The sequence below is a fragment of the Lolium perenne genome, chromosome 7 (genome assembly GCF_019359855.2).
Source record: "Lolium perenne isolate Kyuss_39 chromosome 7, Kyuss_2.0, whole genome shotgun sequence".
Classification (NCBI taxonomy): domain Eukaryota; kingdom Viridiplantae; phylum Streptophyta; class Magnoliopsida; order Poales; family Poaceae; genus Lolium; species Lolium perenne.
In genome coordinates this window covers 312,480,563-312,552,651 of record NC_067250.2, presented here as the reverse complement: position 1 = coordinate 312,552,651, position 72,089 = coordinate 312,480,563, and the positions used below count along the sequence as shown (strand labels likewise).

The 72,089-nt window shown below is 45.3% G+C and overlaps 1 protein-coding gene and 2 long non-coding RNA genes across 3 annotated transcripts; all 3 read right to left on the bottom strand.

Annotated features, from left to right (window-relative positions):
* Positions 1-16,314: 16,314 nt before the first annotated feature.
* LOC127311598 (transcription initiation factor TFIID subunit 6) lies at positions 16,315-22,134 on the bottom strand. Its single transcript, XM_051342041.2, has 12 exons — positions 21,760-22,134; positions 20,551-20,637; positions 20,246-20,347; positions 20,055-20,163; positions 19,121-19,227; positions 18,892-19,029; positions 18,723-18,818; positions 18,481-18,605; positions 17,777-17,909; positions 17,570-17,695; positions 16,997-17,108; positions 16,315-16,829 (listed from the first exon to the last, which is right to left on the bottom strand). Exons 1-12 carry the CDS (start codon positions 21,883-21,885, stop codon positions 16,444-16,446), a joined length of 1,647 nt encoding a protein of 548 aa, XP_051198001.1. The 5' UTR covers positions 21,886-22,134; the 3' UTR covers positions 16,315-16,443.
* A 5,208-nt stretch (positions 22,135-27,342) lies between these two features.
* On the bottom strand, positions 27,343-28,972 carry LOC139833409 (uncharacterized). Its single transcript, XR_011749105.1, has 2 exons — positions 28,883-28,972; positions 27,343-27,549 (listed from the first exon to the last, which is right to left on the bottom strand). It is a non-coding gene; the product is annotated as an uncharacterized lncRNA (long non-coding RNA).
* Positions 28,973-31,693: 2,721 nt separating this feature from the next.
* LOC139833408 (uncharacterized) lies at positions 31,694-33,317 on the bottom strand. The gene is made up of 2 exons (XR_011749103.1): positions 33,228-33,317; positions 31,694-31,900 (listed from the first exon to the last, which is right to left on the bottom strand). It is a non-coding gene; the product is annotated as an uncharacterized lncRNA (long non-coding RNA).
* Positions 33,318-72,089: the final 38,772 nt, after the last annotated feature.

Sequence of the window (72,089 nt, the reverse complement as noted above, 5' to 3'; positions counted from 1 at the left end):
AGGTAAAAACCATGGGTTGTCTCCCATAAGCGCTTTTCTTTAACGCCTTTCAGCTAGGCGCAGAAAGTGTGTATCAAGTATTATCAAGAGACGAAGTGTCAACATCATAATTTGTTCTCATAATAGAATCAAAAGGTAACTTCATTCTCTTTCTAGGGAAGTGTTCCATACCTTTCTTGAGAGGAAATTGATATTTTATATTACCTTCCTTCATATCAATGATAGCACCAACAAATAAGAAAAGGTCTTCCCAATATAATGGGACAAGATGCATTGCATTCAATATCCAAGACAACAAAATCAACGGGGACAAGGTTATTGTTAATGGTAATGCGAACATTATCAACTTTCCCCAAAGGTTTCTTTGTAGAATGATCAGCAAGATTAACATCCAAATAACAATTTTTCAGCGGTGGCAAGTCAAGCATATTATAAATTTTCTCAGGCATAACAGAAATACTTGCACCAAGATCACATAAGGCATTACAATCAAAATCTTTAACCTTCATCTTAATTATGGGCTCCCAACCATCCTCTAGCTTTCTAGGAATAGAGGCTTCGCGCTCTAGTTTCTCTTCTCTAGCTTTTATGAGAGCATTTGTAATATGTTGCGTGAAAGCCAAATTTATAGCACTAGCATTAGGACTTTTAGCAAGTTTTTGCAAGAACTTTATAACTTCAGAGATGTGGCAATCATCAAAATTCAAACCATTATAATCTAAAGCAATGGGATCATCATCCCCAATGTTGGAAAAATTTCAGCTTTTATCACGGGCAGTTTCAGCAGTTTTAGCAGTTTGAAGCGATTTCTCGCGCTTTGCATTAGAAGTGGAAACATTGCTAACACCAATTCTTTTATTATTAATAGTAGGAGGTGCAGCAACATGTGTAGCATTAGCATTACTAGTGGTGGTAATAGTCCAAACTTTAGCTACATTCTTCTCTTTAGCTAGTTTTTCATTTTCTTCTCTATCCCACCTAGCACGCAGTTCAGCCATTAATCTTATATTCTCATTAATTCTAACTTGGATGGCATTTGCTGTAGTAACAATTTTATTTTCAATATCCCTATTAGGCATAACTTTCGATTTCAAGAGATCAACATCAGAGGCAAGACTATCGACTTTAGAAGCAAGTATATCAATTTTCCCAAGCTTTTCTTCAACAGATTTGTTAAAAGCAGTTTGTGTACTAATAAATTCTTTAAGCATGGCTTCAAGTCCAGGGGGTGAACTCCTATTATTATTGTAAGAATTCCCATAAGAATTACCATAGCCGTTGCCATTATTATAAGGATATGGCCTATAGTTGTTACTAGAATTGTTCCGGTAAGCATTGTTGTTGAAATTATTATTTTTAATGAAGTTTACATCAACATGTTCTTCTTGTGCAACCAATGAAGCTAACGGAACATTATTAGGATCAATATTAGTCCTATCATTCACAAGCATAGACATAATAGCATCAATCTTATCACTCAAGGAAGAGGTTTCTTCGACAGAATTTACCTTCTTACCTTGTGGAGCTCTTTCCGTGTGCCATTCAGAGTAGTTGATCATCATATTATCAAGAAGCTTTGTTGCTTCACCAAGAGTGATGGACATAAAGGTACCTCCAGCAGCTGAATCCAATAAATTCCACGAAGAAAAATTTAGTCCTGCATAGAAGGTTTGGATGATCATCCAAGTAGTCAGTCCATGGGTTGGGCAATTTTTAACCAGAGATTTCATTCTTTCCCAAGCTTGAGCAACATGTTCAGTATCTAATTGTTTAAAATTCATTATGCTACTCCTCAAAGATATAATTTTAGCAGGGGGATAATATCTACCAATAAAAGCATCCTTGCATTTAGTCCATGAATCAATACTATTCTTAGGCAGAGATAGCAACCAATCTTTAGCTCTTCCTCTTAATGAGAAAGGGAACAATTTTAATTTTATAATGTCACCATCTACATCTTTATACTTTTGCATTTCACACAATTCAATAAAATTATTGAGATGGGCAGCAGCATCATCAGAACTAACACCAGAAAATTGCTCTCGCATAACAAGATTCAGTAAAGCAGGTTTAATTTCAAAGAATTCTGCTGTAGTAGCAGGTGGAGCAATAGGTGTGCATAAGAAATCATTATTATTTGTGGTTGTGAAGTCACACAACTTAGTATTTTCAGGGTTGGCCATTTTAGCAACAGTAAATAAAGCAAACTAGATAAAGTAAATGCAAGTAACTAATTTTTTTGTGCTTTTGATATAGCAAACAAGATAGCAAATAAAGTAAAACTAGCAACTAATTTTTTTGTATTTTGATTTAGTGCAGCAAACAAAGTAGTAAATAGAACTAAGCAAGACAAAAACAAAGTAAAGAGATTGGGAAGTGGAGACTCCCCTTGCAGCGTGTCTTGATCTCCCCGGCAACGGCGCCAGAAATTTGCTTGATGCGTGTGGTTGACACGTCCGTTGGGAACCCCAAGAGGAAGGTGTGATGCGCACAGCGGCAAGTTTTCCTCAGTAAGAAACCAAGGTTTAATCGAACCAGTAGGAGTCAAGAAGCACGTTGAAGGTTGATGGCGGCGGGATGTAGTGCGGCGCAACACCAGAGATTCCGGCGCCAACGTGGAACCTGCACAACACAACCAAAGTACTTTGCCCCAACGAAACAGCGAGGTTGTCAATCTCACCGGCTTGCTGTAACAAAGGATTAACCGTATTGTGTGGAAGATGATTGTTTGCAGAAAACAGTAGAACAAGTATTGCAGTAGATTATATTTCAGTATAGAGAATTGGACCGGGGTCCACAGTTCACTAGAGGTGTCTCTCCCATAAGATAAACAGCATGTTGGGTGAACAAATTACAGTTGGGCAATTGACAAATAAAGAGGGCATGACCATGCACATACATATTATGATGAGTATAGTGAGATTTAATTGGGCATTACGACAAAGTACATAGACCGCCATCCAGCATGCATCTATGCCTAAAAAGTCCACCTTCAGGTTATCATCCGAACCCCCTCCAGTATTAAGTTGCTAACAACAGACAATTGCATTAAGTATTGCGCGTAATGTAACTAGTAACTACATCCTTGAACATAGCACTAATGTTTTATCCCTAGTGGCAACAGCACATCCACAACCTTAGAACTTTCTGTCACTGTCCCAGATATCAATGGAGGCATGAACCCACTATCGAGCATAAATACTCCCTCTTGGAGTTACAAGCATCTACTTGGCCAGAGCATCTACTAGTAACGGAGAGCATGCAAGATCATAAACAACACATAGACATAACTTTGATAATCAACATAACAAGTATTCTCTATTCATCGGATCCCAACAAACGCAACATATAGAATTACAGATAGATGATCTTGATCATGTTAGGCAGCTCACAAGATCCGACAATGATAGCACAATGGGGAGAAGACAACCATCTAGCTACTGCTATGGACCCATAGTCCAGGGGTAGACTACTCACACATCACTCCGGAGGCGACCATGGCGGCGTAGAGTCCTCCGGGAGATGATTCCCCTCTCCGGCAGGGTGCCGGAGGCGATCTCCTGGATCCCCCGAGATGGGATCGGCGGCGGCGGCGTCTCTGGAAGGTTTTCCGTATCGTGGCTCTCGGTACTGGGGGTTTCGCAACGGAGGCTTTAAGTAGGCGGAAGGGCAGGTCAGGAGGCGGCACGAGGGCCCCACACCACAGGGCCGCGCGGCCAAGGGGGGGGGGCCACGCCGCCCTATGGTTTGGGCACCTCGTGGCCCCACTTCGTCTCCTCTTCGGACTTCTGGAAGCTTCGTGGCAAAATAGGCCCCTGGGCGTTGATTTCGTCCAATTCCGAGAATATTTCGTTACTAGGATTTCTGAAACCAAAAACAGCAGAAAACAAAGAATCGGCACTTCGGCATCTTGTTAATAGGTTAGTTCCAGAAAATGCACGAATATGACATAAAGTGTGCATAAAACATGTAGATAACATCAATAATGTGGCATGGAACATAAGAAATTATCGATACGTCGGAGACGTATCACCAAGCATCAGAAGCGCAAGGTGTTCTAAGCGTGGATCTTACAGTAGGCCGAAAAACCATCCCTACGTCGTTCTTCATCGTCGATAGCAAGAGCACCTACGCCGTCCTACTAGGGAGAGATTGGATTCACGCCAATTGCTGCATTCCATCCACAATGCACCAATGCTTGATACAGTGGGATGGCGATGAAGTTGAGGTCGTCCAGGCAGATGACACAGCCGAAATTTCAACGGCTGGCATGAACATTTGGGACGCGGTGGACCAAGAGCCGCTTTCTGGAGTCAGTCTGGACGGGTGTGAGCGCATTGAGGTTACAAAAAACGGGGTGAGGCTGGTCTTATCCACTGGCCTGACAGTGTAACCGCACCAAAGTTACTAGATATGTGTAGCAAGGCCGATCGGCCCCAAAAAATAAAAATAAGTTGTAAATTCGCGTTAAGCGGTGCAATGAAAAAGGAGGCCGATTCAGGCAATCGGCCCATAATACCCTTATCATATATTACGCCTGTGTTCAGCATTGAGCTAGCAGGTGATGGAAAGTTAGGGTATGGGCTTACTACAGAGCCGCTATCTGTAGTTACTTGGCAGATTCGGCTCGGGGGGCACCCTAACGGATAAACTGGTGCGATTCATGGACAGTGAAATGAGGGGGGCCGATACGACACAAGAAATCGGCCAATAAAAAAAAATACATATAAAATACAAGTATAGCCGATGCACAGACATCGACTCTAGACCAAACCCAGTCGAGCAGTTATCATTACGTGGGAAGAGTTCTAACGAAGAAATGCTTCAAGCGCATGGAGGGCGTCAGCACGGACACGATCCACCTCGGCGATCTCGGCTTCGTCATCTTCGTCCTTGCCCGTCACCAGCTGTCCGTTCAGAGCACGTATTTCGGCCAGATCAATCTTCAGTTCAACCTTGAGGCCTTCTGCTTCCTCGTGAGAATGGGCAATGAGAGCTTCCTTATCTTGGATCAGCTGTTTGGTTACTCTGACCCTCTCTTCAAGATCCTCCAGCTCCTTGCGAAGGGTCTCAAGTTCGGTGCTGCTAACAGAGGTGTCGGTTTTGGCGTCCAAGGCAGCCTTTTTCTCATTAAGCCGTTGACATTTGTTTGCAATATCGGCTCTCAACGGAAGCTGGGCATGGCGTAGGTCGATTCTCTGACGAGCCAACTTTACCCTCGACTTGAAGGCTGATAGAGTCACGATTGGCCAGAGTTTCACCTGCAAGGTCACCGGGAGATGAGGCTGAATGTCCTCAAGAATGCCCTTCACTTCTTCAGGGTTTTCAACCAATGCCTCAATGGTGGAGGAGAGCAAAGCCTTGAGGCGCTGGAGTTGGCCATTGGTAGTGATGGGCCCTAGCTCTTCGTTTACTCTGGAAGTGGCTGGTTCGATCGATTCAGGGTCGAATGTTAGCAAGCTTGAGAGGTCACAACCCTTACAAACGAACGAGAACAGCGTCAGTATTCAGTGAAGGAGAAAGGTAAAGCTAAGAGAAAGGAGTATACCTCTCCCAAGACCAGAGGGACAGCCGATGATGAGATAATCGGCTCTCGCGCTTCCGCCGTGGGCTTGGTCAAGTTGGTAGCCTTGTCAGCTGCACTTTGGGAAGTCGCTAGATCTAGGGTGGTGGTTGGCATTACTACCTCCTCGACTTCTTCACTAGACGTATCGACAGTCTGCAAAGAAAATGGTTAGCCGATGCGAGTAGCGATGGGTTAGTATGAAATATAAACCAGGGGAAGTAATTACATTTGAAACCTCCTGGCTTGGCGAAGAAGCTTGCGGTTCTTTGCGAGCTCTCTTAACGCATCGGCTCTTTGTGCGTAGCCCTGTTTTGATGGAAGCTTGGGGGGAAGCAGGTTCGGGGGTTGACCTTTTTCTGGAAGCCGACGGTGGCAGGTCTAGTTGGCTCTGCGTGGTGGTGTTCCCGGAATTGCCCGAGCTGGAGTGCTCTCGACTGAATTCTGTCCCCTCGCTAGAGTTTTCTTCAGTAGAGGTCTGTGAAGGAAATACAAACACGTTGAAGGCCCTGGAGAGAGAGATGAAATTGATCAAGGCATGGATCAACTTACATGCAAACTTTCTTGAGAAGGAATAGGGCTTTGGCGCTTCAAGGTTTTCTGGCAGATACTTTCCTTACGGCTTTTCTCGTCCTGGTCGAAGCTCGGGGGGCAGCTGGCCCAGAAGAGGCTGCGCGTTTAGGAGCCGATTTTGGCGGAATCGGCTGACTCTGCATTACGACTTTCTTCAGGGATGGTGAGCCCTTGCAGAAGAGAACCACGGGAGCCGGAGGAAGGAACTGGAATGAGGAGCCGTCTTCATGTACAGGTTCCGGACCATCTTGTTGCTGCAAGGAAACAGGGTCAGGTGATAAGCAATCATTACAAACCGCTGCAAAGTATTTGTGAGTAGTGGTACCTGTTCTGCAGGGATATCATATTCAGCGTCAAGTTGCTTCAGCAATGGTCCTAGAGCTCTCCTGAAGGCATGGGTCTTCCACATTGACCACCAGGTTTCGAAGCCGTCGGTTGACGAGATGAAACGGAGGTTGTGAGGGATTGGAAGGGATAGAGGATCAAAGAAAGAGTAACACCTTTGGCCGGTGATGACATCGGGCAGCTCGGCTCTACTTTCTGTCAAGTGGTGAAGGGAGAAGTGTGGAGACACCTGCCCGAGACCAAACTGCCGGGCCACCACAACTGGCTGGTAAGACTCGTAACCAGGTTTGATGATCCTATTGGAGGTGCTCATGCCAACTGGAAGAAAGCAGGGACGGATCATAATGGAATATAAGTGTCGGGTGCTAGGATCATCGGTGAAGTTGTCTAGCCTGAAGGAGACTGGATTTTCAAAATCTCCAGATGCGGTATAAGGAAAGAACAGGGGATTGTCCAGGCCCTGGAAGAAAATCCTGAACCACTCTGATGCCTCCTTAGGGATCAGTTTGCTGCCCGGAAGGCTATAGAGAGCTTGGCCGTAGCTAGTGCATCGGATATGCTTCCCTTTAGCATCTGGGAAGGTGCAAGTAGTCAAAGGTGGAGAGTTTGGGATCTGGTTTTGGAAGTATAGCTGAGCCCATAACTGAATAAACCACCAGGGGCCTCCTGTTTTAACTGTCCTTTGGGAGAACAGTTTGACAGACATCAATTGGAGAGATCGATAGACTTCTCCAAGGAATAGTTTGCCGATGCCAAGCTGAGTGCCTTTGGCAAGCTCATAGGCCAGAGAGAGGTAATTCTTGGTTGGGGCAAGTGAGGGGCCACAGAATATGAAGTGCTCCAACCAGAAATTCAGGAAGGCTGTATGTTCTCTCTCTGTCACAGGGCCTTTGGTTTTCATGTAACATTTGAGGTAGGCACCCCAGCTTGTACACTCTGTTTTGGAAGACAGGGTGAAAGGAACCTTTGGCAGTTTAAAAGCAGAAGGGCTTGGGGATGCAATGTCAAGGCCTGTGATCATGGCCACGTCTAGCAGGGTTGGTGTCATGGGGCCATGGCCAAACATGAAGCAATTCATTGCATCGGACCAAAAGTAGCCGATGGTTTTCACAAGGTTTTCATTTTTCTCAAGGGGGGACAATGATAATGACAAAGCATCGGCTATCCCTATAGTTTCCCAGGTGGCATAGTGAATTTTCGATACTCTACGATACCATGCCACCCAACCCTCAGGAGGATTAGGCCAGGCTCGCAGGCAGTCGGCCCAAGAAGTCAGATCTAAGTTCTGGCTCACGAAAGGAATTCTATTGGCCTCGCATGAAATCAAATGAGCAGGACTCTCGGAGGAACGAGGACCAAGACAAAGAGAATCTGGGAGAGAAGGATGCGGCAGCAGGATGTCTGAAACCTAAATTAATAGTGAAATAGGGCATTAATTCAGGTGTTTGCTGTTGATTTTAGCACTCATTCAGATGGCGAGGAGCAGTTAAGGGTTACCTTCAGACCAGCAACTATAGCGTTGGCGTTGGATGCTTCCGCCATTGGATCTGCTGCGTAGATGATATAGGCACGGATGTGACCTGAGATTCGGGCGACTGTGAGTTGGATCTGTTCGGGCAGCGATTTGGGGATCTGAGTTTATTCTCTCAGACGAAGAGTGCAGGTTACCGTTTGAATAGGCAACTGATGTGGCCTTAGTTGTGTTTTATGGTGAAGACCGATGCGATGCCATCGGCTCTTTGAGAGTTGACTGACTTTGACTATCGGCAGGATTAGTTGGAAACACTTCTTCATAATAAAAGGGGTTTTTTACAACGAAGAGCCGATTGCTCAGGGAAGGAAGAGCAAAAGAGGAGCCGATTGCTCAAGAACTACTACTAGTCCTACAGTAGTACTTCCTACTCTAAGGACCGTCGCTGTCCTCGTCGTCGCCGTTGTAGCCGCCGCCGGTGCTGCTGCTGGCAAGTTCCTCATCGCTACTACCGTAGCCTTCAATAGGGGCTTCTTCCTCCTCATCGTCATCGTCTTCGTCGTCATCTGACCAGGCCCAGCCGCGGAAGCGCTTCGCCGGCGGCTCGTCGGGGAGGAGTCGTCTTCTTCTTCCTCCTCGTTGGAGGAGGCGTCGTCCTCCTCGTCCTCCTCTTCTTCCTCTTCGTTAGAAGGGTTGAAGTTACCCCAGGAGAGGAGGTCATCTTCACTCTCTGCTGCCAGCTCCCCGTCAATGAGGAACCGGAGGTCGGCCTCCCCATCGGTCAGGGGCAAATCGCCATCTGACCCGACGAGGGCCTCAGGTGGGCCATCTGGCACGAAGTTGAAGTCCCACTCTTGCTCATCCCCTTGGTTGTGCTCCGGCATCGGTTCACTCGAGGAAGAAGATTGGAAGGAGAGAGCCGATGAAGCAGAGGAGGAGGATGAGGCCATGGTGGAGGAGGGTTTTTGGGTGCCGATGGTCAGAAACAGAGCAAGAGGATGAAGAGGCGAACTGTTCGGCGTGGTTAAATAAAGGGGATATAGTGGGGATTCAATGCCACGGCAGTTTCCGAGGAAGTGGTGCCCACGCGGAGAAGTTGAGAAGGCAAGGCATCATGATGAAAGATACTGCGACGGTTCTGCTCTGCCACGACATGACCCGACGAAGAAAACCAGAGTGGTTTTGGAATTACCATTGCCAAAACCAGGGGGCATGTGTTATCACCAGAATTTAACCGGATCAGAAGGTGGGCCGTGGTGAAGATGGGCTTGAAGAATATACACGGAAGATATACATGAATCGGCCTTGTACACGAAGTTTGGGCCAGGTGGCCCGTGTATCTGTAATTTATAGTAGATTCCGTGTCGGTTAGGATTAAAACAGAGTTTAGCTCGTGTACGGTTGGGGTTATTCCCAAATTAGAAAGTCTACGGACTATAAAGATGTATCTAGGGTTATTGAGAAAGGAGGACGATCACGTTCACAACAAATCAATCTAGGCGCATCGCCACCCCTTGTTTCGAGGGTTTCTCCCGGGTAAGCATCATGCTGCCTAGATCGCATTGCGCGATCTAGGCAGTATCGGTTTATTCGTTCTTGGTGTTGCTCGTGCTGAAGCCTTTTTGATGGCGAGCAACACCCTTATCTCAGGTGTTTTGGGATTGACGTCGATACTTTCACGATGTACTTGTTTAGCTACGCTATCCCTCATATCTGGCTGCCCTTACACCTACGCTAGGTGTAAGGGCAGCATCTTGCTTGTTCATTAGCTAGTATGTCTAATCTGTTATAGTTGCTCCTTGTTCTTCAAGGATTTGTTTGATATCCGCATGGTTAGGCCTTATAAACGGGTTGAACGATCCGGTAGTGCGTGAGGTGTGGTTAATGAAGTCCTAAAGGGATTGTTCCGGGGATCAGCTTCATGCTGGTTTTTAGGCCTCTTTAGGGCTAGTTTCCTATCATCTTACGTATCTGCTAGGCTCAATTACGCATAGGATGTTCCGGTTATGCGGTGAAAACCCTAGACTATCGTAGATTAGTTTAGCTTGATTTTGATTAAGCAGGATCCCCATGTTAATGTAAAATCTATCGTGTTTCATGGGGCAATCGGCTATTAGAGCCGATCCACAGAACAACCTAAGAGCCGATCGGGGCTCGTATTTAATGTTTACATGTTTGCCATGCAGGAAATTAAGTCGAAGCAATCCATCACCTTCCTGACCAGGTATAGGTCAGGTGGCACGCCCTTGCATCAGCATCGGACGTGCGTGCCAGGAGCATTGCGGGCCGTCGCCCGAGGGACCAGGGCCAACCGCAGTCCTGGGAGCCTCCCGGCTCTACGGTGTTGCTCGTCGTTGCTCGCCGGTGGGTTTCTGACGGCAACACAATGGTAACAAAGTTACATGCCGACATTTTTGCCTATTGCTTGGTCGCAAATCGTGATTTTGGGTCGGGCGGTGATGGGGGCGGCGGGCGGACCCAGAACCTGGCGGCGTGTTCCTCTCCTTCCCTCCTAGCCTCGGCATCGCCAGGCCAGTGGTGATGGAGACGGATCTCGTACTGCTCCTCCTCAAGTTCTGGGACCACGGCACCAAGGGCAGCGGCCCTGGATGACGGGGACGGCGTCGACCTGGTGGCAGGTGGCGGGCGTCTAGTGCCACTGACCGTGGCACCGTGGTGGTGGTCTTATCTCTCGCCGGAGGAGATCGGCTAGTTGTGTGGCTAGCCGTGGCGGATCTCGCGATCCGGCTCTTATGGGAAAAGTAACGCACCTCTGCAGAGTGTATCAAATTGTGGCTTATCACTCCCAGTTCCGGGAAGGGAACTACGAACACGGCAGGAAAGGAACTCCATGAAGTTCTAGTCAACCTGTGATTCTGTGAAGACTGGCAGGCATAGTTTTCAGAATAAAATCAATCTTTTGAAGAAATGTTTTCAAAACATGCATTGACCTGAGATTTCCTGATCAACGGTCGTAGCTAGTGCATCAAACACCTTTTCTATTTTGAACTTGTTGAGTACCTCTGTACTCACTTTCTTTCGACACCCTTGCTAGACTATGATATGAAAGTGGAGGCCAACGACGGAGCGCCGGAAGGAGGCTACGAGCTGGTCTATGAAGAACCTGATCTGTCCGGAGGGGTGAAAGGCGTAGACTATGGGATAGTCTACGGGGCCGACGATAATGAGGCGGAGGAGTAGTGACATACCTTAGTATCATAGAGCCGAGCAGCGTAGAACTTACTTAAATAACTTGTTGAGCTCTCTTTCATCTATATGAGAGTTGTAATAGTACTTAAGTAATATCTTAGGGTGTTCTCATCGGACCTGTGAGAATACCAACTTGTTAAGACTATGTCTGTAATAATATCTGGAGTGTTATGACCTGCAATGTTTCTGTCGTACCACTATGAGGGGTGTGACATTTGTGAAGAAATCCCTTCACGAAGATCATATCAACAACTTGTATACTACAACATGCAGTGGTATGCTGGGTCACCTCAACGTTTCAACTAAATTGTTCCCTCCAACAACGGCGCCGATAGTTCATGACAATCTGCCGCAAGTTCATCACTCACTCGCCCAAATGGTCGTTAGTTCAATGTCTTAGTGAACAAAAAAGTCTCACTTTCGGCCACATATTCATGAATATGAAATCAAATGGCATGCGTTAGATCCTCCGTGGTGGAAGGCGCCCCCTCTACGGTAACCGACATCGTCATTGGTGTCAAGCTCGTCGCCGGTCGAGTCAAACTTACCGCTGGTGGTGTTCTCCTTTCCCGCAAGATGATGTTGCGTTGCTCATTCTACCACGTCCGCGTCTCGGTGTCGATCGTAGATGTGTTGGACATCAAAAGCGCCAAGTCTTCTATCCGCTTCTTCGGCGCGACATTGGCCTTGAGCAGGGGCATATGCAGCAGGGTGTTTGGGTATGTTGTGGCCCACCCTAAAGTTAGAAAAACGTTTATAGTTAGTCATGTATGCAAATTTTTATCACATATAAGCATTGCAAAAAAAATAGTAAGGTGCGCCCACCCTACGGTAATTTTGTGCATCCGCCACTGGCCTTGAGGAGCTCGATCTTCACTGCTTGCTTATCCAACATCGACGACCACCTCGCATTGGCCTTCTCCTCCCTTGCTGCCTTGTTTTCCTCCCTCATGATGGCATTGGCGATGCACAAGTTTGCGCTCGTCAAACGCCACCTTCATCCTTGCCCAATAGGTATCCGCGTTTTGGTTCGCGCTGGTGCGTCCATGCTTCGGAGAGGCATTCGTCCTCCTTGGACCTCCACCTAGGGCCTCTACCGTCGGTTCGTGCCTTCTTCTTTTCTGGCCGGCACTTTCTTCTTTTTTCTGGCCGATGCGGGAACTGGCGGCTCATGCTCTTCCTCTTCATCCTCCTCGCCCCACTTCTCTTTCTTGCTCGAAGTAGGCTTGGTACTCTTCCTACGTGTACGCCGACTGGGAGCCGGTTTGGATGAGCTCGTGCATGATGGAGTCGCCCTGTCATAAAGTACACTTTTATATTATATGAATTGGGATTTTAAGAGATTTTGATATTTTCTTCTTAAAATTTGGTCAAATTTTACAAGTTTAACTTTGAGAAAAATAAAAAGCGCATGGGAAAATAAAAACGGAGAGAGTAGCTAGGTAGGCGAGGGAGAGATCTGCGTAGAAATTCTAAAAGATAGCATGGAACATAACAAAGTCAGCAAAATGCATGTACCCGTTTAATGTTTTTATAAGTATTTTTTCATAAAGAAAAGTATTTTTTTTTTTGAAATCTCGATAGGATATTTTTTTTCACATGAAACTACTTGCTATCGAGTTGTGCTCCCGACTGCAAAACAAATACTAAAATAGCTCGCGTTACGTTGTAAAACTTTTGGACCAAGAAAAAGAAACTCCCCACAACTGGATGCCGTATTACTCCTTATAGCATCATCCTAACATGTACTGTTCTCGCAAGTCAAAATATATCATAAATAAGGTAGCTCAACTGAATCTGATTCAAAACATGACAAAAGTTTTTCTGAAAGCAACCGATCTGCTGGTGTCACACCCAGCTAGCTGCAGCCTCCAATAATTTCTGAAAGCTGGAAAGAGACAAAGATTAGCTTTATGGCCTTGACGCCGTTAGGAGATTAGCTACCTCGACCACCTTAATTAGCCTGTGATGCGATGCATGTCAACGTCTAGCCAGCTTCATCTGCCACCTAAAACAGGTCTCGCTGGCGAGCAATGCCCAAAATGCCCTCCACTACTAGCACGAGCCTATCCAAACTAGAAAGCGAGTGCTAGGAAAATGGCTAGGCACCTGTTGTGTGGAAAACGTTTTATCAGGATTACATCCTACACGCTTTCACAAAAGGGATTGCATTGCACACATATGCTGCCAGACCTTATCGTAATTTGATTCATTTACAGAGTATAGAAACACCCAGCCTAAAAAACACACGTTCCCTGCAAACCATGCGTTTCACTCAACACTCAAACACTTCCTTTACTTCAGTCCTTGAAGGTAAAAAAATTGTAGGATTGCTTGGTCATGAAGAATTTGAGATAGAAAAGTTAACATGGATTGGAGGAGTTCAAAACTAAAAATACAGCATGTATTAATTGGGAAGAGTTTAAAAAATTAAGCTTTTAGTCGACCGTAAATGCCCACGCCACTATATCTATATGCATTTTGTTTGGAAAGTTCCTATTGGCAATACCTAGTTGTCTCGTCATCATCATTGTTTGCCTCGGAGTCTTCCTAAGATGTCCCTTCCATCAACTCATGTAATAAAAGACATCGCAAAATTAAGAAAAAAAAGGCCTTATGCGTGGTTGGAACAGAAGGTGTTGTGAACAAAACTGAAGGTGATTGACTCGTTCCGTCATCCATAAGCTGTAACTTGGCTCGGCTCAGGACCTGTTGTTGCGCTTCAGGAGATTGAGTGTGAGTCCCTTGTAAGCCCTACTGTCTAATAAAGATCCAGTTTTACCCGCAAAAAAAATGTGGGCGTTTGAGATTTTGTCGATCATCCGTCGTTGCAATAGTAATCAGAGATCATAGGGGCAGGATTCCACCGGAAAATGTATCTAGCATATATTGTCACCCTAGCAATGAGTATTGTGAGCGTTGCAAAGACAATCCCAAAGAAGAAGAAGAGCGCCTAAGCTCCAGAGTCCAGACTGATAATTCGAAAAACAATCTATGGAACTCACTAATGTATCGCGTAAACCAGTCTTCTGAAATGAAATGAGAATAGATGCTAGCCAAACCATCTTTCAAGGCATGACACGGAGTAAAACAAGTTAGAGGAGATGAGATCGGCCGAGTGCTCTCCGTTCGAGATTGTCTCGACTATGTCCACATCCTATTTCGTTTCTATTTCCGAATCTTGTTGTAAATCAAAAGAAGTACTCGTAGTACGTTAGAAGTTCTCGGTGGACGCAATTTGGTTTGGAGATGGACAAAGCTCTACTTTCGCCATGGTATGATAGGTGAGCCCCTTTTGGTAATTTCGTCCACAACCAGCAGCCGACTCGGTAGCGGAGCAACAGTGCAAAGCATTCTGTCCCGATCCGGCCGGAGAATCTTGACGCTTAATCCCGACGTGGACGCGTCGGCTCGCCACGGCGCAAGGGGCACAACCGTCATTTCCAGGCAGTGACGGCTGACGAACCGGATGCCGTCATTTCGTTAACCCGGCGGATCCTCTGCGGCCACGGCCGTGTGTCCACCTCCACTAGCTGAATAAAACTGCGAACAGCTGAACTAGGCCGACGCCAATCTTCCCTTCCGTGCACACGGGATCCGCGGTGGGGCCCACAGAAGCTCGACGCGGCAGGGCAGATGATTGGTTTGTCCGCCAACATCTCGGAGAGGGCCCACCTGCCCGTGGTGTCAAGCTTTCTTCACGCGATCCTGGGAGATTTTGGGGGTTGCTTGGTGCCATGATGCGACCCATCCCATTATTGTGATCGACATCGACAGATCGCTCTCACAACTTTCAAGACGACTTATCTTGGGCGATCAAATGAGTTCTTGCTACGAGGTACTTATCTTGCTTTGTTTCTGGCTCAAAAAGGATTTGCAAGTGGAATAGGACGCGCTATTCACTCTCCAAGCACAAAGTTGGGCCATCCCAAAGTCCAGATTACCCCTGATCTTTTAAAATAAATCTCTGGACCATCTTTTTCCAATATGTTTTTTTCGAGCAATGTGTGAGGTGATGACCTAGATGGAGAATATAAACAAAAAAAATGGAACAATTGGGGAATAGAAGGACGGACATGATTGTCGATGACGTCCGTCGAGCTTTACACATTGTTGCCGCGCCGTAGCGAGCTAACATACCGGTCGTCAGGTCCTATCTAACAAAATGGAGAAAATGCTGAATTAATCTATTACCGGGTTCAAAGTTTCTTACATGCATCAAAATGTGGTAGAAATAAGTGAGTATAAAAGATGGAATTCACCCAAAATTTTGTGAACATAACGGTGTGATTTCTATGCCACTCACTCCCTCCCGTCCAAAAGAAACTTGTTTCATAAACATGCAACTTTCAAGATATTTCCTCTGTTCTAAAATACTCTATGGTTTAGGTCTAAAAATTTATTCTTTGTTAGTCTATATTTTAGCTTTGTAATTGACAACTATGCAGAAAATGCTACTTTTTTTTATTACTCCCTCTATCTCAGTTTACTAGTCCTGAACATGTACCTAGGTCGTCAATTTGATCTATATAATATAAATTATATAACATAAAAATTATACCATTAGAAAGTATAAAACCTAAAATTTCTAATAAAAAAAATTGTAATATATATCTTATGTTAAGTTGGTCAAATTGACGACCTAAGGATACGCATAGGACTAGTAAACTAAAACGGAGGGAGAGGATGTCATTAATTTTAATGTAGGTTGGATTGGTTGAATTAATAATAATAAATGTAGCACTAGTTTTTCTCAATTTTTTAGGACGTAAACTAAATCAGAACGGAGGAATTATATCTTTGATGAAGTGTCTAGATACATATGAATATTCGACAACTTATATGGAACGGAGGGATTATTGAACAAAATCCTAACATTATGAAAATCCATATGATTTTATAATTCTACGTAACAATTTAATGCAATATCAGTGTTCGAACTTGTAACAAATGACACACTGTTTAGGGAAGAAGAAAATTCAGCGCAAGTCTGAAATGTTTAGCGCCTATTTTTCACGGCTGACTTGCGAGTCCCAAGCTTACCAACGTTGCAGCCTGCAGGTTGATCAGTCCTGTGGCGTACGTGACCAAGCAAGCCACGTACAGCAAGTTCACGGCAGTATGGCAATACTTTTTTCTTTTTTCCGGAACAGAGGTAAAAGCATTGTCTCATCACATTATATTAATTGAAAAGGAGTTTAACAACATCCTGGAGTTGAGGCTGCAGGTGGGACTATTCAACTCACATGGATCAATTCTCCCTTAGCCTACGAATTTCTCTCTAGAGGAAGAAGGATATCTCTGGCGGCTGGATGAACGAGAAGATGGCTTCACCGAACACATCGTGCAACGATGCCAGGAGATGCCCAGCGTCTTGGTCCTCCTTCCAGGCCTGCCTCAGCACCGCGGACACCATCTGGGCGTGGTGGTTACCTCCCTGGTCTCTCCGGATCAGGCCTGCTGCTGCTATGCCATCCGCCATTTGTCCAGACGAAGATGCTTGCATCATGCTGGGGTTGGGTAGCTGCATGGAGAAACTGTCGACACTTCCTGGCATGTTTCCTGCCATTGTAGCGGCTGGAAACATGGAGCTCATCGGCACATCGGATGCCATCTTCTTTAGAGGTGGCTGGGATGCCGAGAGATCTGTACTAGACTTCCGTTTATCTGAAATGTGCACAAGGATAACAAGCCATTAATTTTAATGATTTCAGCCTTTTGTGTATTATGTGCATCCAAGATGAGAAGCTGCATGAGGGCAGGTTTTATTGGATTTATTGCCGAGTAATAAATTAATAATACATCGATATACGGTAAATATAGCGAGCACTTACTTGGGTTGTTAGTTGCAACTCTTTTATTACTCCTCAAAAGTGGCTGAGTTGACGCAGAGAGCAAACCAGGAAATAACTTGAGACGCTCATACAAGCATTTGCCTGCAGCACACTGAAAGAATGGATCTCGCAGTAAGCAACAAAATAGCCATTGGCAGGTGCACCATAATGTATTATGCTTCGGTAAGTAAATAATAAAACCAGGTGCTAGTGCGCATGCAAAGGAAGGTTTTTTTCTTTACTAGCCCACACTTACTGAGTTTAAACAACATAAAACCATATATATCCATTAAATCCCTACACCTAATGAGATCTGACAATAGGGTGACACATGCCAATTGACTGGTGGGACTACAGCCTCTCAACTTCTCCATCCGCCTAGCACAAACCATATTCAGTACCATATAAGGCACACCAATTCACATGTGGGTCCCATTTGTTATATTCTGTTTGGAGTAAGATAGGTGAGACCTACGGTTTTCTGTTAATGCTTTTGCCTAAGTAAATATGGATCAGTGCAAAAAATTGAATCAAACCAAGTTTCTAAAATGTGCTCTATACTGTGAAACTAACCAGCAGGGCACCGTAAACCCGCCATGCTTCCTTTCTTTTCATTTCATTCGTCTGTTTCTCAAGTTGCAATTCCGGATCCAAAAGTTGCATGTACGGCTGAAGGTTGGGCAAAAGCAGAAGTCTAACCTGGTAATCAACAAAAACTGTCAGCGAATATTTCAGTATTCCTCTAAAGTTTAACCTAACTGGAGACTGAACAGGACCTACCGCACTAGTCCCCAATGCAGATATCCCTTGAACAGCACCATAATGTTGTGTCAATGCTTTGTGAGGATCAAGAAATGCATTGATCAATGTCTTTGTTAACCGGATTTGGAGATTGTGATATGCATGGCCATATCTACACAAAATCATTTCGAGTAAATTAAGAGCAACAGAAAATGCATAAATGTTAAACCAAGTATAACTTTTTCCAGCAAATGGCCTACACAAGTATATGAACAATATAGCAGTTGATTTAGTGAATGTTCGTAAAGACAAAAACTGCAGTCCTGTGAAGCAGAATAATCTAATAAGTGGTTCCACTTTTACCATTTAAGTATGAAATTGACAATGGTCATGCCTTGTTCAAGACAACACAAACCTAAGATAGAATCACGAATAAGAAATAAAAAATCTAACGGAAGAATAGTAAGGAATGGAGGTCAGACCTCTAGTGACTTACCCTCAAGGTGGCGCTCCTCCTTAACTTGGTACAGGAAAAAATATACTATAGCACACTTTATAAAGCGTACACAATTTCATAGAAGGAACTATATTGAATTCGTATGAGTGGTCCTATAGATTAAAGTCTGGGATATGGAGTAAAGAGCTTACAGAAGTTGCATAGATTCTAAATAATCACATCTGAATCTGGAATAGAAATTGAATATTGCTATACTTAAATCCTGAAAAGCTCATTATACACTCACTTCCGACATACTGAAGCAACCAAATTCGCAGAGAAGTCTCTAAGCTCCCAATGGTTGTCAGAAAGCCTGTGCCCTAGCCTTTTCGCAACGATGCACGTGATCATTGATGGCATTAACTGATGCAACTGGCAATGAAAACAAGGATTACTTTTAGAAGGAATATGCTGAAAGCACAATTATGCAATGCTTTAGCGAAACAAATGGCATGCAAAAGTACCAAAACTTGATGGCCAACCACTTACATATGGTTCAATATGAATGTGTGGATTGCGGAGAAGGCTTTGGACAACACGCATGAGAGCAAATAGAACAGGAAGGTCAGCCAAACTCCTGGTAACCTGAAATTTATACAGATGGGCAGTTTAACGTAACGCCAGTTCAGCCACACTGCTATGAAAGTAAGATCACGACCTCATCTGCAATGAAGTACGAAAAGTAAGGGACCAGCGGATGAAGGCCCGAGTCTTTTGACAAGCTCACTAATGCTTCTCTAAAAACTGGGGTGCTTGATCTGCTCATAGTAAGCTCCGCTATTTTATCGAAGTACATCTGCAAAATAAAAAAAAAAGGAAAGAACGTAAATATCTCGTAAAGATCTACATTAATAGGTAGGTATGTACATATATCATAATCATAATACCTGAAGTTCTCTAGATAATATATGCTTAACAGGAAGCTTTATGTCAACTGGTAGTCCATCATCCTTCACATGCTCAGTCCTTTTATTTTCCGCTGGTGCTGAAATTGCTGAGGCAAAACAATGGTTGTCAAAGAAAACGAAAATTTCAAACCGATACAAGTAAAAAGAAGATCGGCTATAAACAAACGATGGACCTAAGGACTTTTCATACATGCCATAGGGGAAAAGAAAATTCCCTTCCCCTCCCCCCCTCCCAACTAGTTCCGACATCTAACACACCCCCTGAATTCTAAAATGAACTACAAGACATTCTCAATGTCAAAAACCCCGTAGAAAATTCCATTAAGGTTTTCCACCGACATGGCGGCTAGATACACCTTGAGCTCCCCAGCCTCCTCCTCACCCGATGCCAGAAGCAGAAAAGTGCTATTTAACCAGCTCAGCAGGAATCTTGACACCGCAGCACCAGCCACTCGCCCTCCTTGCTAGCGCCACTTCCGGGTGCCAAACTCTGGTGCCACTTCTAGACGCCGAGCTCTGGTACCACTCCAATCTCCAGAACAATGCGCATGAGTGGAGGAATGGAGACGAAAAGAAGTGGAGTTGGAGGAAGAAAGATACAGGCTGGCGTGCATGCCCTTGCATTTTTATGAGTCTGGGTAGATTATTATTTGTTGATTTGATGGCTTTGACTGCGGATAGGATCAACTTGACGGCACGTCATGTACAAAAAGGCAGGCTTGCCTTCAGAACAGGGTTGGCAATAGATAGGTGTGTAAAATGGACTTTTCCGCTTCATAACTGATCTAGCTCTCATCCTCTCGCCAAAAAGTTGAAAAGAATGAATATATTCCTTGGCGGACAGAAATATGAGCAGAACTTGTGGAGATGTTAGAAGTGAGAACAAGACATTGTGATTAATATAGGAGCTAACCATCGATAGGAGGATTCTCTGGAATTGCAGGCTGGACGCCCTCAATAGCTAGCCAGTGTGCTACAACTGCTGTGTCGAGAGGAGCTTTCGGTAGAGGAGCTTCAATAATCTGCATGCGGCAGACATATCTCCAATTCATTACCAAAATAAAGTGTAAATTTATCTGATTCATTTATCAATAATGTCCTTACCTCTTTGAAGTCGACCTCCCTGTCATCGATATAGAAGAGATCCTTATGGCCCACAGCTCTTTTAAACCGCAAGGGGTCACCAGAAGCAAATCCGTATACAGGCTGAGTGAAAATCCAAAGTAATAAAGCACATGGCATCAGCTAGACTGCTTGAAAACTTGTTAACTTGCTTCCTGAACTAAATCAAGGGAAAATGTACCAAAATGATTTAACTACCCAAGTCAATTTTCAAGGCATACTATGTCCAGTTATCTACCAACTCTGCATTCATCATCCTATTTTTTTATTGTTGGAAGGAAAGGCACCTCAACATTCCTGAGGCTGAGAGCACTGTCAACATCGTCTGCAGTCAGAACTGTCCTCTTTGCATGCCGCATACACTTGATGGCCTCCTGGAACAATGCACAACACACTTAAATTAATATAACATAATACCAAGGAGCAATGATAGATCTTGAACATGTGAGCTACAATTAAAGATAGAGCAGGAATATCAAATATTTTCAGGAATCCATGGAAACTTCTTGAGTGATGAAATTAGCGTTTGTAGACAGGAGGCGGACTGCGTAATCCAATATAACTAAACAGCTAGTTCTCCCCTACTGCAATTTGGTCCACCGTCCTCACTCAACCACGTCATGAAATATACCCTCACAGTTCTTAGTTTCATCGGCTTTCATTAAGGACCATTGGATTGCGGTGGCACAGTGCAGCTAGCTTACCTCCAACCGTTATATCCTGCAGTTACCCAATCCCCACTCGTCCTCCTGCCTAAGGTGCTCTTCCAACATCTTTCCTATCTCCACCCATTCTAAACCATTGGATTTAGTGCAGACATGATTTAAGCAGTAGACTGTTTGACCATAATGCAATCCAATGTACTATCTCCCATGCCTAAGCTAACCGTGTAAAGCAGTGTGTAAATGAAGGTTCACATAATTAGCGGTGATACATACCCACTTTTTATTGAGAGGGTTTCATGCCCATGGATGGAGATTACTTCTCGGCTCTGAATTGAGATGGAATATTCAGATTTGTGTATGTATTTTAGATGCCTCAACACATTCATCATAGTTGCTTACTAGAGAGAGCTAGCTATATAGGCATATAGCCACTACGCATATATAGAGACTGAAACTTTGTTTGCTGTCGTTAGCGCTTCTCATACCATGGCAACCTTTCATCTACTGAAACAAGTGCTCTAAACCTTTCATCTACTGAAAGAAGTGCTCTAACCCTTTCATCTACTGAAAGAAGTTGCTCTAAACCTCTAATCTACTGAAATAAGTGCTCTAGTTAATTGACAGTCGGTATGGGTTCTAGCTGCCAATCCCCTTCAGATTTGACGGATTGATTGTACCAGTTTCAATACTCTTCAATCACAGGCTTGGGCTGTAAGCTGATCTCCCCTAATTGTGCAGTGCATCCAAATCCAAATTCCATAGGACCAACAATAGGTGAATCGAGGTAAGGATTGCAGGGAATAAGACAGGAGCAAGGGGGCAATGGCGGACCTGCATGATCTCCCGGAGGCGGTACTCGACGTCGGGGGCGAGGGCGGCGGAGACATCGGCGGGGAGGGTGGGGATGCCGACGCTCTGCGCGATCACCTCGATCGTCTCCTTGGGAACGATGCTCATCCCGCCCTCCCCGGGTTCCCGTAAACCCTAGCCTCGCTCGGATCCGGCGGGAGCAAGCCCCGGGAGAGGAGGTGGGGCACCGGCGGGGAGCAGAGGTGGGGACCGGCGGGAGGAGGCGGGGGCGCTGGTTCGTGGGCTTGGCAGCGGGGTCACTGGTCGGCCGGCTCGTCGGCGACGGCGACGGCGACGGCGACTGGCGAGGTTAAGAGGGGGGCGGGGACGAGCGGGTCGGTTCGGGACGGGGAGAGGGTTAACCCTGGTTGCTGACTGGGCACGGTGACGTGGAGAGAGTGCTGACGTGGATCTTCTAGCTGGGCAGGATTCCGTGGAAACAATGATGACATGCTGACCTGCTGGGTAGCACAAAATGCACAACGAAATTTGTATATGAAAATATTATGACACATAGGCCATGTACATCAACCATGACACCAGATTACAAATACAAATTCAAAACTAGACTCTACATATAAAAAACAAATAAATCTAGCTACGATGGTGTCTCGTGAGTTTAATGGCATAAGCTATTTGCGCGGGTCTTTGTTTTGTTTTGGGTAAGATCTTTTTTATTGGAAAACACTTCTCATCCGGCGACCGATCGAGGGAAAAGGATCGGTCGCTCGGTTCCGTGTCCGCTGCTGGGCCGCGACTCGCTGGCTTGACTGGTATCTGGCCCATCAGTTGTTCGCCTGCATGGCCCATCATCGGTTCGCCCACACGTTCGGCCCAGCACTCAACATATATAGAGACCAATTGCTGGCCCAGCACTCAACGTTCGGCCCGATTTTTGTTGTATTTGTGTGTGAATTTTTGTAAAGATAGTTGGTGTTTTTGTTGTAATTCAATATGTACCAAATTAATTTTTGCTTGACCATTTTGCAGTGTTTGTGAACATATATATTTTTGTTTTAATCATTTCTGACTTTTGTACAAATAGTTGGTGGATTTTTGTTGTAAGTATGTTATCTACCTCTCCACATGGTATGACTTTTGTTATTAACTATTGTTGTAAATATGTTACTGGTTTGTTGTAAAGATACTTCTTGCATGGAAAATTGACTATTATTGTAAACACCCAAATAAAAAAATTGTTTTTGTTGTTAAATATTATTGTAAATATATTGATAGTTTGTTGTAAATGTATGTATGGTACATATAATGATTAGATTTGTATGTCAACACACAATCATTTTTTATTTTTTTGTAATACGTTGCATTTTTTGTTAAAATAGCTAGTGATTTTTGTTGTAAATCAATCTATAGCAAAAATATTGTTGTTTAACCTCTTTCTGTAACATTTACTTTAAAAAAATGATGTGCCGCTTTTGTTGTAATATCGAAAAAAATTGTACACAAGGTGAGAGATTTTTGTTGTAAAACTCTATGTTCTAATAATAAATCACCATAGTGGCATTTTATGTGAATACCAAGATAGTTAGGGGCAGCAGGATATACACGTTGGGGTTTGGTGGGACGGCGGGTTTGTAAGGGTACATTGCCCCTATGTGTGGTTTTCGTAATTAATGACAATTCCTATGGACTAATGTTTTCATTGAGTTTATATGAAGGAATATTCCATAGGTACTACTTATATTCCATGTGTTGGATTCAAGTATGGATGCCATGAAGATAAAGATACACCTTGTGTATTGGCATCAAGATCATCGATTTGAAGATATATATGTGATATGATCAAGAAGACGAAATGAAGATGGAGTTCTTATGTGGAACTCAATATTAGCCATACTCTATCTTATGTGATAAGCAATGGATGATCAAGATCTTGAGAGCTTGATTCCAAGTGAAGAATTCTTTATACATCTCAAGATAGTATGATAGAGTATGAGAAGATACAAGGTTGAGTCGGGCAAGTTCAAGATGAGCATCTCAAGTGAATCACATGCTTGAAGCTTGCCGTCCATTTGGTGATAATGGACATGTGAAGATGTGCATCAATAGAGCTTTCCCATCATGGTGTATGGGGGAGAATTTGTGAGTCTACACGAAGCAACGATGATCAAGTGAGGTATTCCGGCTTGAGTGGAGCGTGAAGAGCTATCATCAAGATCAAGCGGGATGCGCAAGACAAAGGTATGACCTTGCTAGGTTTTCCTTTTACCAGTCTCAAGGTGGTTGTTGGGAGACCGGATTATAGGATAGATAGCCGCACTACCAAGAGGGGCTTTCGGTTGGGTAACTTGATGAAGATACGCAGGCATCTTGTGAGAGATCCTTCATCCAACTGTATCAGCAAAATCATGCCATGACGGTCTGGAGGTTGGTAAGCAGCTTTCTCTCTACATGTGTGCAACCTCCATCCTTTTATAGGACTGGATCCTCTTACCGTTGACAGCAAGCTTTTCATTAAAATGATGCATGATTGATCAACTAAAGTCTTGAGCCGGTTGCCACGTACTCCCAGAAAATACCCTTCTCTTTAGCCTTTTCTATTTTCTGCTAGCATACCACCCTTCTCACGAGCTGGGATCAAACCAGCGCTTTCCGAATTCGTGGTCCGGATAGAAACCATTCTATCGTGACTTTTGGTTTCGCAGTTCGAGAACCTCTACATCTGCTAAAGTGATCACATCGTCTTAGGGAGCTCAATCCTTTGCATACTTTGCATATGATTATTGCTTCTTGGTGTTTCTCTATGTGAGGTTCTTGAGCTTGTTGCTAGCTTTACAACAAGCCCAAGTTCATCGAAAACGGAATCCGCATGCATCTTCTATTGCGTTTTCGAGTTTGGACGTCTTCACCGTTTCTTGACGGTGGGAGACTCCCTCTCTAAAATCATCTAAAATGTTCTGTGAGGAGTCTCCATATTTCCAACAAAATTGGTTTCATGTCAATCGGAGTTCGGGAGCATTAGTTATTAAACAAAAAGGGAAAAGAGTAAAAGAAAAAAAGAAAAAAAGGGGGGCTGCCGGCCGGCCGACCGGCCTGATCGGCCCACACGCCGGCCCACCTGGCCGAAACCGGCCCGGACGCTGACGGCCGGCGCATACCGTGGCGCCCCGGTGTGGCCCGACCTGTGGTCCCGCAGCTGCCGGCCCGCCCGGCGCCACCCTCGGCCGGCCGGGCGCCTCTCGGCCCGCTCGCCCAACGCGCCTGAGCGCCCCGGCCTGCCGCCACTGGCCTCCCTCCACCGCGCGGCCCACCCGCTCCCATCCGGCCTGGGATCCGGTTGCGCCGGGCTGCTGACCGGCCGGTCCGGCTCCAGCCCCGGTCGGCCGGCCGGCCCGACCGGCTGGGACGATCTTTCCTGTACGACTTTGTGTGTCTTTTTCCCAATAGTTATTTTTCCTCTTTGACTATAAATAGTCTTCTTCCACCTTGATCGAGCTGAGTTAGTTCTTCCCCTTCTTCACCTCCATTGTTTCTATTTGAAGAACTTGCTTCCCCCCTTGATTCCTCCCATGATTCTTGCCCATTCTTGAGGATTTGAGAGAGGAGATCTAGATCTACAATCCCCACCAATCAATTTCTCCTCTAAGTGAGGGGAACTCTTGGGATCTAGATCTTGGAGTCTTTTGTTGACTTTCCCCATTGTTCTTTCTCTCCAATCTCATCCTAGCATTTGTGGGATTTGAGTGTGAAGGACTTGAATACCTCTAGTGTTCTTGCTTTGCATCATTGCATAGTGTTGAGCTCTCCACCATGATTAGTTCGAGTGAGAGACCGTGAGCTTGTTACTCTTGGAGGGAGACCTCCTAGTTGGCTTGGTTGGTGCCCCGGTGATCTCTTCGTGGAAGATTGTGAAGGGGCCCAGGCTTCTCCTTCGTGGAGCTTGTGAAGTGGTTATGGAGCTTGCCATCTCCGGAGCGGAGGAAAAGCTAACCATAAGGAAAGGGTCATTATCCTTCGTGGGTGTGGTTCGGAGAATAGGATGAGCCTTCGTGGCGCGGGGAATCCTTCGTGGGACCTTCGTGGGGTTCTATTCGTCGTTATCTTTCCAACAAAATTGGTCTCATGTCAATCGAAGTTCGGGAGCATTAGTTATTAAAGAAAAAGGGAAATAGTAAAAGAAGAAAAAGAAAAGAAAATAGAAAAAGGGGGGCTGCCGGCCGGCCGACCGGCCTAACCGGCCCACACGCCGGCCCATCCCGCCGAAACGGCCCGGGCTCTGACGCCGACCGGACGGCATACTGTGGCGCCCCCGGTCTGGTCCGGCCCAGGGTCTGGTAGCTGCCGGCCCGCCCGGCGCCACCCTCGGCCCAGCCGGGCGCCTCTCCGGCCCGCTCGCCCAGCGCGCCCTGAGAGCCCCCGCGCTACCTGCTGCCCCAGCTGGGCCTCCCTCCACCGCACGGCCCACCCGCTCCCATCCGGCCTGGGATCCGGTTCTGCCGGGCTGCTGACCGGCCGGTCCGGCTCCAGTCCCGGTCGGCCGGCCGGCTGCTTGTGACGGTAAAGCACACGTCCGTTGGGAACCCCAAGAGGAAGGTGTGATGCGTACAGCAGCAAGTTTTCCCTCAGAAAGAAACCAAGGTTATCGAACCAGTAGGAGATGAAGGCCACGTGAAGGTTGTTGGTGGAGGAGTGTAGTGCGGCGCAACACCAGGGATTCCGGCGCCAACGTGGAACCTGCACAACACAATCAAAATACTTTGCCCCAACTTAACATTGAGGTTGTCAATCTCACCGGCTTGCTGTAAACAAAGGATTAAACGTATGGTGTGGAGAATGATGTTTGTTTGCAAAGAACAGCAGAGAACAATGATTTCAGTAGATTGTATTTCAGATGTAAAAGAATGGACCGGGGTCCACAGTTCACTAGTGGTGTCTCTCCAATAAGATAAATAGCATGTTGGGTGAACAAATTACAGTTGGGAAATTGACAAATAGAGAGGGCATAACAATGCACATACATATCATGATGACTAATATGAGATTTACTTAGGGCATTACGACAAAGAACATAGACCGCTATCCAGCATGCATCTATGCCTAAAAAGTCCACCTTCGGGTTAGCATCCGCACCCCTTCCAGTATTAAGTTGCAACCAACAGATAATTGCATTAAGTACTGTGCGTAATGTAAAAAATACAAATATCCTTAGGCAAAGCATTGATGTTTTATCCCTAGTGGCAACAGCACATCCATAACCTTAGGGGTTGCTGTCACTCCCCCAGATTCAGTGGAGACACGAACCCACTATCGAGCATAAATACTCCCTCTTGGAGTCACAAGTATCAACTTGGCCAGAGCCTCTACTAGCAACGGAGAGCATGCAAGATCATAAACAACACATATATGATAGATCAATAATTGTGACGCCCCAAAACCGGTACCATGAGGATCCCAGCGAATCCGCCGAAATCCGCACGATATCGATTCTAGGAGACGCACCACCAAGCGCCTCGTACACGCCGAAGCATGCACGAGATGCGGGTGGAATCAATCACGAGCGGTAACATTACAACAGGATTACAATAGAGCCCACAAGATACAGATATATTACAACAACGACTCCAACGAGTCAAGATACAAATAGATACATACAAAGATCCAAGTCATACAGAAGATCAAATACGTCCGAGTACGGACAAGATACAAATTTGGACTAAGAGTCCTGAAGATAACCAGTGGCGTCCATAACCCTGCCCAGGCCAAGCCCGAAGGGTAACCTTGCTAGCGTCGTCTTCATCGAACATATCTTCATACCTGCCCGGTTATATCCCGTAGAAGCAGCAATAAGTACGGGTTCGTACTTAACAAGACTTCAAGACGTATAAGCATTCGTCAACCAGTCGTCCTTTGTACTTGAGGCACGCAGGGGACTTAGAGGACGCAAGAGGAACGTCATAGGCAATATGGTGGGGTTAAGCGGCAACGCGCAAGCACTAAAAACCTATAGAGACACTCTACAACAGCCGTCTATCAGAGAAGGTGAGAGAGCGTAACTAACAGTTCTATACTCTGCAAACATAACTCAGCCGATGTGTTCTCCCTTCGCCAAGAAATACTTACAAAGGCACCCACACGGTTGTCAAGTTTTAACCATTTATTATTAGAGTTGTGCTAACTTACTACGCAAGTTATTATGAATAAACAACAGGTGTAAGTTGTCTATGGTCGAGTCATACAGCTCCAAGTCGTCCATAATCAGCGGACGCGGCTTATCGATAAGATGTACACCCTGCAGGGGTTGCCCAAATGTACCCACACGCACGATCAACCCACTTACGACAGGTGGACATCACGGCTCGCACTCTCCTTCACGACAACAATGTCCAGGAAGCCACCTAACCAAGTTGAACCCGTATCGAAGTCCGGCCGTATCTCCGAAGCGGACTTAGCTATGTGTGTCAACGTGCTAGGTGGTTTAAACACACACTGGGGCGATAAACCACTTCGCAGAGGCTCCATGACCTATACGTGCATACCAGAAACAAGGGATACAAGGCACCCAGGGGCTTCCCAAAGTAAATAAGTAACAGGCTGGCATGCACGCAACAACAAATGGTAAAACATTGCAAACTAGTTGTGGCCACTGGACAAAGCTGTAGATTCCGGCAGTGGTCGAGGGGAGACCCAGAAGCATACCCACGTGTGGTTAGAGCGCTCGCCTCGGAGCAGGATAACAAGAACTCGGGTCCTAGGGGACATTAGTGAGTCAAAATTCGGATGCTTTCGCAAAGGGGCTCACAGATGCCTCTGCTTATCATTTTAGTTGTTAGCAATAAGTAAAGCATGTGTATCTCCAACAAATATCATAGACCATGTGTCATGATTCCCCAACAGATAACCCGATAAGATAGCAAAGATTCGGTAATCTAGATATAAACAAGACACTAGCATGCACTACGACTCGCAAGGCAGACCCGATAACCAAACAATAGCTATAGGTGGTTGGTGGAGGCAATATAGGCTGCTTGAGGTAACAAGTGGAAGGGACACGTGACAAGAACGCAACTTAAGGATAGCATGAGGGAGAAGGCAAAATAAAATAGGTGAGCGACTTCTGCAGGGGCAGAAGTATAGGGGAAATGCTTGCCTGTTAAAGCTTGTCGAGGAACATCCGGGGGACTTGTCGTACCTCACCGCACCACTTCGCGATCATATCCGGGAAGAAGCAAATGCTGGACAAACAACGTATGCAAGTCTTACTACTACGGATGAAGAACCAGCATGATGAAGATGATATGCATGACATGGCATAGATGGTGCAATGCAACTTATCATATTAAGCGGGATCGAAACCCGGAACAAATTATTAGGTTCGAGTTGCATTTCTACCGACAAAGTTAAGTGTTCATTAGCATGTCATAACATGGCATGGGTGAGCTACTTCAATATTAAACGGAGCGGGAAAACCTTAGGCGGAAATCCGAAATACTCCACATATATGTTAGATGAACATGCATAACTATCAGGTCTCGACATGATGCAAGATGCAAACAGATGTATGGATGGCATATTCATGTTCCTTGCATTTTTCTGATCAATTTTCATATAGAACACTTTTTATTTCGAGTTACGGTTTAAAAGATATTAATTTTGCAAGTTTTAAACATATTCAGCAATTTTCAGAAAAACAGAAAACCCCTGGAACGTTTCTCACCGAGGCAGAAGCTAGCCCGGGTCAGCGACCAGCGGGGCCAGGGGAGGTTGACGAGGCGCTGACTGGACGGGACCTGCGACGGGCAGAGGACCGCGGGTCAACACTTTGAAGAAGGCGGGGACTATTCGCAAAAGAACTGGATGCGGATACGAGGGGTTTTCTCACCGGGGTGGATCTCGAGCCGCATTGGATGAAAGGTAGGGCCTGTGGGGACGACGTGGCTGCCACGCCGGCAGAGCGTGCGCAATCGCACGCCAGGTGCTCGACGGGGATGCCAGCGCGGGGCGGCGGTGACCACCTGCAAGGCGGCATGGTGAGTGCGGGCGAAGCAGGGCGCCCCAGGATGCGAGGTTAGGCGCGTTCGCCTCGTCTCGTCGGCGCTGACCGCTTGGTGGTGGTGCTGTCGCCGGAAGCTCGTCGGAGAGACGCCGACGTCGAGGATCTGCGGCGGAGAAGGGGCCGGTCAACACGGGCAGCACACTAGAGAGGGAGATAGGAAGCGGGAAGAGGTCTGGGAGACGCGCCATCTCACCAGGGACGCGTGGAGATGGTCGGAGAGGCCGGGGAGGGATGGATGGCGACGCCATCGTCGTCAACGTGACGCAGACGGAGTTGGGGGAGGAGGTCGGTGGCGACGATTTAGAGCGCCCCTGTCTCGATTGGAGGTACTGGAAGGTCGAGGACGTCGAGGCGCACCCGCCGATGCCCTCAGAACGACGTGGGGTAGACGGAATCGGCGGGTCGACGGTGAACTGCGGCGGCCATGGGGTTTCTCCCTTGCTTCTGGTTCTTCTTGGAGAGGAAGAAAGGAGGGGAGGAAGAGACGTGGGCGAGGAAGGGAGCCAGCTGGGGATGCTGTGGTCCAGGGATAAAGATGAGGAGAGGGGAGGCTCACATGGGGAGGGTGGTGCGGTGGTTGGGACAGTGAGGATCACGCCATGGGGAAAAAGGATCACGCTTCCTGTGTGAAGGGGAAAACGACGAGCGTCTCCGTCGCTCGTTGAAGCGGTACGAGGCCAGGAAAAGAGTGAGCTGGGCCAGGCCGGAGTTGAAAAGGTGGGCCGCGCGGTGGGGAAGAGAAGCAGGCCGCCGGGGGAGCTAGGTGGGCTGCTGGGCTGCCGAGCCAGAGAGGAAGAGGGCCAGGGAAGAGAGAGAGCCCAAGGAGAGGGGAATGGTTAGAGGGGGGTTTTCTTTTTCTATCTTATTGCAACCTTTTGAAATCAAACTTCTTTTCAGTTTTAAATTTGAAACAGGGATGAGAGCAAGAATCAAAACTAGTTTTCAAAATATTTACTTTATTTGTAACCCAAAACAAAACACATTATTATTCAAAAATTGATTGTTGAACAGGATTAATTATAAAATAGAGACTATGAGAGGGGGAGATGAGGGCTTTATTATTATTGGAACAGATAAGAGAGAAAGGGGTTTTTAAAATAAACATATGAGAGGGAAAACAACAAGCTAGGGTTTATAAAATAATTTTATTTTATTAGATAAAACATGAATGAGATGATGCATATGCCATGATGATGCACAAAAAGAAAGAACAAACAAATCTAGTAGGGGTACTACCCTGGGCCGTTACAATCGACACCACTAACAAGGAATCTCGCCCCGAGATTCCACGTCATGGTACGGGGGAGAGGTGAACTACCGGATCTTCTGGCGACGTGTCGATCTCCTCGACACCACTAACAAGAGTTCTTTCTCCACGTAGATCGGGCGACAACACTAACAAGAAGTCGTTGTTCCGCTATTGATGATGCGCTTACGTCGGGATCCTCCGAAGATCGGACCTAATAGGTGAGGGCAAAGATCGTCCAAACCACGTCGAAACCTATGACTCAGAGAAACTCAGATAAGACAGAAGACTCATATTCGCATAGATAAGAGGAGAAAGAATATAGGTAAGGAGAAAAATCAGAGCTAATCAGAACTATCCAACGAATTTTTCGAAAATAGTTTGACACTAGACACAACAACGTCCGTTGGCAAGGTTATCCTACAGGCTGGACTAGTGGGGTACCGTCAACCTGAGGCTCTGATACCAACTTGTGACGCCCCAAAACCGGTACCATGAGGATCCCAGCGAATCCGCCGAAATCCGCACGATATCGATTCTAGGAGACGCACCACCAAGCGCCTCGTACACGCCGAAGCATGCACGAGATGCGGGTGGAATCAATCACGAGCGGTAACATTACAACAGGATTACAATAGAGCCCACAAGATATAGATATATTACAACAACGACTCCAACGAGTCAAGATACAAATAGATACATACAAAGATCCAAGTCATACAGAAGATCAAATACGTCCGAGTACGGACAAGATACAAATTTGGACTAAGAGTCCTGAAGATAACCAGTGGCGTCCATAACCCTGCCCAGGCCAAGCCCGAAGGGTAACCTTGCTAGCGTCGTCTTCATCGAACATATCTTCATACCTGCCCGGTTATATCCCGTAGAAGCAGCAATAAGTACGGGTTCGTACTTAACAAGACTTCAAGACGTATAAGCATTCGTCAACCAGTCGTCCTTTGTACTTGAGGCACGCAGGGGACTTAGAGGACGCAAGAGGAACGTCATAGGCAATATGGTGGGGTTAAGCGGCAACACGCAAGCACTAAAAACCTATAGAGACACTCTACAACAGCCGTCTATCAGAGAAGGTGAGAGAGCGTAACTAACAGTTCTATACTCTGCAAACATAACTCAGCCGATGTGTTCTCCCTTCGCCAAGAAATACTTACAAAGGCACCCACACGGTTGTCAAGTTTTAACCATTTATTATTAGAGTTGTGCTAACTTACTACGCAAGTTATTATGAATAAACAACAGGTGTAAGTTGTCTATGGTCGAGTCATACAGCTCCAAGTCGTCCATAACCGCGGACGCGGCTTATCGATAAGATGTACACCCTGCAGGGGTTGCCCAAATGTACCCACACGCACGATCAACCCACTTACGACAGGTGGACATCACGGCTCGCACTCTCCTTCACGACAACAATGTCCAGGAAGCCACCTAACCAAGTTGAACCCGTATCGAAGTCCGGCCGTATCTCCGAAGCGGACTTAGCTATGTGTGTCAACGTGCTAGGTGGTTTAAACACACACTGGGGCGATAAACCACTTCGCAGAGGCTCCACGACCTATACGTGCATACCAGAAACAAGGGATACAAGGCACCCAGGGGCTTCCCAAAGTAAATAAGTAACAGGCTGGCATGCACGCAACAATAAATGGTAAAACATTGCAAACTAGTTGTGGCCACTAGACAAAGCTGTAGATTCCGGCAGTGGTCGAGGGGAGACCCAGAAGCATACCCACGTGTGGTTAGAGCGCTCAGTCTCGGAACAGATAACAAGAACTCGGGTCCTAGGGGACATTAGTGAGTCAAAATTCCGATGCTTTCGCAAAGGGGCTCACAGATGCCTCTGCTTATCATTTTAGTTGTTAACAATAAGTAAAGCATGTGTATCTCCAACAAATATCATAGACCATGTGTCATGATTCCCCAACAGATAACCCGATAAGATAGCAGTATCGGTAACGAGATATAAACAGCACTAGCATGCACTACGACTCGCAAGGCAGACCCGATAACCAAACAATAGCTATAGGTGGTTGGTGGAGGCAATATAGGCTGCTTGAGGTAACAAGTGGAAGGGACACGTGACAAGAACGCAACTTAAGGATAGCATGAGGGAGAAGGCAAAATAAAATAGGTGAGCGACTTCTGCAGGGGCAGAAGTATAGGGGAAATGCTTGCCTGTTAAAGCTTGTCGAGGAACATCCGGGGGACTTGTCGTACCTCACCGCACCACTTCGCGATCATATCCGGGAAGAAGCAAATGCTGGACAAACAACGTATGCAAGTCTTACTACTACGGATGAAGAACCAGCATGATGAAGATGATATGCATGACATGGCATAGATGGTGCAATGCAACTTATCATATTAAGCGGGATCGAAACCCGGAACAAATTATTAGGTTCGAGTTGCATTTCTACCGACAAAGTTAAGTGTTCATTAGCATGTCATAACATGGCATGGGTGAGCTACTTCAATATTAAACGGAGCGGGAAAACCTTAGGCGGAAATCCGAAATACTCCACATATATGTTAGATGAACATGCATAACTATCGGGTCTCGACATGATGCAAGATGCAAACAGATGTATGGATGGCATATTCATGTTCCTTGCATTTTTCTGATCAATTTTCATATAGAACACTTTTTATTTCGAGTTACGGTTTAAAAGATATTAATTTTGCAAGTTTTAAACATATTCAGCAATTTTCAGAAAAACAGAAAACCCCTGGAACGTTTCTCACCGAGGCAGAAGCTAGCCCGGGTCACTGACCAGCGGGGCCAGGGGAGGTTGACGAGGCGCTGACTGGACGGGACCTGCTGACGGGGCAGAGGACCGCGGGTCAACACTTTGAAGAAGGCAGGGACTATTCTGCAAAAGAACTGGATCTGGATCTGAGGGGTTTTCTCACCGGGGTGGATCTGAGCCGCATTGGATGAAAGGTAGGGCCCAGGGGACGACGTGGCTGCCACGCTGGCAGAGCGTGCGCAACTGCACGCCAGGTGCTCGACGGGGGATGCCAGCGCGGGGCGGCGGTGACCACCTGCAAGGCGGCATGGTGAGTGCGGGCGAAGCAGGGCGCCCCAGGATGCGAGGTTAGGCGCGTTCGCCTCGTCTCGTCGGCGCTGACCGCTTGGTGGTGGTGCTGTCGCCGGAAGCTCGTCGGAGAGACGCCGACGTCGAGGATCTGCGGCGGAGAAGGGGCCGGTCAACACGGGCAGCACACTAGAGAGGGAGATAGGAAGCGGGAAGAGGTCTGGGAGACGCGCCATCTCACCAGGGACGCGTGGAGATGGTCGGAGAGGCCGGGGAGGGATGGATGGCGACGCCATCGTCGTCAACGTGACGCAGACGGAGTTGGGGGAGGAGGTCGGTGGCGACGATTTAGAGCGCCCCTGTCTCGATTGGAGGTACTGGAAGGTCGAGGACGTCGAGGCGCACCCGCCGATGCCCTCAGAACGACGTGGGGTAGACGGAATCGGCGGGTCGACGGTGAACTGCGGCGGCCATGGGGTTTCTCCCTTGCTTCTGGTTCTTCTTGGAGAGGAAGAAAGGAGGGGAGGAAGAGACGTGGGCGAGGAAGGGAGCCAGCTGGGGATGCTGTGGTCCAGGGATAAAGATGAGGAGAGGGGAGGCTCACATGGGGAGGGTGGTGCGGTGGTTGGGACAGTGAGGATCACGCCATGGGGAAAAAGGATCACGCTTCCTGTGTGAAGGGGAAAACGACGAGCGTCTCCGTCGCTCGTTGAAGCGGTACGAGGCCAGGAAAAGAGTGAGCTGGGCCAGGCCGGAGTTGAAAAGGTGGGCCGCGCGGTGGGGAAGAGAAGCAGGCCGCCGGGGGAGCTAGGTGGGCTGCTGGGCTGCCGAGCCAGAGAGGAAGAGGGCCAGGGAAGAGAGAGAGCCCAAGGAGAGGGGAATGGTTAGAGGGGGGTTTTCTTTTTCTATCTTATTGCAACCTTTTGAAATCAAACTTCTTTTCAGTTTTAAATTTGAAACAGGGATGAGAGCAAGAATCAAAACTAGTTTTCAAAATATTTACTTTATTTGTAACCCAAAACAAAACACATTATTATTCAAAAATTGATTGTTGAACAGGATTAATTATAAAATAGAGACTATGAGAGGGGGAGATGAGGGCTTTATTATTATTGGAACAGATAAGAGAGAAAGGGGTTTTTAAAATAAACATATGAGAGGGAAAACAACAAGCTAGGGTTTATAAAATAATTTTATTTTATTAGATAAAACATGAATGAGATGATGCATATGCCATGATGATGCACAAAAAGAAAGAACAAACAAATCTAGTAGGGGTACTACCCTGGGCCGTTACAATAATCAACTTGACATAGTATTCCATATTCATCGGATCCCAACAAACACAACATGTAGCATTACAAATAGATGATCTTGATCATGATAGGCAGCTCACAAGATCTAAACATGATAGCACAAGAGGAGAAGACAACCATCTAGCTACTGCTATGGACCCATAGTCCAAGGATGAACTACTCACGCATCAGTTCGGAGGCGGGCATGGTGGTGTAGAGCCCTCCGGTGATGATTCCCCTCTCTGGCAGGGTGCCGGAGGCGATCTCCTGAATCCCCCAGATGGGATTGGCGGCGACGGCGTCACAGTATGTTTTCTCGTATCGTGGCTCTCGGTGCTAGGGTTTTCACGATGGAGAGAATAAATAGGCGAAGGGGCAGAGTCGGGGGGCGCCCAAGGGGCCTACCCCATAGGGCGGCGCCCCCCCCCCCCTCTTGGCCGCGCCGCCAGGTGGGGTGGCCACCTCGTGGCCCCTCTCCGTCTCTCCTTCGGTGTTCTGGAAGGCTCCGTGGAAAATAAGACCGTGGGCTTTTGTTTCGTCCAATTCCAAGAATATTTCCTATGTAGGATTTCTAAAACCAAAAAACAGCAGAAAACAGGAACTGGCACTTCGGCATCTTGTTAATAGGTTAGTGCCGGAAAATGCATCAAAATGATATAAAGTGTATATAAAACATGTGAGTATTGTCATAAAACTAGCATGGAACATAAGAAATTATAGATACGTTTGAGACGTATCAAGCATCCCCAAGCTTAGTTCCTACTCGCCCTCGAGTAGGTAAACGATAACAAGGATAATTTCTGAAGTGACATGCTACTATCATAATCTTGATCAATACTATTGTAAAGCATATGAGATGAATGAAGTGATTCAAAGCAATGGTAAAGATAATGACTAAACAACTGAATCATATAGCAAAGACTTTTCATGAATAGTACTTTCAAGACAAGCATCAATAAGTCTTGCATAAGAGTTAACTCATAAAGCAATAAATTCTTAATAGAAGGTTTTGAAGCAACACAAAGGAAGATATAAGTTTCAGCAGTTGCTTTCAACTTCAACATGTATATATCATGGATAATTGTCAACACAAAGTAATATGATGAATGCAAATAAGCAAGTATGTAAGAATCAATCCACACAGTTGACACAAGTGTTTGCTTCTAAGATAGAAAGAAGTAGGTAAACTGACTCAACATAAAGTAAAAGAAAGGCCCTTCGCAGAGGGAAGCAGGGATTACTCATGTGCTAGAGCTTTTTATTTTGAAAACATGGAAACAATTTTATCAACGGTAGTAATAATTCATGTGTTATGCATAAAACATCCTATAAGTTGCAAGCATCATGCATCGAATACCAATAGTGCTCGCACCTTGTCCTAATTAGCTCGGATTTCCATGGATTATCATTGCATTACATATGTTTCAACCAAGTGTCACAAAGGGGTACCTCTATGCCACCTGTACAAAGGTCCAAGGAGATAGATCGTATTTGATTTCTCGTTTTTGATAAATCTCAACTTGAGGACATCCATACCGGGACAACATAGAAAATAGATAATTGACTCCTCTTTAATGCTTAAGCATTCAACAACAGATAATATTCTCATAAGAGATTGAGGATTAATGTCCAAGCTGAAACTTCCACCATGATACATGGCTTTGGTTGGCGGCCCAATGTTCTTCTCTAACAATATGCATACTCAAACCATACAACTCATGGCAAATCACCCTTACTTCAGACAAGACGAACATGCATAGCAACTCACATGATATTCAACAAAAGTGTAACAGTTGATGGCGTCCCTAGAAACATGGTTACCGCTCAACTAGCAACTTATAAGAAATAAAATACATAAGCTACATATTCTTTACCACAATAGTTTTTAAGCTACTTTCCCATGAGCTATATATTGCAAAGACAAGGAATGAAATTTTTAAAGGTAGCACGCAAGCAATTTACTTGGAATGGCAGAGAAACACCACATAGTAGGTAGTTATGGTGGACACAAATGGCATAAGTTTTGGCTCAAGGTTTTGGATGCACGAGAAGTATTCCCTCTCAGTACAAGGCTTTGGCTAGCAAGTTTGTTTGAAGCAAACACAAGTATGAACCGGTACAGCAAAACTTACATAAGAACATATTGCAAGCATTATAAGACTCTACATTGTCTTCCTTGTTGTTCAAACACTTTTACCAGAAAATATCTAGACTTTTAGAGGGACCAATCATGCAAACCAAATTTAAACAAGCTCTACAGTAATTCTCCACTAATAGGTTCAAACTACATGATGCAAGAGCTTAAACATGATCTATTTGAGAGCTCAAAACAATTGCCAAGTATCAAATTATTCAAGATAATATACCAATTACCACATGAAGCATTTTCTGTTTCCAACCAAATAGCAATAAACGAAGCGGTTTTCAACCTTCGCCATGAACATTAAAAGTAAAGCTAAGAACACCAGTCTTCATATGAAACAGCGGAGCGTGTCTTTCTCCCACACAATGAATGCTAGGATCCGAATTTATTCAAACAAAAACAAAAATAAAAGCATACAGACGCTCCAAGTAAAGCACATAAGATGTGACGGAATAAAAATATAGTTTCACGAAGGGGCAGAGTCGGGGGGGCGCCCGAGGGGCCCACCCCATAGGGCGGCGCGCCCCCCCTCTTGGCCGCGCCGCCAGGTGGGGTGGCTGCCTCGTGGCCCCTCTCCGTCTCTCCTTCGGTGTTCTGGAAGGCTCCGTGGAAAATAAGACCGTGGGTTTTTGTTTCGTCCAATTTTGAGAATATTTCCTGTGTACGATTTCTAAAACCAAAAACAGCAGAAAACAGGAACTGGCACTTCGGTATCTTGTTAATAGGTTAGTGCCGGAAAATGCATCAAAATGATATAAAGTGTATATAAAACATGTGAGTATTGTCATAAAACTAGCATGGAACATAAGAAATTATAGATACATTTGAGACGTATCACCGGCCCGACCGGCTGGGCCGATCTTTCCTGTACGACTTTGTGTGCCTTTTTCCCAACGGTTATTTTTCCTCTTTGACTATAAATAGTCTTCTTCCACCTTGAGCTGAGTTAGTTCTTCCCCTTCTTCACCTCCATTATTTATATTTGAAGAACTTGCTTCCCCCCTTGATTCCTCCCATGATTCTTGCCCATTCTTGAGGATTTGAGAGAGGAGATCTAGATATACAATCCCCACCAATCAATTTCTCCTCTAAGTGAGGGGAACTCTTGGGATCTAGATCTTGGAGTCTTTTGTTGACTTTCCCCATTGTTCTTCCTCTCCAATCTCATCCTAGCATTTGTTGTTTGGGTGGGATTTGAGTGTGAAGGACTTGAACACCTCTGGTGTTCTTGCTTTGCATCATTGCATAGTGTTGAGCTCTCCACCATGATTAGTTCGAGTGAGAGACCGTGAGCTTGTTACTCTTGGAGGGAGACCTCCTAGTTGGCTTGGTTGGTGCCCCGGTGATCTCTTCGTGGAAGATTGTGAAGGGGCCCGGGCTTCTCCTTCGTGGAGCTTGTGAAGTGGTTGTGGAGCTTGCCATCTCCGGAGCGGAGGAAAAACTAACCATAAGGAAAGGGCCATTATCCTTCGTGGGTGTGGTTCGGAGAATAGGGTGAGCCTTCGTGGCGCGGGGAATCCTTCGTGGGACCTCCACTCCTCCAAACGTGACGTACCTTCTTGCAAAGGAAGGGAACACGGGAATACACCCTCGTCTCCGCGTGCCTCGGTTATTTTTATACCCGAGCTCTCTTTCCTTGTGATAGCCATCGTGCTTGAAGTACATATATCTTGCTATCACTTGTGCTAAATATATCTTGTGCCTATCTTGCTTAGCTCTAGTTGCTATTGTTACACTTAGTTGAGCTTAGCATATTTTGAGTTTGTGCTTGTAAACTAAACGTTAGTTTAATTCCGCATTCTTACAAGACGAATCCGCAAGAGTTTTTAATTGCCTATTCACCCCCTCCCCTCTAGGCGACATCTCGATCTTTCAGGGTTGATTTCTCGAAACTTGAGGTGCTAAAATGCAAAACGTTTGCTACTGCTATTTTTGGCCGGTAGATCGCGATCCGACGGCCGGGACAGCAACCAATTTTATCAGCCCACGTCGGTCGCCCGACGCTGAGCGCTGCCCTTTTTTATTAGAGTGTTGGTGAGTGTGAAGACAAGATAATGCGAGACAGTGGGGGTGGGACCCACCTGTCGGTCCTCTCCTCATGACTTCCTCTGGTGCCACGACCCACCAAAAATCACAGAACCGCCCCCCCACACCAAATTCCTCACCAATGGCATGAATTTCCTCAGTGAGCACGTCTCCTAGCACCTCCTCTAGCATGACCGCCACCGACGGCGCCCAGGCCCACCATCGCTACCACATGGCTCCCCTGCTGCTCGTACATGGAGGAGCTCGGAGACGGCGTTGTCAGCCTCTCTGTTCGCGCCCGACTCGCCCGCCTACGTCCAACACTAGCCTGACTCGCCCGTCATCCGCACGCGCTCGACTGGCCCGCATGCGACGTATTCCTCTATGCACGCTACCACTGCGCCCGTCTGCACGACCTCTCTGCTAGCGCTTGACTCGCCCACCGTCCATGCGCGCCTAGCACCGACTTGACTCTCCTGCCATCCGTGTGCTCTCGACTCCTCCACATGTGCCCGACGGGCAGTCACTCCACAAGATACGCTCGCGCCCCTCTGTGTGTGCCCGACACACCGGGGCGGGGGTACTAGCAGAGGGCGGGGGCGGGCATGCTTGGGAAGGATGAAGGCCGAGTGATGTTGGAAGCCGTGGCTGCGGCGATGGAGAGGAGAAAGTGTTATCACCAGAATTTAACCGGATCAGGAGATGGGCCGTAATTAAGATGGGCTTGAAGAATATACGTGGAAGATATACATGAATCGGCCTCGTACACGAAGTTTGGGCCAAGTGGCCCGTGTATCTGTAATCTTTAGTAGGATACGTGTCGGTTAGGATTAAATCAGAGTTTAGCTCGTGCACGGTTGGGATTATTCCCAAATTAGAAAGTCTACGGACTATAAATATGTATCTAGGGTTATTCGAGAAGGAGGACGATCACGTTCACAACAAATCAATCTAGGCGCATCGACACCCCTTGTTTCGAGGGTTTCTCCCGGGTAAGCATCATGCTGCCTAGATCGCATTACGCGATCCAGGCAGTATCGGTTTATTCGTTCTTGGTGTTGCTTGTGCTGAAGCCTTTTTGATGGCGAGCAACACCCTTATCTCAGGTGTTTTGGGGTTGACGTCGTTACTTTCACAATGTACTTGTTTAGCTACGCTATCCCTCAATACCTGGCTGCCCTTACACCTACACTAGGTGTAAGGGCAGCATCTTGCTTGTTCATTGGCTAGTAGATCTAATCTGTTGTAGTTGCTCCTTGTTCTTCAAGGATTGGTTTGATATCCGCATGCTGGTTAGGCCTTATAAACGGATTGAACGATCCGGTAGTGCGTAAGGTGTGGTTAGCGAGATCCTAGAGGGATTGTTCCGGGGATCAACTTCATGTTGGTTTTTAGGCCTCTTTAGGGTTAGTTTTTCCTATCATCTTACGTATCTGCTAGGCTCAATTACGCATAGGATGTTCCGATTATGCGGTGAAAACCCTAGACTATCGTAGATTAGTTTAGCTTGTTTTGATCAGGTAGGATCCCCATGTTAACGTAAAATCCAACGTGTGTCATGGGGCAATCGGCTCTTAGAGCCGATCCACAGAGCAACCTAAGAGCCGATCGGGGCTCGTATTTAATGTTTACGTGTTTGCCATGCAGGAAACTAAGTCGAAGCAATTCATCACCTTCCTGACCAGGTATAGGTCAGGTGGCACGCCCTTGCATCAGCATCGGACGTGCGTGCTAGGAGCATTGCGGGCCGTCGCCCGAGGGACCAGGGCCAGCCGCAGTCCTGGGAGCCTCCCGGCTCTACGGTGTTGCTCGTCGCTGCTCGCCGGTGGGTTTCTGACGGCAACACATTCTGGCACGTCCAGTGGGACTCTCAACAACAACGGCATCGACATCTTCTTCTGAGATGGCGGACGAGCCGGTCAAGTACGAAGAGCTGCCTGAGGAGTTCAAGAAGAAGTACGATGAGATCAAATCCGTCCTCGAAGCCGATCTCATCGGCTCTTTCACAAAAACCCGTTCACATGGCATCAGGTGGAAAGGGTTCTCGCCCGATGGTGCTCTTGATGGAGTAGATCTGTCTACCCCTTCAGAGGAGCGCACCAGAGCTCTGCGCCAAGAACTTAACTATATGACAGCTCATTCTCTTCATCGGCACTCTCAGAGCCTGGTGAACACTTTGGAGCGCGTCGCGGTCCGCGTGGTTCAGGAAATAATGAAGCACCAATACTCCCCGTCAGGCCCACTCCTAGGAACTCACCAGGGAGAACTGCCGTTCCAGACCAGACCGCCGTTACCGTTCGCGCTTACAGCTCCAGAGCCGCGTGGTTCGCCGGCTTTCGTCGTCCACAAGATTGGAGGCGATCCTGCTGATTACCAGTTCATGCTGGAGCCACCTAAGGAAATCCCGCACGGTTACACGTGCATATATGTGCCAGATTGCAACGATTTGGCGCGCACGAACCAGATAACAGCAGGAGGAAGTTCGGGAGTTACAGGAGGAATTGCTGGAGGAGACACCGATATACAGGCGTGGCTAGCCAAGTACGCCACCGCAGCAGATCAGCAGAATTCAGCCCCTGCAGCTCCTACAGTGGACCAGATCAGCGCGATCTTGAGAGACCAGTTTGGCATGGTACCAAAAAGAAGGGCAATCGGTTATTCCAAGCCGTACCCAAACGAGTATGATCTGATACCGCTGCCACCCAAGTATCGGCTCCCTGAGTTCTCAAAATTCAGTGGGTCGGAGGGCTCTAGCTCAATTGAGCACGTCAGCCGGTATTTGGCACAGTTGGGCATGATCTCAGCTTCAGACCAACTACGCGTCAGGTTCTTCGCGCATTCCCTTACAGGATCGGCTTTTGGGTGGTACACTTCGCTGCCACCAGACTCAATCCGGACGTGGAAGCAAATGGAAGAGCAGTTCCACGTACAGTATCATTCAGGAGCTTCCGAGGTTGGCCTTGCCGATTTGGCACAAGTGTGACAGAGGCGTGGAGAAGCAGTGTCAGAATACATTCAACGCTTCAGAACTGTGAGGAACCAGTGCTATTTGTCTCGTTTGAGTGAAAAAGAAGCCGTTGATCTGGCAGTGGTAGGTCTTACGTCGCCAATCAAAGACATAGCGTCTCAGGCAGAGTATACCTCCCTGGCGCACATGGTGCAGAAACTATCATTATATGAACAGCGCCATCCAGAATTATACCAGGACAAATTCAAACGCCCAGTAAGCCTGATCGAGGTAGAAGAAGTTGAAGACTCGGCAGGAGATCAAGAAGTGGCCGTGGCTGAATGGGCTCGGGGGGCAAACCCTGTGTCCTGCTAGTGGGTCAAACCACAAGGTCCTACGAAAGGGTTCGACTTCGACGTGAGCAAGGCAGAACAAATTTTCGATCTCTTGCTCAAAGAAAAGCAGCTGAAGTTACCAGAAGGCCATAGAATCCCTACGGCCCAAGAGATGAGCGGAAGGCCTTACTACAAGTGGCATCATTCGTTCACACATACCACCAGCGACTGCAAAGTGTTGCGTCAGCAGATCCAAATGGCGATAGAACAAGGCCGTCTTATTTTCAGCCAGTACGCTATGAAAGTGGACACACACCCGTTCCCTGCTGTCAACATGGTGGAGTGTAGTCACCCTGCGAGGCGCCAGCCAGATTTCGCGTTCAGTATCAACATGGCAGGGCCTGCATACCACTCTGGTAGTGATAGAGAAGAGAGCAGTCGTTCTCGTGGCAAGGACAAGGAGGAGGCCGGTTCTCGCGATCGGCCCCGATACGATGACAAACGGTACGTGACCGAGGATCAAGTGAGAAGCGTGCGGTACCAACGACCACTCTCAGAGCCCCTTCTCAACAAATATGAGTATCAACATGACCAACGCCGACGGTATGACACAGCCGATAACTTAGCTCATCGGCTTAACAAAAATGACAGAAAATATCGTCAGTATAAAAGAGATGACGAAAGGTATGAGCGCCGCACCAGGGGAAGGTCAAACGAGCAAGAGGACATGGACCGTCACTTGGACTGCCCATTCTTTAAACATTGCTGGGACTCAGGAATGAGCCGATTGCCAACAATCGAAAGCTGCCCAGAGTGTAGATCAAAGAAGAAATACGCGGCAGATGTGTCAGTGTTCAAACATCTAGGACCTCTCCCACGTCGGAACAAACGAGCTGAGTCCTCTCGAGAGGAAGATTTTGAGGAGTTAGACGATGAAGAAGAGGAAGATAGGTACCACCGGCCAAGGTGGTGCCCTGATGGACTCAGTCATTCTCAGAAACGCAGGGTACAGCGGCTACGCAGCTTGGAGGAAGCCGAGAGATTATACCTGCACACATTGAGGAAGGCACGGCCCGATCTGGCCGCAAAAATTCAGCAAACTTTGGATGAGGAGGGCCGCCCACCGAAGCAAGAGTGGCGTCCCAAACCAAAGAAAGCCGATGATAAGACGTCGGCTGGCGCCAACATGGTGTTCATACTCCCTTCAGAGTTTTGCGCTCCAAGTTCAGGAGAGGCATCTGTGGCGCAGCTTGACTGCGGTCCACGGCCAGTTGTCTTTGAGAAACCACGAGAAAGGAGCTACAGACATTTGAAGGCTTTGTACGTAAAGGGATATATCAACGGACAACCTGTCAACAAGATGCTAGTGGACACAGGAGCAGTAGTCAACATAATGCCGTACTCCATGCTACGTCGCATGGGACGCTCTAGCGCGGATTTGATCAAAACCAACGTCACATTGAGTGATTTCAACGGCCAAACATCAGAAGCGCAAGGTGTTCTAAGCATGGATCTGACGGTAGGCCGAAAAACCATCCCCACGTCGTTCTTCATCGTCGACAGCAAGAGCACGTATGACGTCCTACTAGGGAGAGATTGGATTCACGCTAATTGCTGCATTCCATCCACAATGCACCAATGCCTGATACAGTGGGATGGCGATGAGGTGGAGGTCGTCCACGCAGATGACACAGCCGAAATTTCAACGGCTGGCATGAGTATTTGGGACGCGGTGGACCAAGAGCCGCTCTCTGGAGTAAGGCTGGACGATTGTGAGCGCATTGAGGTTACAAAAAACGGGGTGAGGCTGGTCTTATCCACTGGCCTGACAGTGTAACCGCATCAAAATTACTAGATATGTGTAGCAAGGCCGATCCATGCGATCGGCCCCAAAAAATAAATTGTAAATCCGCATCAAGCAGTGCAATGACAAAGGAGGCCGATTCAGGCAATCGGCCCATATTACCCTTATCATATATTACGCCTGTGTTCAGCGTTGATCTAGCAGGTGATGGAAAGCTAGGGTATGGGTTTACATCGGCTGATGAGCTAGAAGAAATTGACATTGGTCCTGGGGATAAGCCACGACCAACATTTATCAGCAAGAAGTTGGGTCCACATCTGAGGAGTCTGATGATAGCTCTTTTGAGAGAATACCCAGATTGTTTTGCCTGGGATTATACAGAGATGCCCGGGTTAGACAGGAGCATCATCGAACATCGGCTCCCTCTTAAAAAGGGATTTCGGCCGTTCCAGCAACGAGCACGACAAATGAAGGCCGAAGTTTTAGAAGCAGTCAAGAAGGAGATCGAAAAAATGTTGGCTGCAGGCTTCATCAGGCCGTGCAGGTATGCTGAGTGGATTTCCAGTGTTGTACCTGTGGAGAAAAAGGACGGCCGAATGCGCGTCGCCATAGATTTTCGGGATCTCAACAGAGCCACTCCAAAGGACGAGTATCCAATGCCGGTAGCAGAAACATTGATCAACGCAGCAGCTGGTGATAAAGTGTTGAGTTTCATGGATGGCAACGCCGGTTATAACCAGATTTTTATGGCTCCAGAAGATATACATAAGACCGCATTTAGAGTACCAGGAGCAGTGGGCCTGTTTGAGTATGTGGTCATGGCTTTTGGATTGAAGAACGCCGGCGCGACATATCAACGAGCCATGAATTACATCTTTCATGATCTGATCGGCAAATTGGTGGAAATCTACATCGATGATGTGGTAGTTAAGTCTGTCTCGATGGAAGGACACTTGGAGGACTTGCGGCGTATTTTGGACCGAACTAGGAAGTTCGGACTAAGAATGAATCCCAAGAAGTGTGCCTTTGGTGTGACGGCCGGTCAGTTCCTGGGTTTCTTGGTTCATGAACGAGGAATCGAGATCGGCCTGAAGAGTCAGGAGGCAGTGCGCACAATGAAGCCGCCTACCACAAAGAAAGAACTGCAATGTCTCATCGGCAAAATCAACTTCGTCAGAAGGTTCATCTCAAACTTGTCAGGACGGATCGAGCCGTTCATGGGATTGGTGAAAATCAAAGCCGATGAGGAATTTCACTGGGGGGCAGAGCAACAGCGAGCGTTCGACGAAATTAAAGAATATCTAACGAAGCCACCTGTGTGTTGGTGCCGCCTCAGCAAGACAGACCATTCTTTATTTATCCGTCAGTAGCCGATACTTCTATCGCCTCAGTAGTGGTGCAAGTCTATGATGGTCTAGAGAAGGTCGCGTTCTACCTTAGCAGAAGGATGTTGGATGCAGAAACCAGGTACCCTGAGATTGAAAAGTTGTGCCTCTGCCTGTTCTTTACCTGCACCAAGCTTCGTCCTATTCTGCTGAACGCGGAGGTTATCATTATATGCAAATCAGACGTCATCAAACACATGCTGTCGGCTCCTGTATTGAAAGGCCGACTTGGTAAATGGATGTTTGCGCTATCAGAGTTCGATCTCCGGTATCAACCAGCGAAGGCAGTCAAGCGACAAGCGTTAGCCGATCTTATTGCTGAACGAATCAACACGGATGTAGCAGCTCTATCGGTTCGTGCCTGGGCCATGTTTTTCGATGGATCGGTTTGTGAAGACGGTTGTGGCATCGGGATACTGCTCGTATCGCCTCGGGGGGCAACATATTCTTTCTCCATCAGGTTACCTACCCCTTGCACCAACAATGTTGCTGAGTATGAAGCGATATGCAGAGGTATGGAGTTGCTTATAGAAGCCGGTGCAGAAGCAGTGGAAGTATTTGGAGACTCCAAGTTGGTTATTTCCCAGGTCACAGAAGAATACAAATGCGAGAGTGAGTCCCTATTCCCATTATGGATGCAATGCCGCGAGCTGATGATACAATTCAGGTATATAAATTTCAATTGGATACCAAGGTCGCAAAATACCGAGGCTAATGATCTAGCCCAGACGGCATCAGGCTACAAGGACGGTGCGGAAGGAGCCGATGTCCAGGTATATGCCTTGGAACCAGATGACTGGAGAGCCAATATCTTCAATTACTTGAAAGATCCGGCTCGGGGGGCACCTAAATGGATAAGGTACAAAGCCATGAAGTATGTCCTTATAGGAGATGATATGTTCTACAGGACTCTGGAAGGGTTACTTCTCAAATGCTTGGGACCAGCCGAGTTGAATCGGCTCTTACACGGGGTACATGAAGGCGCTTGTGGAACTCACCAATCGGCTCATAAGATGAAGTGGCTGATCAGACGGTCAGGGTTTTACTGGCCCACCATGCTTGAGGACTGCTTCAGGTATTATAAGGGATGCCAAGCGTGTCAGATGTTTGGTAAAATGCAGATGGTGCCTGCGTCAGCAATGAATCCCATCATCAAGCCTTGGCCATTTAGAGGTTGGGGTATGGATATGATCGGCAAGATCCATCCTACGTCAAGCGGAGGCCACGAATGGATTCTGGCCATCACAGATTACTTCACTAAATGGGTGGAAGCTGTCCCTATGAAGAAGGTAAAATCGGAAGATGTTATCAATTTTGTGAAGTAGCACGTCATTCATAGGTTCGGGGTTCCCCAGACTATTACGACCGATGGAGGTTCGGTCTTTATTTCTAAAGAGTTCAGAAAGTTCTGTGACGACATGGGAATTAAGTTGATCCGATCGTCTCCATACTATGCTCAAGCAAATGGGCAAGCTGAAGCGTCCAACCAGAGCCTCATCAAGTTGATTAAGAGGAAAGTTGACGAGCACCCTAGACGTTGGCATGAAATATTGTCAGAAGCTTTGTGGGCTTATCGTATGTCATGTCATGAGGCTATAAAACTTCGCCGTACCAGCTGGTTTATGGACAAGAAGCCGTATTACCTTGGGAAATTACGGCTGAATCGAGACGTGTCACGTTTCAGGACGACCTAACATCTGAAGAGTATGCGGCCCTGATGAGTGATACTATTGAGGATCTGACAGAACTTAGGCTTTGGTCACTTGAGAAGATTAAAGAGAATAAAGCCAAGGTAGCTCGTGCATACAATAAGAAGGTGAGACCAAAGGAGTTTCAGGTTGGTGATCTAGTATGGGAAGCTGTATTGCCATTAGGGACTAAAGATAAAGCATATGGCAAATGGTCACCTAATTGGCACGGTCCGTACAGAGTCGTCCAGGTCTTGAAGGGTAATGCATACATACTCGAGCAGTTGGATGGGGTTAAGTTCCCAGTAGCTGTCAATGGACAACACCTCAAGAAATATTTCCCAAGCATGTGGGATGATGGACAGTGTAATATGGAGGCCGATGCATAAAATCGGCCGGTAAATTTTTGTTTACATGTTACAGCCGATGAAGGACATCGACTTCAGACCAAAAAGCCGATGCATAGCCATCGACTCTAGAGGAATAAGCACAACGGATTATCTTCAGGCCAGAGACCGTTATTTCAAGGGAAGGATCTGTGCGTTTGAGGTTTAAAGGTGGCATTGGTCTCGAATTAGACCTGTTCGAACGACAGTTTGAGGGGTCTGAGTTTATTTTCTCAGACGGAGGTTGCAATTATCGTATGAATAGGCAACTAAATCGACGATCGGGACTGGATCGCGTTTTATGAGAAAAGCCGATGCACTGCCATCGGCTCTTTGCACATTAACTCACCCCGACAATCGGCAATATCGACAAGAAAGCAAAATCAGTAGAAGGATATTTTCTTCATTAATAAAGGATTTCTTACAAAGAAAGAGACGATTGCTCAAGGGAGGAAGAACAAAAGAAAGGCCTATTGGCCAATCTACTACTAGACCTATTCTACGGGCCATCGCTGCCCTCGTCGTCGCCATCAGAGCTCTCGTCGGCGCTGCTGCCGGCGGGCTCCTCGTCGCTGCTGTAGCCCTTGGCGGGGGCTCCGTACTCCTCCTCCTCGTCGTCATCGTCGGTGTCGTCGTACGACCCGGCGCGGAAGCGCTTCGCCGGAGGGTAGTCTTCGAGGGAGTCGTCGTCGTCCTCCTCCTCTTCATCCTCCTCGTCGGAGGAGGTGTAGCCGTCCCAGGAGAACGAGTCATCCTCGCTCTCCGATTCCGGTTCCCCATCGGCGAGGAACTGGAGGTCTTCGTCTCCGCTGGTCAAGGACTTGTCGTCCTCGGACCAAACGGAGGAGGCATGGTCCTCCTGATCCCACTCCTCTGGGGCGCACTCGTTGTGCGCCGCCGTCGGATCCTGTTCCGGCGTGGGCGCGCGGAAGGAGGAAGAAGAGGACTGGAAGGAGAGTCCCGATGAGGCGGAGGAAGAGGAGGAGGAAGACATGGTTGCAGAGGGAAAGAGGTTTTTTGGGCCGATGGCTAGTACAGAGCAAGAGGATGAATAGGCGAACTGTTCGGCGCGGTTAAATAAAGGGGATGTAGTGGAGGTTTAATGCCACAGCAATTTCCGAGGAAGTGGTGCCAAAAAACTGTCAAATCGTGCAGGGAAGTTGAGAAGGCAAGGTGTCATGATGAGGGATGCTGCAACGGTTCTGCTCTGCCACGACATGACCCGACGAAGAAAACCAGAGTGGTTTTGGAATTACCATTGCCAAAACCAGGGGGGCATGTGTTATCACCAGAATTTAACCGGATCAGGAGATGGGCCGTAATTAAGATGGGCTTGAAGAATATACGTGGAAGATATACATGAATCGGCCTCGTACACGAAGTTTGGGCCAAGTGGCCCGTGTATCTGTAATCTTTAGTAGGATACGTGTCGGTTAGGATTAAATCAGAGTTTAGCTCGTGCACGGTTGGGATTATTCCCAAATTAGAAAGTCTACGGACTATAAATATGTATCTAGGGTTATTCGAGAAGGAGGACGATCACGTTCACAACAAATCAATCTAGGCGCATCGCCACCCCTTGTTTCGAGGGTTTCTCCCGGGTAAGCATCATGCTGCCTAGATCGCATTACGCGATCTAGGCAGTATCGCTTTATTCGTTCTTGGTGTTGCTCGTGCTGAAGCCTTTTTGATGGCGAGCAACACCCTTATCTCAGGTGTTTTGGGGTTGACGTCGTTACTTTCACGATGTATACTTGTTTAGCTACTCTATCCCTCAATACCTGGCTGCCCTTACACCTACACTAGGTGTAAGGGCAGCATCTTGCTTGTTCATTGGCTAGTAGATCTAATCTGTTGTAGTTGCTCCTTGTTCTTCAAGGATTGGTTTGATATCCGCATGGTTAGGCCTTATAAACGGATTGAACGATCCGGTAGTGCGTAAGGTGTGGTTAGCGAGATCCTAGAGGGATTGTTCCGGGGATCAACTTCATGTTGGTTTTTAGGCCTCTTTAGGGTTAGTTTTTCCTATCATCTTACGTATCTGCTAGGCTCAATTATGCATAGGATGTTCCGATTATGCGGTGAAAACCCTAGACTATCGTAGATTAGTTTAGCTTGTTTTGATCAGGTAGGATCCCCATGTTAACGTAAAATCCAACGTGTGTCATGGGGCAATCGGCTCTTAGAGCCGATCCACAGAGCAGCCTAAGAGCCGATCGGGGCTCATATTTAATGTTTACGTGTTTGCTGCGGTGACCCAGCATACCACTGCATGTTGTAGTATACAAGTCGTTGATATGATCTTTGTGAAGGGACTTCTTCACAAATTGCCATATCCCTCAGAGTGGTACAACAGAAACATTGCAGGTCATAACACTCCATACTTTATTACAAACATTGTCTTAACAAGTTGGTATTCTCACAGGTCCTATGAGAACACCCTAAGATACTACTAAGGTACGATTACAACTCATAATATAGATGAAAGAGCTCAACAGCTTATTTAGGTAAGCTCTACGCTGCTTGGCTCTATGATGCTAGGTATATCACTACTCCTCCACCTCCGTGTCATCTGATCCGTAGACTATCCCATAGTCTACGCCTTCCACTCCGCCGGTAAGATCGGGTTCTTCGTAGACCAGCTCGTAACTTCCTTCTGGTGCTCCATCGTTGATAGCCTCCACTTCCGGATCACAGTCTAGCAAGGGTGTCGAAAGAAAGTGAGTACAGAGGTACTCAGCAAGTTCTAAAAGAATAAAAAGGTGTTTGATGCACTAGCTACGACCATTGATCAGGAAATCGCAGGTCAATGCATGTTTTGAAAACCTTTCTTCAAAAGGTTGCTTTTATTATGAAAACTATGCCCGTCAGTCTTCACAGGTTGACTAGAACTTCGTGGAGTTCCTTTCCTGCCGCGTTCGCAGTTCCCTTCCCGGAACAAGGAGTGACAGCCACAATTTGATACACTCTGCAGAGGTGCGTTACTTTTCCCACAAGAGATCTCACCCTTTTTGCCATCCGCAGGGACTTGCCCCCGTTCACACTTCCTTTGGTGTGAGGCCAGGTATAAAGATCCAAGCCCACACCGCCTTCTCCGCGACTGCAAACCCACCCTTTTGTCCAACCGTACACCTCCAGTAGACTTCCCCCGATAATACGGCTTTACTCATGGTGTACTCCGGACAATCCCTCATAGATCGTAGAGCTTATCATCACTAATGGATGGGGATTTAAAAGGATTTCCCAACCTATTGCGGCAGTGCCTCCACCCCACCGGCTCTCCGATCCGTTGGCGTGCGAAGGAAAAGATACGGCGGCTTCCCAGAGCCATTATAGATCTCATGGTCAACGCGGTTTGTACGGCGCTAGAATCACTGGACGGCATTGGTAATTAATCCTAGGGTGATATAACCCATTGCAATGGAACCTCCACCATATCAACACATACCATGGTTCCATTGCCAGCCACATAGTCAGATTCATAGTTGGAAAGTAACATTTTATTTGCGATGCAGGAATGATAAGTATATAGCTTTGCATTAAAGTAGTAGAAAATAATCAAGTTGACACGAGCAAGGGTGAACTTGCACGTGGACCTGCGAGATAGTGCAGTTCAATGCAGTTGATGGAACCTGGACCTCGGGTTCTGTAAGAAGCATCATTGTCCGGTAAGGACAATGTTATAAAATCCAAATAATGCAATCATGGATGTATTATTTTATGTTGAATCCCTTTACCCCAATGAGTTATTACAATTTAGGGTTGCGTTTAAGATTTATGTCTTTGACAGTAATTTACAATTGATTTAAAAGTATTAATCATTGTAATTCACAAAAAGTACAACAATTCAAAGTAAAATTATTTTACTTGATGATTTCCTTAGTCATTCCAAAAATAAATTGAAATTATAGAGTTACCTCTATAGTTTTTGGAATAAAAAGGAGTATAGTATTTTTCTGGGAAAAATACCCTTTTTCAAAAGAAATGACTTGGAATAATAGAATTTCATTTTGAAATGTTTGAAAATAAGTATTTGAACTTATTTGAGATTTTTCCTTGAATTTTAATTACAAGGAAATAACAATGTTTAAATTCCAAGTTATTATTTCAATTCTTAAAATTCATAATTTTGAATTTGTCTCATAAATTCATTTCATATTTTATTCTTGTTAAGATTTATTTTTCATTCATTAATCCAATTTTTAATGGATTTTTAGAGTTGTATTTGATTTATTAAAATTTGGTAAAGTTCTGGCCTTTTGTTAAATGTTAAAAGACCAAAATACCCCTCTGGACCCATATTGGACCCAGCCCAATAACCTAGGCCCATGGGACAGCCCACTAAGGCTTGCCCCATAGCGGCTCGGTGGAGCCGAACGGCCCACCGCACTCTCACTCACTCGGCCCTCTCACTCGCTCGACCTAACCCTAATCTCTCTCGCGACGCTCTGGCGATGGCGTCGCCGCCATGGCCGCCGCCTCGCTCCGGCCATCGCCGTGCTTCCCTGACCTTGCCACCTACCTGATCTGGACCGCCGCGAGACGATCTATCGATCTGTCCGCGTGGTTTCCTCGATTGCTTCCTCTCCTGGCGAATCGCCACCTCTCTGGATCTCGTGGAGAATCGCCTTGGGCGACTGGGTGATCTCCGACGAGTTCTCGCCCTCGCCGTCGACGTGTGCGCCTCCGAGACCGACCTGGCGCGGGTGCTGCTTACAGTACCTGTGCCGTCGTCTCCGTGCCGTGCTACTGTGGTGGTGTTCGTCGGCGTAACGCCGGCGCCTTCCCTGGCTCTGCAGCTGCTGTGGCCGCGCGAGCACTGCCTCGCCATGCCATAGCCTCTGCCACCAGGCGCGTGTAAGTTGCTCTGCTCCTTCTCCTTCTCCTCTCCATACCTGTGCGCCTCTCCAAGCTACTGTGCTTCTTCTTCCTTATGCTCTGTTGCTCTCTGGTGACCCTGTGATCACAGAACTCTCCATGGTTGCTTAATCCTCCTATGCTACCCTTTGCTGCAAGCTCATGGCCAAATCACCAATTTCTGGTACTGGCCAGTGTTGCCTTGCTTGCTGTACATGCTCTGTTTGCTTAACTGTTGCTCCTAGCCTGCTCTAATTTGGCTATGCTCTGTGGTGCTTGCTTATCAACTTGCTATGTCATGCTATACTTGCTTATGGGCTTGCTTGTGCTTACTGGCATGTTACACTTGCTTGTCTAGGTGTACTGTGGTTCATCAGTGACACTTGTGAGTGCCAGTGGTGCTTGGGAAATGCTTATGTGCTTCCTATACAAGCCAATGATCCATTGGATCATTCCTTGCTTGTTGGCTAACCTCTCTGTGTAACTTGGCTTGCTATAATTGATCCATTTGATCAATTCAATTATCTGTGTTAGCTTGCGGTTAATACTGTGACTAAATGATTCAATTATCTTGTGATGCTGATGCTCAAGCATCAGTATGCTGTTGCTTACTTGTGCTGTTGCTCATCTTAGCTACCTAGACTTGCTCTAGTGGCTATAGATTAACTGTGTTGCTCAATAGTATGCTACTGTCAGTGCTTAGCATGGATCTGTGATAAATTCATGCTTGCATTATTTAAATTATGATGAACTGCTTACGCAGTAATGATTTAAATGACTTGCTTGTATATGAATTTGCTGTTCATGATTCTTTTACAAGCAAATAGAGTCTTAATCCATTTCTGGATAGTGATGCTTTGTATTTGACTTGGCCTTGGGATGGTTCTAAGTGTGCTGTGGCCTCAGTAGCCTTGCTACTGACTGGTTGCTCACATGGTTGGTTGGATCTTGTTGGCTACTCATGTTTGCTTGCATATTTGGGGATCATAATAAATATGAATGCCAATATGCTTGCCTGTGAAGAAATCTAAGGTTTCCTGATGGTTGTATGCTTAGGATTTACTGTGTAGTCTTAGCTGCTAATCTCTCGCCATCTGCGGTGCTATCTATGCATCTAATCTGGCTAGTGTGTGCATCGTGCATATGTGCTAGTTTACGTGTATAAGATCTGTACCTAGATGCTTTTTATTTTAGTGGCTTTTGACTGGCAGTATTCCTTGGTAAAAACCAAGTGATGATCTACCCATATGAGCATCTGCTCATCCCATGCTTATTTCATGCATATGATGGATCAGATCCCTTGGATCTTTTCCAGGAACTAGGTATACCTTGTTCCAGCTCCTAGAAAGAAATGTTTTGTTGATGCAGACTTGTGGTTTGTGTCACAGCCCTTCACCTCCAGGTCTTGGATGATCTTCTCAGGTCACCATGATTTCTGGTGGTTGAGTGGGTGTGTGTGTTGGTTCTGTTCTTGAGCAAGAACTGGATGAACTATGTGGTTCTTTCTTCACCCTTACCTGGTGAATTCTTATCTGGTCGACTGGTTACTGTTTCTAGGGTTTGTGCCCCTTTTATATGAACTCTACTTCTGTGCTTGTATTGACACACAAGCCTGGCTTGCTTTGGTGACTAAGCTGGTGCCTTGCCTTGCTGTGGCCTGCCCAGCACACATGAGCTGTGTGCTCTCATATGCTGAAACTTGAGCCCCTGGTGGTGCTCAGGTTTGGTCTGCTACTGCCCTTATCTTGTGCTGTCCAGGTTTTGGACAAGCACAAGTGTACTGTGATTTCAGCTTTCGTCCAAACTGAACTTTGTGTCATTTCTGCTAACTGTCCAAACTGAATATGGTTACACTTGTATTCTGGTTAGTATTTGTTCTTTGTTGTGCAGGTTTTGAAGATGAATATGACCATGAAGATATACTTCAAGTCATTTAGTCTAGGATTTAGTTTAGGAGCAATATTGTAATCTTCATTTATTTCTGTTTATTATTCATCAATTCTTGTATCAAGAATATTGTAAAGACTTTGTAATCTGTGTTGTGATATCAATAAAGCTCAAGTTTTTGTTTATGAGCTTTTACTTTATGTAATGTTTATATTCTGAATTAAATATTGTATTTAATATTCAATGTGAAATTCAAAGTTATTTGATTTCATAAGTTGTGTTTAAATTATGAATTCCATATTTATATTGTTCAATGCTTATTGTTAAATGTATTAACACTTGTCAAATGAAATCAATTCCCCAAATCAACAAGATACAAAAGAGATCATGTCGAAATTTCCCTAACTCACATTGCCTAACCCTAAGTGCAAAAATGAGAGAGAACCTCGATCCCTCTTAGGTTTAGTTGCAATAAGGCGCGAAAATTTCCCCCGTTTTGCAATGAAATGCACATCCCATTTCTAAATCTACCCTTCGTTGTTCCTATGTTCTGGGTTATTACAGCCTCTCCCCCTTAACAGAAACTTCATCCCGAAGTTAAGATTGGTACCTGAACATCTCGGGGTAAGACTTCCTGAGTTCTTCTTCTGTCTCCCAAGTGGCTTCTCGCTCAGGATGATGTTGCCATTGAACTTTGCAGTATTTGATTGCCCTGTTTCTTAACTTGTTCCATTGTACTTCTAAGATCTTTTCAGGCCTTTCCACATAAGTTAGATCAGATTGCAATTCTATTTTCTCATATGTGATAGGATCATCCGGTGCCTTCAAACACTTTCTGAGTTGTGAAACATGAAACACATTATGAACTTGACTTAGTTGTGCCGGTAACTCCAACTCAAAAGCTGTTCCTCGATTCTGATTGAGTATCTTAAATGGTCCTATATATCGAGGACTTAACTTTCCTTTCACTCCGAACCTCTTAAGTCCTTTCATTGGGCTAACCTTTAAATATACCATGTCTCCCACTTTCGGTTCCCAATCTCTTCTCTTTAAGTCGGCGTAACTCTTCTGACGACTCTGAGCTATTTTGAGTCTATCCCGGATCACTTCGATGACTTCTTGTCTCTCCTTGATGTAGTCCGGTGTAAACTCCTTGTTTTCTCCGGTTTCAAACCAACAAATTGGTGATCGGCGTTTTCTTCCGTACAATGCTTCGTACGGTGCCATCTGAATGCTACTCTGATAACTATTGTTATATGAGAACTCTGCTAAAGGTAAATGGTCCTCCCATGAGCCTCCAAAGGCTGATTGGTTCTTTCGGTTTGTCCTCCGGTTTGTGGATGATATGCTGTACTGAAATCCAACTTGGATCCCAAAGATTCTTGTAGTTGTTTCCAGAATGCTGATGTGAAAATTGAACCTCTATCTGAGACTATCTTCTTTGGTACTCCATGCTTGCTAACAATCTCTTTAACATATATATCCACAAGCTTCTCTGCAGTATCTTTTGTATTTACGGCTATGAAATGAGCACTCTTGGTAAGTGATACGTCTCCGACGTATCGATAATTTCTTATGTTCCATGCCACATTATTGATGTTATCTACATGTTTTATGCACACTTTATGTCATATTCGTGCATTTTCTAGAACTAACCTATTAACAAGATGCCGAAGTGCCGATTCTTTGTTTCTGCTGTTTTTGGTTTCAGAAATCCTAGTAACGAAATATTCTCGCAATTGGACGAAATCAACGCCCAGGGTCCTATTTTGCCACGAAGCTTCTAGAAGTCCGAAGAGGAGACGAAGAGGGGCCACGAGGGGGCCACACCCTAGGGCGGCGCGGCCCCCCCCTTGGCCGCGCGGCCCTGTGGTGTGGGGCCCTCGTGCCGCCTCCTGACCTGCCCTTCCGCCTACTTAAAGCCTCCGTTGCGAAACCCCCAGTACCGAGAGCCACGATACGGAAAACCTTACTGAGACGCCGCCACCGCCGATCCCATCTCGGGGGATCCAGGAGATCGCCTCCGGCACCCTGCCGGAGAGGGGAATCATCTCCCGGAGGACTCTACGCCGCCATGGTCGCCTCCGGAGTGATGTGTGAGTAGTCTACCCCTGGACTATGGGTCCATAGTAGTAGCTAGATGGTTGTCTTCTCCCCATTGTGCTATCATTGTCGGATCTTGTGAGCTGCCTAACATGATCAAGATCATCTATCTGTAATTCTATATGTTGCGTTTGTTGGGATCCGATGAATAGAGAATACTTGTTATGTTGATTATCAAAGTTATGTCTATGTGTTGTTTATGATCTTGCATGCTCTCCGTTACTAGTAGATGCTCTGGCCAAGTAGATGCTTGTAACTCCAAGAGGGAGTATTTATGCTCGATAGTGGGTTCATGCCTGCATTGACACAGGGACAATGTGACAGAAAAGTTCTAAGGTTGTGTTGTGCTGTTGCCACTAGGGATAAAACATTGATGCTATGTCTAAGGATGTAGTTGTTGATTACATTACGCACCATACTTAATGCAATTGTCTGTTGCTCTGCAACTTAATACTGGAGGGGGTTCGGATGATAACCTGAAGGTGGACTTTTTAGGCATAGATGCAGTTGGATGGCGGTCTATGTACTTTGTCGTAATGCCCAATTAAATCTCACTATACTCATCATGATATGTATGTGCATGGTCATGCCCTCTTTATTTGTCAATTGCCCAACTGTAATTTGTTCACCCAACATGCTTTTATCTTATGGGAGAGACACCTCTAGTGAACTGTGGACCCCGGTCCAATTCTCTATACTGAAATACAATCTCTTGCACATCTTTGTTCTCTTGTTTTCTGCAAACAATCATCTTCCACACAATACGGTTAATCCTTTGTTACAGCAAGCCGGTGAGATTGACAACCTCACTGTTTCGTTGGGGCAAAGTACTTTGGTTGTGTTGTGCAGGTTCCACGTTGGCGCCGGAATCTCTGGTGTTGCGCCGCACTACATCCCACCGCCATCAACCTTCAACGTGCTTCTTGGCTCCTCCTGGTTCGATAAACCTTGGTTTCTTTCTGAGGGAAAACTTGCTGCTGTGTGCATCATACCTTCCTCTTGGGGTTCCCAACGAACGTGTGAGTTACACGCCATCAAGCTCTTTTTCTGGCGCCGCTGCTGGGGAGATCAAGACACGCTGCAAGGGGAGTCTCCACTTCTCAATCTCTTTACTTTGTTTTTGTCTTGCTTAGTTTTATTTACTACTTTGTTTGCTGCACTAAATCAAAATACAAAAAAATTAGTTGCTAGTTTTACTTTATTTGCTATCTTGTTTGCTAAATCAAAAACACAAAAAATTAGTTACTTGCATTTACTTTATCTAGTTTGCTTTAGTGACTACTGCTGAAATGAGTAATCCTGAAGTTGAAGTTCGTTCATTTAAGCAACAAGGGGGAGAATGTTTAAAAGATGCTTGGTATAGAATCAGTGATGCCCATAATAGGTGCACTAAGAAACACTCCACCACTATCCTACTCAGGAATTTTTATGTTGGTATCTCTAGCTGGAATAGATATGTTCTTGATTGTCTCGCGGGAGGTAACTTCCTAGGCGCTCCCGCTTTAGAAGCTAGTTGCATTATTGAGAGTTTATTTGGAACACCACCTGTTAATGAAACTAAAATTGAAATCTCTCTTGAGGATGTTATGAAAAAATTGGAAACCATAGAGAAAATTTTTCCGAGTGTAGAAACTAAATTGGAGATGTTACTTGATAAAACTGATGAACTTGATAAATCCTTAGGAGGAATTGATGAAAGAATTAGTGTCCTAGGAGCTTGTGTTGTCTATGATGATCAAATCAATAGGATTGGTGAGATTGAAAAAGCTATGGGAACCTTGGGTTCAACCTTTTCATCTATAAAGTTTAGAGAAAAAGCTTATGTGGGTAAGGAGCAAAAGTTTATGTATGTCTCTAAAGTGCCCAAACCAAAGAAATATTACTATAGGCCTAAAATTGACAAAGCCCTTAGTACCACTACAGATGGGGGAGCTTATGATATCAATGCCTCACCTCTTGATAATACTTGATACCCACTTTCTGCGCCTAGCTGAAAGGCGTTAAAGAAAAGCGCTTGTGGGAGACAACCCATGTTTTTACCTACGGTACTTTGTTTTTATTTTGTGTCTTGGAAGTTGTTTACTACTGTAGTAACCTCTCCTTATCTAAGTTTAGTGTTTTATTGTGCCAAGTAAAGTCTTTGATAGAAAAGTAAGTACTAGATTTGGATTACTGCACAGAAACAGATTTCTTTGCTGTCACGAATCTGGGTCTACCTCCCTGTAGGTATCTCAGAAAATTAAGCCAATTTACGTGCATGATCCTCAGATATGTACGCAACTTTAATTCAATTTGAGCATTTTCATTTGAGCAAGTCTGGTGGCCTAATAAAATTCGTCAATACGAACTGTTCTGTTTTGACAGATTCTGCCTTTTATTTCGCATTGCCTCTTTTGCTATGTTGGATGAATTTGTTTGATCCACTAATGTCCAGTAGCTTTATGCAATGTCCAGAAGTGTTAAGAATGATTGTGTCACCTCTGAATATGTTAATTTTTATTGTCTCTAACCCTCTAATGAGTTGTTCTAAGTTTGGTGTGGAGGAAGTTTTCAAGGATCAAGAGAGGAGTATGATGCAACATGATCAAGGAGAGTGAAAGCTCTAAGCTTGGGGATGCCCCGGTGGTTCACCCCTGCATATATCAAGAAGACTCAAGCGTCTAAGCTTGGGGATGCCCAAGGCATCCCCTTCTTCATCGACAACATTATCAGGTTCCTCCCCTGAAACTATATTTTTATTCCATCACATCTTATGTGCTTTGCTTGGAGCGTCGGTTTGTTTTTGTTTTTTGTTTTGTTTGAATAAAATGGATCCTAGCATTCACTTTATGGGAGAGAGACACGCTCCGCTGTAGCATATGGACAAGTATGTCCTTAGTTTCTACTCATAGTATTCATGGCGAAGTTTCTTCTTCGTTAAATTGTTATATGGTTGGAATTGGAAAATGATACATGTAGTAATTGCTATAATGTCTTGGGTAATGTGATACTTGGCAATTGTTGTGCTCATGTTTAAGCTCTTGCATCATATGCTTTGCACCCATTAATGAAGAAATACATAGAGCATGCTAAAATTTGGTTTGCATAATTGGTCTCTCTAAGGTCTAGATAATTTCTAGTATTGAGTTTGAACAACAAGGAAGACGGTGTAGAGTCTTATAATGCTTACAATATGTCTTTTATGTGAGTTTTGCTGCACCAGTTCATCCTTGTGTTTGTTTCAAATAAGCCTTGCTAGCCTAAACCTTGTATCGAGAGGGAATACTTCTCATGCATCCAAAATACTTGAGCCAACCACTATGCCATTTGTGTCCACCATACCTACCTACTACATGGTATTTTCCGCTATTCCAAAGTAAATTGCTTGAGTGCTACCTTTAAAATTCCATCATTCACCTTGCAATATATAGCTCATGGGACAAATAGCTTAAAAACTATTGTGGTATTGAATATGTAATTATGCACTTTATCTCTTATTAAGTTGCTTGTTGTGCGATAACCATGTTCACTGGGGACGCCATCAACTACTCTTTGTTGAATTTCATGTGAGTTGCTATGCATGTTCGTCTTGTCTGAAGTAAGAGCGATCTACCACCTTATGGTTAAGTATGCATATTGTTAGAGAAGAACATTGGGCCGCTAACTAAAGCCATGATCCATGGTGGAAGTTTCAGTTTTGGACATATATCCTCAATCTCAAATGAGAAAATTATTAATTGTTGTTACATGCTTATGCATAAAAGAGGAGTCCATTATCTGTTGTCTATGTTGTCCCGGTATGGATGTCTAAGTTGAGAATAATCAATAGCGAGAAATCCAATGCGAGCTTTCTCCTTAGACCTTTGTACAGGCGGCATAGAGGTACCCCATTGTGACACTTGGTTAAAACATGTGCATTGTGATGATCCGGTAGTCCAAGCTAATTAGGACAAGGTGCAGGCACTATTAGTACACTATGCATGAGGCTTGCAACTTGTAAGATATAATTTACATGATACATATGCTTTATTACTACCGTTGACAAAATTGTTTCATGTTTTCAAAATCAAAGCTCTAGCACAAATATAGCAATCGATGCTTTTCCTCTATGGAGGACCATTCTTTTACTTTCAATGTTGAGTCAGTTCACCTATTCCTCTCCACCTCAAGAAGCAAACACTTGTGTGAACTGTGCATTGATTCCTACATACTTGCATATTGCACTTATTATATTACTCTATGTTGATAATATCCATGAGATATACATGTTATGAGTTGAAAGCAACTGCTGAAACTTAATCTTCCTTTGTGTTGCTTCAATGCCTTTACTACTCCCTCCGTTCCTTTCTATAGTGCCTATTGTATTTTGGCACGGAAATTAGTGCAAGCCATTTTTTTGACACAAAACCCCCTAGTGATCTTAGATACAAAATAGGAAATTGAAATCAGATCTCAGAAAATAATCTTGTTTCCATAACCGATCGCTCATGTACTCCCCCTCTCCCGTTATTCTTTCCATAATCAGATTAGTTTCCATATTTTCTGGACGGGAACAGGACGGGAACAGATTGGTTTCCAGATTTACTGGACGGGAACATATTCGTTTCCAGATTTTCTGGACGGGAACCGATCGGTGGAAGGGGTTCTTTGCAAAAAAACATAGCTTACTCTTATATTCTGAAACAAAAGCGAAAAAACAATAGGCATTATAGAAAGGAACGGAGGGAGTATAATTTATTGCTTTATGAGTTAACTCTTATGCAAGACTTATTGATGCTTGTCTTGAAGTGCTATTCATGAAAAGTCTTTGCTTTATGATTCACTTGTTTACTCATGTCATATACATTGTTTTGATCGCTGCATTCACTACATATGCTTTACAAATAGTATGATCAAGGTTATGATGGCATGTCACTCCAGAAATTATCTGTGTTATCGTTTTACCTGCTCGGGACGAGCAGAACTAAGCTTGGGGATGCTGATACGTCTCCGACGTATCGATAATTTCTTATGTTCCATGCCACATTATTGATGTTATCTACATGTTTTATGCACACTTTATGTCATATTCGTGCATTTTCTGGAACTAACCTATTAACAAGATGCCGAAGTGCCAGTTGCTGTGTTCTGCTGTTTTTGGTTTCAGAAATCCTAGTAACGAAATATTCTCGGAATTGGACGAAATCAACGCCCAGGGTCCTATTTTGCCACGAAGCTTCCAGAAGTCCGAAGAGGAGACGAAGAGGGGCCACGAGGGGGCCACACCCTAGGGAGGCGCGGCCCCCCCCCTTGGCCGCGCGGCCCTGTGGTGTGGGGCCCTCGTGCCGCCTCCTGACCTGCCCTTCCGCCTACTTAAAGCCTCCGTTGCGAAACCCCCAGTACCGAGAGCCACGATACGGAAAACCTTACTGAGACGCCGCCGCCGCCGATCCCATCTCGGGGGATCCAGGAGATCGCCTCCGGCACCATGCCGGAGAGGGGAATCATCTCCCGGAGGACTCTACGCCGCCATGGTCGCCTCCGGAGTGATGTGTGAGTAGTCTACCCCTGGACTATGGGTCCATAGCAGTAGCTAGATGGTTGTCTTCTCCCCATTGTGCTATCATTGTCGGATCTTGTGAGCTGCCTAACATGATCAAGATCATCTATCTATAATTCTATATGTTGCGTTTGTTGGGATCCGATGAATAGAGAATACTTGTTATGTTGATTATCAAAGTTATGTCTATGTGTTGTTTATGATCTTGCATGCTCTCCGTTACTAGTAGATGCTCTGGCCAAGTAGATGCTTGTAACTCCAAGAGGGAGTATTTATGCTCGATAGTGGGTTCATGCCTGCATTGACACCTGGGATAGTGACAGAAAGTTCTAAGGTTGTGTTGTGCTGTTGCCACTAGGGATAAAACATTGATGCTATGTCTAAGGATGTAGTTGTTGATTACATTACGCACCATACTTAATGCAATTGTCTGTTGCTCTGCAACTTAATACTGGAGGGGGTTCGGATGATAACCTGAAGGTGGACTTTTTAGGCATAGATGCAGTTGGATGGCGGTCTATGTACTTTGTCGTAATGCCCAATTAAATCTCACTATACTCATCATGATATGTATGTGCATGGTCATGCCCTCTTTATTTGTCAATTGCCCAACTGTAATTTGTTCACCCAACATGCTTTTATCTTATGGGAGAGACACCTCTAGTGAACTGTGGACCCCGGTCCAATTCTCTATACTGAAATACAATCTACTGCAATACTGTTCTACTGTTTTCTGCAAACAATCATCTTCCACACAATACGGTTAATCCTTTGTTATAGCAAGCCGGTGAGATTGACAACCTCACTGTTTCGTTGGGGCAAAGTACTTTGGTTGTGTTGTGCAGGTTCCACGTTGGCGCCGGAATCTCTGGTGTTGCGCCGCACTACATCCCGCTGCCATCAACCTTCAACGTGCTTCTTGGCTCCTCCTGGTTCGATAAACCTTGGTTTCTTTCTGAGGGAAAACTTGCTGCTGTGCGCATCATACCTTCCTCTTGGGGTTCCCAACGAACGTGTGAGTTACACGCCATCAGTAAGTCTATCCACTATTACCCATATCATATCCTTCTTCTTACTAGTCATTGGTAAACCAGTAACAAAATCCATTCCTATTTCATCCCATTTCCATTCCGGTATCTCTAGTGGTTTGAGTAATCCCGCAGGACTCTGATGCTCTGCCTTCACTCGTTGACATGTATGACATTCCGAGACATATTGTGCTATTTCTCTTTTCATGTTGTTCCACCAGAACATCTCCTTTAAATCCATATACATCTTAGTACTTCCCGGATGTATGGAATAAGGGGTTTCATGTGCTTCCTTTAATATGATTGACTTTACTTCTGGATCATCTGGTACACAGATCCTTTTCTGGAAGTATAATGAATCAAAATCCCCTAGATGGAATTCCGATGGTCTTCCTTCACCAATCCTCTTGATTTCCTCTTGGATGAACAAATCATCCGCTTGCTTTCGGATAATCTCATATTTCAAGTCTGAATACATCTCATCCATAATCCTCATGGTTGCTATACTTCCTTTGACATCACCTTGAATAAACAAAATCTGAGCATCCTCTAACTCTTTCCGAAGTTCCTTTGGAATCTCCCATTCCGTTGGTTGATTCTCCGTACTCTTCCTACTTAGGGCATCTGCTACTACATTAGCTTTGCCTGGTGTATAGTTGATCTTAAGGTCATAATCCTTAATCAACTCTAACCATCTCTTCTGCCTCATGTTTAATTCCTTCTGAGTGAAGAAATATTTCAAACTTTTGTGATCGGTGTATAACTCACACTTGGATCCATATAGAAATTGTCTCCAACTCTTCAAAGCATACACAACTGCCGCTAACTCGAGATCATGTACTGGGTAGTTGTGTTCATGTGGTTTTAACTGCCTTGATCCATAAGCTATTACCTTCCGATCTTGCATAAGAACACATCCAAGTCCATTCTTGGAAGCATCACAATACACCGTGTAATCCTTTCCAGGTTCAGGAACTGCTAACACCGGTGCTGTGGTTAACTTATCTTTGAGTGTTTGGAAGCTGGCTTCACACTCATCTGTCCACACAAATGAAGTATTTTTCTTGAGTAACTTGGTCATTGGTCCTGCAATCTTCGAAAATCCCTCTATGAATCTCCGATAATAGCCTGCCATACCAAGAAATCCTCGTATCTCCTTAGCATTTTTAGGTGATTTCCATTCCAATACGGACTGAACCTTGCTTGGATTCACCGCTATGCCTTCTTTGGTTATGACATGTCCAAGAAATTCAACACTATCTAACCAAAATTTGCACTTGCTGAACTTCGCATATAGCTGATGTTCCCTCAAAGTTTGCAGAACTATCTTCAAATGCTTGGCATGTTCTTCTTTATCTTTGGAATAGATTAGAATATCATCTATGAACACTATCACAAACTTGTCCAAGTACTTCATGAATATCTTGTTCATCAAATTCATGAAAATTGCGGGTGCATTTGTTAGTCCAAATGGTACAACCAAGTATTCATGGTGTCCATACCTTGATACAAACGCTATTTTTGGTACATCTTCCTTTTTGATCTTGATTTGATGGTATCCTGACCTTAAATCTATCTTCGAGAAGACTCCCGCTCCTTGAACTTGATCAAAAAGGTCTTGGATTCTAGGAAAAGGATACTTGTTCTTGATAGTTACATTGTTCAAATTTCTGTAATCTCCACACATTCTCTTTCCTCCATCTCTTTTATCCACAAAAATAACTGGTGTACCCCATGGTGACACACTTTCTTGAATGAATCCCTTCTGTTCTAGCTCATCAATTTGAGCTTTCAGTTCCACTAATTCCTTCGGCCCCATCTTATATGGTGGTTGTGCAATTGGTGCTGTGCCTGGAATCAGATCGATTGTGAATTCTATCTCTCTATCGGGTGGCATTCCCGGTAGTTCCTTAGGAAATACATCCTTAAACTCATTCACTACAGGAATATCTTCAATTCTCACTTCCTTCAGGCTATTTAGTTCCAATCCGATCTCCAACTCACTGTACTTATCTCCTTGGAACACTATTCGACCTCCGATGGAGTTGCGAAGTGATACTGTTTTGTCTCCACAGTTAATCACCGCTCCATTTTCTGTCAACCAATCCATCCCTAGGATGACTGATATGTCCTTCATGGGTATGATGAATAGGTCCGCGAAATACACACAGTCACATATGGTTAGGACTTGTGCTTCTTTCACGTGGGTTACTAAGATCGTCCCCCCCGCGGATAGAACAGTTATAGGGGTTTCTAACTTAGAACATCTAAGCCCGAATTTTTCCACAAATTCCCGTGCAAGAAATGATGTAGTTGCTCCAGTATCAAATAATACTTTGCCAGGATGAGTAAGAATGCTTAGCGTACCTAAGACTGTTTGATCCGACTCTTCCGCTTGTTCCAAAGATGTGCAATTCAGCTTTCCATAAGGCTTTCCCCTCTTGTTGTTGTTGTTGTTGTTGTTGTTGTAGTTGCGGTTGTTGTTGTTGTTGTTGTTGTTGCGGTTGTTGTTATTTCCACCTCGTCCTCCAGAGCTCTGTCCGCTCCAAGACGCCTTGTTTGGACAATCCGGCTTGATGTGTCCATCCTTCCCACAACCATAACAGATGATTCTGGGTTTCTGACAATCCTTCTGCAAATGACCTCTCAGAACACAATTGTTGCAGATGATCTGGTTAATTGGATTCTGACTCTGACCTCCCCGGTTGTATTGATTACCAGTAGTAGGTCGGTATCGGGGTTTGAAACTCCGATCAGGTGTTGGTTTACTGATTGGGTACTTCCTTGGCTCTATACGAGCCCTCTTCCTTCTGTCCTCCTGGACTTGCCAGTAGTCATCCTCGAAAGTGATTGCCGAGTCAATCAGTTCCTGGAATTCGGCAGTCCTTGCCAACCTCAGTTGCATCTTCATGTATGGATTCATGCCTTTCATGAACCGCTTCTTCCGCTTCTCCTCTGTATCTACATCCTCAGGTGCATACCTGGATAACCTGTTGAAATCCCGAACATACTGCATGATTGGTGCAGTATTCTGTCTTAGTTCTTCAAACTCCCTCTTCTTCAGCTCCACCACACTGTCCGGAACATGAGCATCCCGAAACTTCTTCTTGAACTCCTCCCAGGTGAATACCTTATCTGGAGGGTGTACTGCTACAAGGTTCTCCCACCATGACGCTGCTGGTCCTGACAACAGATAAGTAGTGTATCTAATCTTCTCCTCATCGTTGCAACCAACGGTCTTCAACTTCCGTTCCGTATCCATGAGCCAATCTTCAGCATCCATTGGTTCTGGAGCTGATGTAAATGGTAGTGGTCTTGCATTTTGGAAGTCCGATAGTGTTACTCCCTTGCCTTCATTACCCCTATCATTGATGACATGGGTAAAGAAATCTTGCATGTTCTTGCTCTGGCTTTCCTGGTAATGCCTCCTATCTTCCTCCATTGACCTCATATACTGTTGGAAATCTGGGTGCATCATTGGGTGTGGTGGTGGTGCGTTCTCTGCTCTAGCTGCTGCATCTGCCTCCTCTTTTTCTCTCGCCTCTCGCTCTCTCCGAGCATCTTCGGTTTCTACTAACGCCATTTCCCCCTAGTCCTGTAACAAAGAGCGATTACTCATAATTACACCATGCGAATGTTTTCTGAGCTCAACTCATTGCCCAGAACTAGTCACACAATAAAATCAAGAAGCAAATTGATACGTCTCCGACGTATCGATAATTTCTTATGTTCCATGCCACATTATTGATGATATCTACATGTTTTATGCACACTTTATGTCATATTCGTGCATTTTCTGGAACTAACCTATTAACAAGATGCCGAAGTGCCGATTCTTTGTTTTCTGCTGTTTTTGGTTTCAGAAATCCTAGTAACGAAATATTCTCGGAATTAGACGAAATCAACGCCCAGGGTCCTATTTTGCCACGAAGCTTCCAGGAGTCCGAAGAGGAGACGAAGAGGGGCCACGAGGGGGCCACACCCTAGGGCGGCGCGGCCCCCCCTTGGCCGCACGGCCCTGTGGTGTGGGGCCCTCGTGCCGCCTCTTGACCTGCCCTTCCGCCTACAAATAGCCTCCGTCGCGAAACCCCCAGTACCGAGAGCCACGATACGAAAAACCTTACTGAGACGCCGCCGCCGCCGATCCCATCTCGGGGGATCCAGGATATCGCCTCCGGCACCCTGCCGGAGAGGGGATTCATCTCCCGGAGGACTCTACGCCGCCATGGTCGCCTCCGGAGTGATGTGTGAGTAGTCTACCCCTGGACTATGGGTCCATAGCAGTAGCTAGATGGTTGTCTTCTCCCCATTGTGCTATCATTGTCGGATCTTGTGAGCTGCCTAACATGATCAAGATCATCTATCTGTAATTCTATATGTTGCGTTTGTTGGGATCCGATGAATAGAGAATACTTGTTATGTTGATTATCAAAGTTATATCTATGTGTTGTTTATGATCTTGCATGCTTTCCGTTACTAGTAGATGCTCTGGCCAAGTAGATGCTTGTAACTCCAAGAGGGAGTATTTATGCTCGATAGTGGGTTCATGCATGCATTGACACCTGGGACAAGGATGTGAGAAAGTTCTAAGGTTGTGTTGTGCTGTTGCCACTAGGGATAAAACATTGATGCTATGTCTAAGGATGTAGTTGTTGATTACATTACGCACCATACTTAATGCAATTGTCTGTTGCTTTGCAACTTAATACTGGAGGGGGTTCGGATGATAACCTGAAGGTGGACTTTTTAGGCATAGATGCAGTTGGATGGCGGTCTATGTACTTTGTCGTAATGCCCAATTAAATCTCACTATACTCATCATGATATGTATGTGCATGGTCATGCCCTCTTTATTTGTCAATTGCCCAACTGTAATTTGTTCACCCAACATGCTGTTTATCTTATGGGAGAGACACCTCTAGTGAACTGTGGACCCCGGTCCAATTCTCTTTACTGAAATACAATCTACTGCAATACTTGTTCTACTGTTTTCTGCAAACAATCATCTTCCACACAATACGGTTAATCCTTTGTTACAGCAAGCCGGTGAGATTGACAACCTCACTGTTTCGTTGGGGCAAAGTACTTTGGTTGTGTTGTGCAGGTTCCACGTTGGCGCCGGAATCTCTGGTGTTGCGCCGCACTACATCCCGCCGCCATCAACCTTCAACGTGCTTCTTGGCTCCTACTGGTTCGATAACCTTGGTTTCATACTGAGGGAAACTTGCCGCTGTACGCATCACACCTTCCTCTTGGGGTTCCCAACGGACGCGTGTTGAACGCGTATGAAGCAGCTTTTTCTGGTGCCGTTGCCGGGGAGATCAAGACACGCTGCAAGGGGAGTCTCCACTTCTCAATCTCTTTACTTTGTTTTTGTCTTGCTTAGTTTTATTTACTACTTTGTTTGCTGCAGTAAATCAAAATACAAAAAAATTAGTTGCTAGTTTTACTTCATTTGCTATCTTGTTTGCTATATCAAAAACACAAAAAAATTAGTTACTTGCATTTACTTTATCTAGTTTGCTTTATTTACTACTGCTAAAATGAGTAATTCTGAAGTTGAAGTTCGTTCGTTTAAGCAACAAGGGGGAGAATGTTTAAAAGATGCTTGGTATAGAATTAATGATGCTCATAGTAGGTGCACTAAGAAACATTCCACCACTATCCTACTCAGGAATTTTTATGTTGGTATCTCTAGCTGGAATAGATATGTTCTTGATTGTCTCGCGGGAGGTAACTTCCTAGGCGCTCCCGCTTTAGAAGCTAGTTGCATTATTGAGAGTTTATTTGGAACACCACCTGTTAATGAAACTAAAATTGAAACCTCTCTTGAGGATGTTATGAAAAAATTGGAAACCATAGAGCAAAACCTTCCAATTATTGATACTACTTTGAAAGCATTACTTGATAGCACTGATAAACTTGATAAATCTCTAGGTGGAATTAATGAGAGAATCGCCATCTTAGAATCTTGTGCTATTCATGATAATCAAACCCAAAGGATTAGTGAACTAGAAGAGGCTATGGGAACATTGGGTTCAACCTTTTCATCTATAAAGTTTAGAGAAAAAGCTTATGTGGGTAAGGAGCAAAAGTTTATGTATGTCTCTAAAGTGCCTAAACCAAAGAAATATTATTATAGGCCTAAAATTGACAAAGCCCTTAGTACCACCATAGATGGGGGAGTTTGTGATAATGACACTTCGTCTCTTGATAATACTTGATACACACTTTCTGCGCCTAGCTGAAAGGCGTTAAAGAAAAGCGCTTATGGGAGACAACCCATGTTTTTACCTACAGTACTTTGCTTTTATTTTGTTTCTTGGAAGTTGTTTACTACTGTAGCAACCTCTCCTTATCTTAGTTTAGTGTTTTATTGTGCCAAGTAAAGTCTTTGATAGAAAAGTAAGTACTAGATTTGGATTACTGCGCAGTTTCAGATTTCTTTGCTGTCACGAATCTGGGTCTACCTCCCTGTAGGTAGCTCAGAAAATTAAGCCAATTTACGTGCATGATCCTCAGATATGTACGCAACTTTCATTCAATTTGAGCATTTTCATTTGAGTAAGTCTGGTGGCCTAATAAAATTCGTCAATACGAACTGTTCTGTTTTGACAGATTCTGCCTTTTATTTCGCATTGCCTCTTTTGCTATGTTGGATGAATTTGTTTGATCCACTAATGTCCAGTAGCTTTATGCAATGTCCAGAAGTGTTAAGAATGATTGTGTCACCTCTGAATATGTTAATTTTTATTGTCGCTAACCCTCTAATGAGTTGTTTCGAGTTTGGTGTGGAGGAAGTTTTCAAGGATCAAAAGAGGAGTATGATGCAACATGATCAAGGAGAGTGAAAGCTCTAAGCTTGGGGATGCCCCGGTGGTTCACCCCTGCATATATCAAGAAGACTCAAGCGTCTAAGCTTGGGGATGCCCAAGGCATCCCCTTCTTCATCGACAACATTATCAGGTTCCTCCCCTGAAACTATATTTTTATTCCATCACATCTTATGTGCTTTGCTTGGAGCGTCGGTTTGTTTTTGTTTTTTGTTTTGTTTGAATAAAATGGATCCTAGCATTCACTTTATGGGAGAGAGACACGCTCCGCTGTAGCATATGGACAAGTATGTCCTTAGTTTCTACTCATAGTATTCATGGCGAAGTTTCTTCTTCGTTAAATTGTTATATGGTTGGAATTGGAAAATGATACATGTAGTAATTGCTATAAATGTCTTGGGTAATGTGATACTTGGCAATTATTGTGCTCATGTTTAAGCTCTTGTATCATATGCTTTGCACCCATTAATGAAGAAATACATAGAGCATGCTAAAATTTGGTTTGCATATTTGGTTTCTCTAAGGTCTAGATAATTTCTAGTATTGAGTTTGAACAACAAGGAAGATGGTGTAGAGTCTTATAATGTTTACAATATGTCTTTTATGTGAGTTTTGCTGCACCGGTTTATCCTTGTGTTTGTTTCAAATAAGCCTTGCTAGCCTAAACCTTGTATCGAGAGGGAATACTTCTCATGCATCCAAAATACTTGAGCCAACCACTATGCCATTTGTGTCCACCATACCTACCCACTACATGGTATTTTCCACCATTCCAAAGTAAATTGCTTGAGTGCTACCTTTAAAATTCCATCATTCACCTTTACAATATATAGCTCATGGGACAGATAGCTTAAAAACTATTGTGGTATTGAATATGTACTTATGCACTTTATCTCTTATTAAGTTGCTTGTTGTGCGATAACCATGTTTTCTGGGGACGCCATCAACTATTCTTTGTTGAATATCATGTGAGTTGCTATGCATGTCCGTCTTGTCTGAAGTAAGAGAGATCTACCACCTTTATGGTTGGAGCATGCATATTGTTAGAGAAGAACATTGGGCCGCTAACTAAAGCCATGATCCATGGTGGAAGTTTCAGTTTTGGACATATATCCTCAATCTCATATGAGAATAATAATTGTTGCCACATGCTTATGCATTAAAGAGGAGTCCATTATCTGTTGTCCATGTTGTCCCGGTATGGATGTCTAAGTTGAGAATAATCAAAAGCGAGAAATCCAAAATGCGAGCTTTCTCCTTAGACCTTTGTACAGGCAGCATGGAGGTACCCCATTGTGACACTTGGTTAAAACATGTGCATTGCAAAGATCCGGTAGTCCAAGCTAATTAGGACAAGGTGCGGGCACTATTAGTATACTATGCATGAGACTTGCAACTTGTAAGATATAATTTACATAACTCATATGCTTTATTACTACCGTTGACAAAATTGTTTCATGTTTTCAAAATAAAAGCTCTAGCACAAATATAGCAATCGATGCTTTTCCTCTATGAGGACCATTCTTTTACTTTATTGTTGAGTCAGTTCACCTATTTCTCTCCACCTCAAGAAGCAAACACTTGTGTGAACTGTGCATTGATTCCTACATATTTGCATATTGCACTTGTTATATTACTCTATGTTGACAATATCCATGAGATATACATGTTATAAGTTGAAAGCAACCGCTGAAACTTAATCTTCCATTGTGTTGCTTCAATGTCTTTACTTTGAATTATTGCTTTATGAGTTAACTTTTATGCAAGA

What these genes read in the sequence shown, in the direction of transcription:
- LOC127311598 (XM_051342041.2), bottom strand. Translation starts at nt 21,885, where the DNA reads ATGAGCATCGTTCCCAAGGAGACGATCGAGGTGATCGCGCAGAGCGTC. An exon ending in GGGAGGTCGACTTCAAAGAG is followed by an intron (nt 20,164 to 20,245) that starts GTAAGGACATTA and finishes TGCCGCATGCAG; the next exon opens with ATTATTGAAGCTCCTCTACC. An exon ending in ACATTCATATTGAACCATAT is followed by an intron (nt 18,606 to 18,722) that starts GTAAGTGGTTGG and finishes TTTCATTGCCAG; the next exon opens with TTGCATCAGTTAATGCCATC.